This window comes from Convolutriloba macropyga, chromosome 3 (assembly GCF_964194025.1).
Source record: "Convolutriloba macropyga chromosome 3, txConMacr16.3, whole genome shotgun sequence".
NCBI classification, from domain to species: Eukaryota; Metazoa; Xenacoelomorpha; order Acoela; family Convolutidae; genus Convolutriloba; species Convolutriloba macropyga.
In genome coordinates, this window is record NC_134470.1 from 14,507,754 (window position 1) to 14,566,635 (window position 58,882).

The 58,882-nt window shown below is 34.6% G+C and overlaps 3 protein-coding genes across 3 annotated transcripts; 1 reads left to right on the plus strand and 2 right to left on the minus strand.

Moving 5' to 3' along the window:
- Window positions 1-2,040: 2,040 nt before the first annotated feature.
- On the minus strand, window positions 2,041-25,257 carry LOC142335972 (mRNA-capping enzyme-like). Its single transcript, XM_075384395.1, has 7 exons — window positions 24,950-25,257; window positions 10,013-10,304; window positions 8,142-8,328; window positions 7,685-7,814; window positions 7,204-7,291; window positions 3,339-3,515; window positions 2,041-2,795 (listed from the first exon to the last, which is right to left on the minus strand). The coding sequence occupies exons 1-7, from the start codon at window positions 25,203-25,205 to the stop codon at window positions 2,093-2,095; spliced, it is 1,833 nt and encodes a 610-aa protein (XP_075240510.1). The 5' UTR covers window positions 25,206-25,257; the 3' UTR covers window positions 2,041-2,092.
- Window positions 25,258-27,186: 1,929 nt separating this feature from the next.
- On the plus strand, window positions 27,187-30,238 carry LOC142336887 (gamma-aminobutyric acid type B receptor subunit 2-like). Its single transcript, XM_075385854.1, has one exon. The coding sequence runs from the start codon at window positions 27,527-27,529 to the stop codon at window positions 30,077-30,079; it is 2,553 nt and encodes an 850-aa protein (XP_075241969.1). The 5' UTR covers window positions 27,187-27,526; the 3' UTR covers window positions 30,080-30,238.
- Window positions 30,239-35,661: 5,423 nt separating this feature from the next.
- Window positions 35,662-56,267, minus strand: LOC142335973 (uncharacterized). The gene is made up of 5 exons (XM_075384397.1): window positions 54,895-56,267; window positions 49,177-49,303; window positions 42,178-42,343; window positions 40,241-41,955; window positions 35,662-36,141 (listed from the first exon to the last, which is right to left on the minus strand). Exons 1-5 carry the CDS (start codon window positions 56,037-56,039, stop codon window positions 35,767-35,769), a joined length of 3,528 nt encoding a protein of 1,175 aa, XP_075240512.1. The 5' UTR covers window positions 56,040-56,267; the 3' UTR covers window positions 35,662-35,766.
- Window positions 56,268-58,882: the final 2,615 nt, after the last annotated feature.

Genomic DNA, 58,882 nt, shown 5'->3' on the forward strand with positions numbered 1-58,882 from the left:
ACCAGCCTGTTATCTAATCTCGGAGGAGGTCCCTGGGCCCCTGGTGCCGAAAAACTTTTAAAAATCGAAAACGTTCAAAAAACATGGAAAATTGAAAACTTTTCGATAAATTGCTTAAATTCGTGATATTAAAATTTCGAAAAAGAATCCAATACATCTAGAAACTATGCAGCATCCTAATGTCAAACCCTAGAGGAGGTTCCTTGGCTCTTGAGGCTGGAGAAAGCTAAAAAATGACAAAAAATTTCAAAAAAAAAACTTGACAATTGAAAAATTTTTCAGAAAATTACTAAAATTTGTGATATTCAAATGTTGAACAACAATTCCAGGGCCAATAAAAAATTGGTTCCTTCCTAAAGTTTGACCAAAATTTTCAAAAGCCTGGAAAAATTGCAAGTTTTATCAAAAAATTGCCAAAATTTGATATATTAAATAGTTGAAAACCATTCCATGGTCGATAAAAAAATTTCCAGTAAATTATTATCAAACCCATAAAGAGATTTTCTGGCCCCAGGCTAAAACAACTGAATAATGACAATAAATTTCAAACATATGAAAAAGCAAATTTGGTTTTAAAAAACGCTAAAATTCGTGATGTTAAAATGTTGAAAACCATTCCATTACTACTAGAAACTATACAGTAACCTATCATCAAACCCTAACCTAGGGCTTTAAAAAGTCAAGAAATGACAAAATTTTTATTCAGTAACCTATCATCAAACCCTAACCTAGGGCTTTAAAAAATCAAGAAATGACAAATTTTCATGACAAAAGCTTAAAAATGTGAAAATAAGTATAAATTTGCGTGTTTTTCTTTGGATTACCAAAACATATAGCTCTTGAATAAGATAACATATAGCTCTGAAGTTGAATAAAAGTACTAATGTCTTGCAAAAGACCTTTAACAATTTTTACCAGCCTCAATTTTAGACTGGTCCAACCAAAAATTTGAAAAATTGCAAAAAAAAAAACACGAAAAATTGCAACAATTTGGGCTCAAAAACTCCTAAAAACGACCCTATAACCTTAAACTAGGGCCTTCCCGGTAGCTTCATCACACTAAACACTTGAAGGACTACTAAACGCGGCTAAGGTCCTCGGATGAAACTTAATGTCCACCGGGAGCTACCTGTTCATCCCGTTTTTAAGGACGAAAAGTCAAATAGGCCAGACGAAAAATCGCTCAAGCAAAAAATCGCATAAAAAAGACCAATAGGACTAATATCATTGCGACAAACTTTGTTTGAGAGCAGTTAAACGTGACCAAACCTGACGTAAAATTCAAAGAATTTTCATTGACTAAACAAAAACTAGACCTAGAACGGACTGAGTGAATTGGGACAACCATTTCCAAAAAAAATCAGATCAAGAAAATTTTTAAAAAACCCTGAAAATCAATGACAAAATGCCGCATGTGAAAAAAACCCTTAGCGAGAAAGAAAAATTTGCTTCAAACAAAAGAAACAAGTCCTAAAGTTAAATATGAAAGGGTTGGGAAAGGCATTTAGAGAAAAGTCGGATCCAGAAAATCAAAAAAACAGTAAAAAAACAGTAAAGTGAAATTTCCAGTTCCGCATGTGAACAAAAAACCACTAGCACGAAAGCGAACATTTGTTCAAGCACCGTTTTCTCACTCTACTTTAAAATTAGAGTGAAAAACTATACGCCGCAAAACCACTCGCTTTTTCGCTCCACTTCCTGTTTCGGCGTGACAAAAATCAGTACTCCAGACTTCAAAATCATGAAAATGTGTGAAGGGGTCTTAAAAAAAGACAGCGCCAAATACAATTCAAATTTTTTGAATTGTGAAAATGAGAGCGCCTAAATAATACCCGTTGAGAGGCTAACGGCGGCTATTAAAAAGTCCCGAAGTACTAATATAATTTCTACAAACTTCATTCGAAAGCAATTAAAATGGGAAATTTTTTCACCAATCGGAAAGATCGTAATCCATAAGAGGCGTATGTGCCAACATACAATTGACAAATTGTTGCATTCTAACGGAACTAGGTTTGGAGTTCTTGAAAAGAAAAACAAGTGAGCTTTTCATGAGTTTATATCAATTATAGATTAAACTAAATATCAAAATAACTTAAACATGCCGAGATTTATCTGAAGGTTTCTTGGCTTTAAAGTCAATAAAGTTCAGTAATCTTTGCTCGGTCACGGGTTGCATAATTGACTTGAAAACAGATTTTGCAGTCTTGAAATGATTCGGAGTACTTTTGTCAGTTCTATGTCTGAGAAATTTCCATAATTCTTTTGTTCTATAGCCATGCGTTTCTGCAAACGATAATGGTGCACATTCAATAATTGCTCCTTCTGGTAACTTTTTGATAGTTTTTCTCGATTCGTCATCGCATTTCAAATAGCCAACTGGGTGTTTGCAACCAGTAACGTACAGTTCAATTGTCACTTCGGGTAGATAGCCTTCGCGTCTTAACACTGACAACCTCATGCTGAAATCAATTGTATTCAAATGAGGGGGTTTCCATTTTAGAACTGAAAAGTTTGTTCCGCCAACATACGGCGCATTCCACTTTTGAAACACAAGTCCGTCTTGTTCGTGTGAGACTTGACTATTGAAGCTTCCCTCTTTTGTAAGCAGCTTTCTCGCTTTTGTGATGTCATAGAAGGGTTTGCATCTGATGCTGAACGGTTCTGAAGTTTTGTCAACTCGTGCCTCCTTATTGCGAGGCCCCACTATTTCCTTTTCAATGCACAGTAAGCGGATGTCGTAATTCATTTGGCCAACTTTCTCATTCATGAATTGAACTATATCGTACGCCAGAAATCTGAACACACAGCAGTTAAAACAAAGTGGTAGATGTCAGATAAATCAGGATAATTGGTAGATAATGATGTGACATGTCAGATTTTAACCAACGCTAATACATTCATGTCTTCTCACTCACACGAAGTTAAAAGATTGCAGACATTGAATGCATTACTGTACAAATCCGTACCATAAAGTACCATCCATCAACCACTACAAAAAGCCAACATTTCATTTGCACAAAAATTACCATCCCTCTTATGGCACTGATCAGTGCCATTTACTTAGATCAAGTTAAAGTTAGCAATTTCTACGAAATTTTATAAAACGCTACGTCCACATCGGAACAATGAAAAATTTTCGGAAAAATACTGCAAATTTTGAACACAAATTACACTTGAAACACTCAAGTGCAGGTTTTAAAATGCCAGATTTCTGAGTGCCAGATTTTCCGTTATACAGCTCCAGAGTTTAAAGCATTCAAAGTATCTATAGCGCGGATAATCTGACTGCCATAATTGGAAACAGCCGACTTCGAATTATGTGATATTTTGTCTCTTACCTATAGATCTTGTTTCCATCGTGACTATCGACCACCAGTTCCCCGTCCAGCACAGTGTCACTCAAGTCCATCTCTGGTGCTTTCCTGTTAGGGAATACAAACTGGGGAGCAGAGAAGACTGTGTTGTCCCTGTCCAGGAAATACGTCTCCTGAGGGCCATTGATCAACATCATGTACCTATTACAAAGTATACGGTCTCGGCCACATAAAAGGACTGTCAACTACAAGTATTAAGCATGAGAATGAACTCAAATCTGATTACAACCTACTAAAAAAATTTGGAGCACAAGTAACTCGTAATTTATGGATTCCATCGCTATATTCCCTAACATTTTCTATCCAACATCGTGCGAACGAACACCAAGAACGACAAAATTATCTCACATAGAAAGGAAAATTATCAGTTAATTGATCACTAATCTGTGATTGATGGGGCTCTTCGATGCTTTGTTTTGAAACGTTTTGTACAGCTCAATATCTCCTTAAAACTCAATGGATACTTCCAGAGACCCCATCGAAATCATAAACTGCGCTTCAATGTCTTTGCATAAGCTAAATTTCAAAGAATTAAAAAACAAAAACTCCCGTTTTTTTCAGATTCATGATCATGCCGGAGACCGAAAAACGAAAACATCAACACTATCAATTAAGTTTACATGATTTAAATCCGATTATAAAAAACTCCAGAAAAACATAGTTTTAACATCAAACGAATTGTCCTTCAAGGTCAGCAGCCGGGCTCCATTCTATTTGTTTCAGGCGGTGGGGGGTGTAACATCACAAACTAAGGAGCTTCACGAGATGTAAACATAATCAACTAACGTCGGGTAAATTGCTCTCAAACGTCCGGCGGGCTTGGTCAGTAGCTAGCTACAGTTTAGTGAGGTTAGCTTTAGCTTAATTGAAGGGGCATGAGGTGGGCGCAGCGTGGTGCACCGGGGGGATTGATGGGGGAACAACGTTGGGTCTGCAGTCAAACACTAGAATTTCATTTCACACCCCGAAATTGTCTCCTCAAAACAGCTAAGGTGAATGACATTCTCAGCGCTGGTAAAGCGTACGGCTCTACGAGCCCTTAATACCTACCGGGCGTTACCTGTTTATCCAGTCTCTGACGAAAAGTCAAATGGGTCAGACGAAAAATCGGTCCAGCGAAAAATCGCTTAAAAAGAAAGACCACAGGATTAATATAGTTGCTACAAACTTCGTTTGGAGAGAAATTAATTAGAACTTCTAATAGACCACTTCTGCAAAGTAAACTGAAAATGAAACAAATTTCACGCACTTCTAATTCGAAATTTAGTAGCTGAGTTCAGCTGCTTTAAACTGTCAATGGTATAACAAAACAAGGACGAAAAAATCAAATAAAATTCAGACACATTAAGTAAAAAAAATGCATAAAAGCCCGAGGTTCGAGAGCAATCAAACACCAGCATAGTGCAAAACAATTTAATGTGAAATTAAGACCAATTCTCCACACCATGATCGTAGAAAAACAAAAAGAAAGTACTCGTCGCTGAGATTAGACGTAAAATTATTAGCGTCGAATTGGAGAACATAGCAGGACAAATCCTGACCTACAATTCAAAGAAATTTCATCTAGTAAACAAAAAAATAGACCTAGATTGGACAATGAATGGATATAGAAAACCATTTAGAACAAATTCGATCAAAAAATTGAAAAAAAAACAGTAAAAAATCAACACCAAAATGCCGCATGTGAACAAAAAAACTGCTAGCGAGAAAGCAAAATTTTGTCGATCTACTTTGAAATTAGAGCAAAAAAATTTCCACCGCAAAAATACTCGCTTTTCCGCTCCAATTCCTGTTTCGGCGTGACCAAATCATCACTCCAATTTAACATCAAAAATCGTGAAAATGTGTGAACAGATCTTAAAAGTCAGCGCCCCAATACAATTCAAATTCTTTGAATTGTAAAAAACACACTTCGAACAAGATATAAAGACTGATATCATCAGCTATCGTTGTCGCTCACGTGTATAATCCAAACAGAGCGATGTATAGAAATTAGAGAAAAACGTGCACAACTTACCAAAAAAAGCAAAAAAAAACAATCAAACATCTGAAACTTGATCTCTTAATATAATGGCCCAACATCGGCAAAACAGAAAGTGACAGAAAAAGATTCCAATTTTCTTTCTCAAAACGCAAAAAACGCAAGATGACAATTTTTGAAGAGCAGCTCATCCGTGATGTTTTCACAAAAAATCTCAGTTTTAAATTGTATTCAAAAGTCTTGAAATCAGGTTTGCAAATTACACAAATGGGGGCGTAACCACAGGTTATGGCACAAAAGTACAAGAAAGTTTTAGCCAATTTAAAAAATTAAACTATATTTTGCCATGTCACAAGTTTAATTAATGCTACTCTGAAAAGAGGACCAACTAAAATGGCCACATCCTTGAACTTATTCGACTGAAATATTATCACCTGACCACCTCAGCTCCTCCAAGTTAACTAATCAAAATAAACTTCAAAATTTCGTTACACCAAATGCATGCATCCAAAAATTTCTTTACGAACCGATTGAGTAAGTTGCATTAATGATTTCAAAACACAAAATCACTTATTGAAGTCATTAGAAAACCTCTAATTCATGAAAAATTACTGCAACAATTCGTCAATTACAGAATGCCCAAAACGCTATTCACGCAAATAACTAAATTACTGGCATCAGTAAGAGCAAAATTTGGCAAAATGCAGAATAGTCAAAACCTGATGAATGGAGGACCAAAAAGCTGGTTTGAAAATAGCATGACCAAAAAGACGTACGAAATTCAGACGACGATGTAGAACTGAAAATAACATTCCGCAAAGGAGGCCAAAAAACACACTGCTCGAAAAATAAAGACCAAATTATACTGTCAATTGCCTCTTCTAAGCAGCAAAAACCCAACTAAAGTTTACACAAAACTACAAACCAAACCAAGATGCCATTTAGAGGTCAAACCTATCGCAGAATTTAATACAAACACGAGTAAGACAGACTGCAGCCAAAAAAAGGGAGACAAAACCAATAAAAAATAGATCAAAATCAAAACGAAAAAATGGTTCAAGATAATTGAACCGCTGAAAAATTGGTTTTACAATGTCGAAGAAAAAACAATAAAACCGTCTAAGAAGAATTCATGCAAACCATTTGAAAGTAAAATTTTGAAATAGGTTCTCCGCTCCCCCAATTTTTTCAGCAACACAGTTTTCACACTTTTTATATTACTGTTTCGTTTGTTCAACGGATTTCTTAAAGAAAACTATCATACACATTCTTCGCAATGCAGCCCAAAAGGGCCAAATAATATTTCACTTGGCTATCTCTTCGTAGCTACAAAAATAAACGTCCTTTATTAAAAACAAAATTTTTTGGCTGCAAATTTTCGCGATAAGTTCACAATAGTTAAATGTAAATTCGAATAAGATAAAATGCTTCTCAATCCGCTATTGGTCAGCTAGAGCTAATTTTGATTACGCGAAATACTACCAGCTAGTTTGAACTACAAAACATAACCGACTAGCGATGATTGCTCTCGAACGACTGCCGTGGCCAATTCTGATTCAGTCTTGAAGGCGAGCAACAAGTTTAGAGTCATTAGCGGTATTTATATGGCACTATTAAGATTTAAAGAGAAACCAATTTTGACGCACTTTCCATTCGACTTTTGGCTGTGAACCGCCGCCAATTGAGTTCAGCTGCTTCACATTGTGAGCGAGAGAACACTTTAGATCACTCAAAGCTCGAAAAGTCAAGGACTTAAAAGTCAATCCAAAATTTAAAACGGCTGAAATCCAGAAACCAAAATCCCAACCCAAAAAAAAACAATAGAATAAAACAGTGCAGTCCACTGACCTGAGCCCATCAGCCTTCCAGGAGACTCTGAAGTGGTCCTCCGCTATTGACAGCATATTGTCCAAGTCTAAGGACACAGGCTGCAGACCTATAATAGTAACCCTTTATGGTCGCTAGATTGAATTTGATCGTAAATAAAATTTTGAATCTCTACATGAGAAAATTTGATTGGTTAAAAGTTGCACCATTAATTTAAAATTAATTAATAATACTTAATTAGTAAATATCGTTATTTCCACCCAGTGATTGAAAATAGTTGGTTATTCATATTAGAAGTCAAGTTAGAAAAAAAAGAGTATTATACGGCTTTACAGTTGAAAACAATTGATGCCTCCAATTCCAACGACTTGACTGAGAAACTCCATCAAGGCCATGGCCAGACGAAATAGTGCCATATTTTGCGATCGATTGAAAGAGGGATTTATTCAGCATTATAGATTAAAAAAATTGATGACAGATAGTTTAAAGATTGGCCATTAACCTGGGAATCCGCCTGCCTCCCAATTGCACGTTTGTTGGACCTTCTGTCTCACACTCTGCACTATGTCCATGTCTATCACTTGTTCCACTCCCTCCAGTCCCTCACAGAACACAGCGTCCTCTTTGTTCACCTCAAAACAACAAAATTTGTTCGATATAGCATTGACTATCAACTTCTCAACACAATCTAACTTAACATACAGGCGAAAACTGGCAGTTAATGGCTGAACAATTGTTGTGACAATAACTTACTTCTACTCAGCCCCGACTATGTAATAATCCATAATTTCTTGTGCCTCAGCAGCAACTTGATGATTGCGCTCACGTAAAATCACCAGAGATCAGCTGTCCAAAATTTGGTTGCTTCCCCCCTTTATTGATTTGATACCCCGTAGATAATTTTTAAAAAACCCGATCCGTCCTCGCCAATCATAGTAGATTATAATAGAAGCAGTTACCTCCCGCCTGGGTCTCTTTTTGGGCTTTTCCTTGGTAGTATCATCGTTAGTTTTATCAGAGGTGCTCGCGGCTGCATCATCCGCAGCCTCTGAGCCTGCAGTGGTAGGGTCACTTGCAGCCTCGTCACCATTGTCCCAATCAGGCTGCTCAGATGCATCCGGACACATCAACAGGGGAAAACCCCACCTGAAGAGCAATTATTAACGAAACATACTCATATCGGTTGAGCCGTTCACAGTCCATGGCTGATTGCTGTTTATAAGATTAATCAAATTATGTTGACTGACTTTTCACAGTGCTAACAATTTTACAAATGGTGCCATACGCCATTTAACATACATAACTCGATAGAGTAAAAACACTTGACACTTATCCTTTATATCGAAGTTTTATCGTCAAGAACAAAACATAGCCGGCAGATTGCCGGAAAATAGCCGCGATAGACGCTTGTGGCCTTCCATGGAATTGAAACAACTAAAGAAATAAGATAGACAGATTGACCACCAGTCCAGACTGACTTGTTGGGTTAGATTCGGATTGTCATTTTTATGAAACATCTACGCTCTATAAGGAAAAAGCCCTAATAGAGCTTTTTCAAAATTAATATTCGAAATCAAAAAAATCAACACTCAAGAATTAGGACATATACGTTTGGCACTACTTAGATGCAGACTATTGATCGTTAACTAGTAAATGTTCATAAAATTTAAAGTTCATTAAGTGAGTTCGGAAGTCACGTTTTTGAGTGAGGTAAGTCGCGAAATTGACCTAAAAGCAGAACAAATGACGTCACTCACGCACATAAATTTTAACTGCAATGCAGTATAACTCACTCAAATTGAAAAAAATTCAATGGTCGAAGGAATCATCGATGGAGACGACGACTTTAAAAAACACAGCAGGACAAGTCCTGACGTACAATTCAAAGAATTTTCAATGACTAAACAAAAAAAAAGACCTAGAGCGTATTATGAGTGAAGTGCGAAAACCATTTTACAAAAAAAATCAGATCAAAAAATTAAAAAAAAAACAAAATCAATGTCAAAAAGCCGCATGTGAACAAAAAATCAATAGCGAGAAAAAGAAATTTAGTTCAACCAAGAAACTAGGCCTTGAATTAACTATGAAGGGATTGAGAAAACCATTTAGAAAAAAAATCAATCCAAAAACTGAAAAAAAAACAGTAAAATCAAAGTGGAATTGCCGCATATGAACAAAAAACCACTAGCCAGAATTTTTGTCCCAACACCGTTTTCTCGCTCTGCTTTAAAATTGGAGTGAAAATACATCACGCCGCAAAACCACTCGCTTTTCCGCTCCAGTTCCTGTTTCGCCGTGCCCAAAATCACTACTCCAATTTGACTTCAAAAATCATGAAAAAGTGTGAACAGATCTTAAAAGACAGCGACCCAATACAATTCAAATTCTCTGAACTGTATAAAAACTACGATGTCGCCAATAATAGCCGCTATCGCTTCACGGCTATTAATCAAAGGAAGGACATGGCAGAAATCCGATGTCTAAGGCATTTAACGCTTTAATTTATTTCTGCAGCAATGGATGCAATCAAAGAGCGTTTATATCCAAATCAGCAACAACTCTAACTTCTTATTGCAATAATTTTGGCGACAAACTAACAGTTTATAATACTTAGACTGAAACAAGTTTCGGAGCCACCAAAAAATATTCAATATAAAAATGACAACTCATTCAACTTAAATAAAGTAATCCATGAGCGTTTTTAATCATTTAGGAAATAATTACCTAATCTTTAGTTTGAAATCATTTTTGCCAGAATTGAGAACACCCCCCCCATTTTCTTGAGACATGTATACTACTGCAATGAAACATGAATTATCAACACTCTGACCTTTGACACAATGTTTCAAGGTAGGACTGCTTATAAATTCCAGGCGCCCTGTGATGGGCAAACAGGTTGACTGCATCCACTAAGGGCACTTGTAGCCATCGAATCAGATAGCAGCAAATTAGGAAGCCAGTTCGATTGTACCCATGTGTACAATGCACACCAATTCTCAATCCAGGATTGTTGCATGCAAAATGATGACACAATTCCATAAAATTAGAGGTTATGTTCTCATTTGGGGCCTCATTGTGACCTTCACAAGGGAGTTTCTGGTACTGCACATTCTTTTCCTCAACTATATTAAGAACCTTTTCCTTTTCCTTAAGGATAAAGATTTCGTTTCCATGATCACATTCGAACAAAATAATGCGTGCTTTATCACTGAAACTGGCTTTTACTGCAATTAATATTTATCATTATGCGGTGAAAAGTCAATCTTAAAGTCACGGCTATTGAAAAGAAAACAATTGCCAACTAATTTGAGAAGTACAGTAATTTTAGGTTATTGAACAAAAAAAGAAACCTGTTTTATAATACGTGCATCGCGAAAAGTAGTGGATAAAACAGGGATACCAACCACCAGTAAAATTTGACCCTTTCTCCTAACGCTAATCGCGCATGTCGAATCGGGCCAAATTTTACTGCTTGTTGCTATCCCTGTTTTATCCCATACTACATATTACCTTTATATTCACTCAAAATCTATCATTTCTTGTCTCACTTAGTGCGAACCACTAGTGTCGAGTTAAGCTGGTAATTAACTGTTATCAGACGGATGGTTTGGGTTCCATCCCCACTGACTAAAGTGGACGTCCCCAGATACTAGTATAAAACAAGTGAGACCGTGTAAAAAGCACGTAAAACCAACTTGTGAAAATTGGTGGAACCACCTCGTGGATAACTTGAACAAAAAAGAAAACTAACAACAATTGAAAGAAATATTTAAAAAATAAAGATTTTCATATATCCCCCTAATCAATATTTAATCAATCTAAAACTAAAACTTTCTGTCTCACTTGGCGTAGTGGTTAAATCATCGAGTCTAGTTAAGTTGCTTTAGCAAACGGAAGGTTTGGGGTTCCTTCCTCACTAACTCCAGTGAACGTCCCCCGACTCTGATGAATTACTATGAAACTAAGTAAGATAAAAAAACCAAATTCACAGTTCTTAAAAAGGATGATCAGTGATACTGCTTCGCAGATCCCTGCTGTGAGACTGTATATGGGACACACTGTGATGGGTATACAGTCAAAAACACTGAGATCGGTGGAAACACAGTGATTAGTGTTTTTCAGTGTAACTTGAATTAAAAAAACCAGCTTAACTCTTTTATAAATTTAAAATTTTGCTAATATTTATATAATATTAAGATCCTTGTTTTTATTTACTACTTGGTTAAGTCATAATTAAGCTAAAACCCAAAGTAATAGCAAAATTTAATATTTATTTAAAAAATGAAGCAAATTTCAAAATAAGAGCGAACTCCCTCATTTAAGAGCAAATCACTCTTTAAGAGCGATATCGCGCCTTTCGGAGTGATGCCCCAGTACAAAATCACTATTTATCGCGCTTAAAGAGTGATTTCCCTCTTTTTAAATAACTTTTAAAATTAACTAAATTTTTTAATAAACTTATTTTTTTTTTACTTTTCTATATTTTTTAATTTTAAATTATCTATACTCTTCAATAAATTTATATTCTCTTTTATTTTTTCTCCATTTATTCCATTATTAATAAGAAATGATACAAAATTATAGTATTTACACGAACAACTTTCCCCAGTTTGGGTAATAACAGATCTGTCAAACAGTTCCACTGATCTGGAAACCAGCTCCGCTGATCTTTCAGTTAAATTTCTTCTAAATCCTCTTGTTAATTCTACATCTTGATGTTGTTTCTTTATATGAGCTCTGATCCCATCATATCTCACAACAGAAGGACAATATAGACAATTAATTTTAGCTGAAGTACAATTTCTACATGTATACTTACTCTCATCAAAATCAGTTAGTGATTTTACAGAATTACATTTATTACAATTTCCAGATAAGACTTTGGTGTTAAAGTTAGAGATAAAGTTATAGTTAGAGTTAGAGCTAATGCTAGAGTTAGAGTTAGAGTTAAAGTTAATACTAGAGCTAGAGTTATATCCAGATTCATCTTTAAAAGAACAATCAATTTTCATACAATCACCACTTAAGGTTTTATCACCACATGCACATTTACTAATTTTATCTTCAAGATATATTGAATGATAGAAAGCTAAATTAAAAGGGAGTCCACATTTATGACTACACTCTAAACATTTTATAACCATTTATAATTGGCCAAATTTCAATTACACCCAACATATTTAGCCAAGATTTCAATTACATCTTTAATATTATCTTTAGGCGCGACACACTCTGTTAAATATTTCTTCCCCGTCGTATTGAGTGTATTAGTTTTATATCTTCTATCTAAAATCACTTCAAGGTCTAATTCCGTTTTCTCTAACAAAATTTATAATTTTATCTCTATATTCTTCATTATTTCCATATAGTCTGTTTAAATACCTTCGTCCCTCTTTATTTAAAATTCCAGTCTCTTTATTTATATATTCTCCTTGTAGCTTTTCGATAAACTGTTTTCTTTGCTCTTCTCTGTATCCAAAATGGTGAAACATCTGCGAAGCAGTTCCACTGATGAACGAAGTCCCATTAACTAATGTACTTGTTCTACTCAATATATTACTTGCACTCGTTGCCACATGTTCAGCAGTTTTTACTGTTGTATCAGGACTCATATACTTATATATCATAAAACATGTACCTATAATTTCAAAAATAGCTGATAGAAACCTAAAACCATCAGCTTTAACCATTTCTTTTGTTAAAACATCATTCTGTATTTTAATACCTTTTAATGTAAGAAGTTTATTAAAGTAGAATTGATAACTATCATGATTAATAGTATTTCTATCTGTAGTATTTATCATGAGTGGTTTCATATATGCTATAAGTTTATTTTTGTCTTCACTTTCTAATTTATCTTTTAAACTAAGAGCTTTTACATCAAGGAAACCAACTCGAGTCATATATCATAGTTCTATTATAATCAATAATAATAAAATTATTCTCATTCCTATTATATTTAATTATACCATAACGAAGTTCATCTGACATTCCATCTGTACAATTATAATAGTTACTATTTAACTCACTAATTATTGTATTGAAGTTATGTTCACATTTAGGTTGTTAAATAAATAGTATCACAACTCATTCTTGCTGTATTAATTATTTGGGATGGTTTATGACACATTACAATCATTTGAATATTATAATGTCTTCCTTCTGTGAAATAATGAGCTATATCCTTATTTAACTTATCACCCATATCATCAAGTACCATTACACTATCTTTGACTTACTTTTTGATGTGATCATATATATATATATATATATATATATATATATATATATATATATATAGATATATATATATATATATATATATATATATCGCATGTATTAAATCCAATATAAAACTCATCAGTCTCAGGATCTATCCAATCTCTATCATCTTTACATACAATGATTATATTTTTAGCTTGCTGTTGATTTTGGTTTTGGTTTTGATCGGTGTAACCGCTTCGCGGATCTAAGTATAATTTCAAATATTGTCTAATAAAATATGTTTTACCTGTTCCAGTTCCACCATAAACAATAGTATGTAATGGTGACTTTTCATATTCAAATCTAACTAGACCCCTATTCATAAATCCACCGAAGCTTTCCTCTAGTTTTGTATATTTACTCGGTATTGAATCATATATTAAAAGACAAAATCCAATTATGATAATAAAAATTATAACTGCGCTACCTGTCTCCATTTTTATACCTATTAAAAATGCTTATTCTAACTTTTGAGGAATTCAATAATAAACTTAATATCGATAATAATGCTATGAGTGATATCAGAATAAAAGATATAGGAAAAGATATAAGTCTAACACCAATTGAAATAGTGATGAGAGATCAAACTCCAGATAACAAAAATGAACCTAACTTCAACATTATTGTAAATCTACATCCAACTGATGGTACACATTGGGTTTTAGTTATAAGAAGACAAGGTGGTCCTGTGTATTACTTTGATAGTTTTGATGTAGAAACCCCACCATTATTTTTACAAGAATATCTTGATTTAGGCTCTAATGAGAGAATACAACAATATGATGAATCTTATTAGGGGCTTATTGTTTATATAAGATCTATCTTATTGATAGAGGATTTAGAATTAACAATGCTTTGAATAATCTAGTTAATCAATGTAAAAATCCAGGAATATATAATGAGTGTTTTTGTTTAGGTTGTAATGTTAATGATAATGATAATGTTAATGATAATGATAATGATAACGATAATGATAATGTTAATGATAATGATCTATGAAGTAGCTTTGCTAATAATGTAAATGATAATGATAATGTTGATGATAATGATAATGTTAATGATAATGTTAATGATAATGATAATTTCATATATCTATTCGATGAAAAACATCAAAGGGGTAAACCTAACAACAAAGAATATCCGCGAACAGACTCCGTCTGTGGTAAAACAAGCGGTTTCACCGATCTTAGTAACAATAGCTCTGTTAATATAAATGAAGATCTACTATCATGGCTAAATGATGATAATATAATTACTGAAGCTACACTCCCTGAGAACTTTAGATGTATAATATCTGGTTCTAGTGAATGAGGTAAGACATTCTTATTAAAAAAACTAATTCTGGCTAGAATATACTTTGATAAGCTATACATCATTGGTCCTACTGGTGATCAATATGAAGGTGTAGAGAGAATAAACGATAAAGCAGAATTTGTAAAAGATTTACCATCTCCCGATCAACTACCAAAAGACTAAAAGAAACTAATGATATTCGATGATGTTAGAGCCAAAGACCCAGTTATTAATTAATACTTTTGTAGGGGTAGACATAATAATTGCAATATGATATATCTTAATCAAAATCTATTCACAATAGATAGACAAAGTGTTAGAGAGAATTGTAATCTATTTATTTTATTTGAACAAAGACGTAAAGTCCTCATACTTATATATCAAGATTTCTTTAATAATGCTGAACTTAGTTAAAATGATTTTGCTAATATATGTAATAAGGTATGGAAAGAGTCTTATAATTACATTGTCATTGACATAACTAAAAATAAAAATATTAATAATAAACTAAGAATTAATTGGGATCGGAGAGTGTTGTAGTTTAGTTTAAGTTTATATCTAGACTAGATCAACGAAGTTGCTGGTTACACCAGATATAAAGTAAAGCTTAATACATCACCATTAAAGTCTATAGGTCTTCCATGCTCATCTTTAATATGAAATTCAATATATTCTATTCTATTCTTTGTTACATTTTTGATACAAGATATTAGTTGGTATAATATTTATCAAGTAACCTGGTGGTTCTGTTAGAGTCAAAGTATATAGTATGTCTGTGTTATTCCCATTATCTTTAACACCAGATATCACATTACAATGATGTTAATAGTACTAAAACCCATAATATCAACAATTTTCTGAGATGTATATTTACCTTTTTTATAAACTATTTTTCTAAAGCCCAGTAATGGGGCTATTGAGTTTTCTACATCAAAGCTGAGTGCTCCTTGTTTTATTTCCATTAAACCCTTCATCGTATTCTTATCAGGTTCTATTACAACATTACCATTAGTTTCTTCTTTTATTAATTCTGCTATGTCAGTTAACTCATATGCTCCTGGTGAAATAGTTGAATAAAGCAACAGGATTCCTTTATAATTATAACAAAGGACAGATGTAATGTTTGGGCTAGAATGGGGCTTCGCCCATGTTGGGGTACCAGGGCCTACGACCCTTTCACCATTAGAGTTGAGGTTAGGGCTAGAGTTAAAGTTAGGGTCAGAACTAAGAGCCTGAGGTAAAGCTTTTTCACCATCTAAAACAGTACTAGCATAAAAGAATTGATTATTCCTTCTACTCACATTAAACACATTTATAAACTGATAATCTAATTAAACCTAATTTTGTTGTATTAAGTATAGGTCCATTAAAGTTGAACTTTTCTGTTGGCTTTATCATTCTAAAGTTATGTGTATGCTTTTCTTTAGTTTTAGTTAAAGCATCATGTATCTTTTGCAGTTCCCATAAGATTAAGTTATCCGTCATTTTTTGACATGGATAAAAATGGATTTCAATTTGGATACAACTTATGGTTATAATAATGATATACACAAAAGTAAGATTATAAAATATAAACCTAATAATCTGGCAAAAATGAATACGGTTAATACTAATATTAATATCATTCTCAATAGAGAAGAGAATCATTTAAATTTGAGTGATTCGTATCTAGAGATAGAGGTTGTTGTATTAGATGATGCTGGTGTATTTGCTAATAATTCTAATATCCGATTAGTTAATTATGGTATGATGGTATGTTAATTATGGTATGTTTAGTTCAGTTAAACTTGAAACTAGTGGTGGTAGGACTATTGAATATATAGATCATTGTCATTCTAATCTATTGATGTATAAGTTATTAACTAGTACTGATGATGAATATGAGAGTGGTTTTTGTTGAGATCAAGGCAATAGAGATAGTCATTATAAAGGTGAACATATTGCTGCAGAACGAGGTCATATGTATATGATGATTAAGATGAGTGATCTATTTGGTTCTGTAAATGATTTAGAAAAGATTATATATGGTTTAGGATTTAAACTAATATTAAAAAGAAATAATGATGATAGAGCTCTTTTTAGAGTTAATGCTGGTGCTGATGCAGTTGGTAATAATGGTAATATAGATATTAGAGACATATCATGGTGTGAGTCCAGTATTAATCCTAGTAATGACAATAGAATTATTGTACAAAAGGGTTAAAGTTAAAAGAATAACGTTGACTTTAGCTATTATGAAAGAAAGACATTTTATAAGAATGTACCCAATGCTACTAACTTCTTGTTTGATCTAGATATGGAAAGTGGTATTGAAAGACCACAATATATAATAATTGGTTTTGAAAATAATAATGTTAATGAACAAACTTATGATGCAAGTACATTCGATATAATGAATGTTACTGAATGTTATTGTAAGATTCGTAGTGAGTTTTATCACGAGGATAGAATGAATATTAATTATGGTACCAATAATTTTAATGAGGCGTTTAAAGAGATTGTCAATTTTAATAAAGATTATAATGGGCTACCACATAATATAAAACCATATATAAATCATAGAACATTCAAAAGTAATAATAGAATATAAGTATTCGATACAAGATGTCAAAGTGATCATATAGGCCCACAACCAATACAACTTAATTTTAAATTTAGTGCTGCAGTTGCCGATGTTATATGTTATGCATTAGTATTAACTAGAAAGGTTATAAGTGTTAATAGTGATGGTAATAAGATGGTTGATATAATCTTGTAGAGATTAATGGCAGGAGGCCTATTATATCTTAGGCCTAGTCATAGTCATGGTGATCGTTATCTGCGAAGCAGTTCCTGATAGTCATTGTTATAGTTATGGAGAAACATGGGCAAAGCCCCATAACTCTAAACAATTTCTTACATGTCTTAACAAAACCCCTAGCATAAATAATATCTGATTTCCTTTTATTCTCTTGAGATAGGACTCCGTCCATCCGGGAACCAGTTTCGCCGATGCTACGCCATAGGCCCTTAGCTTCAAGCTTTGTCTTAGGCTTAGTCTTCGAGCTTCGCTCGCGGGTGGAACCCGTAGTCTTAGGGTTAGGTTTAACAACAAAGGGATTATACTTTTTAACTTCCATTATTTTTTATATATAGAAATGAGTCGTTTACAGAAATTCAAAACTAATTCATATTGCGTTGGTGGTAGACATTATAGTGGTACAAAGAACATAAGAGGTTTTATTACTTCAAAAGGTACTAAGATGTTGAAGGGTAATAAGTGTAAGAGAAATAAGTCAATGACTGTTAGTGATGCAACAATAGAAGCTGAGGGATTGAAAGATTTCTTTGAAAGTGTTGGTAAAGCTACGGTTAACTTTGGAAAGAAACTTGCTAATAATCCAGTAAGAGCATCAGAAATAGCAAAAAAAAATAGGAAGCGCAGCTGCATCTAGAAACCCTAGAGCTAGTTTATCAGCCACACCTGATTTATTTAAATTTGCAACTACTGGTGAAGGTATAAATGTAGTACAAAAAGGAAGAGGTTTATACTTAGGTACAAAGAACAGATAATTAAGTTATGGCTAAGGCTAAGGTTAAGACTAAGACTATAGCTTTAATCTTACCGATCTGCGAAGCAGGTTCCCTGATCGGTGTAATCGCTTCGCGGATAAATAATTTTAATATTATTATTACTAAAAACATTGTTATTACTAAGTACTAATAGCTTTAATCTAAAAAAACACTTAATTTATTTTTCTTTTTCTTCTTATATTCTTCATATACCTTGACTAATTCATTATATTCATCATTATCTATCTTATTATCATTCATTGATTTAGTATATAGTTTATTAAACTTGTCGATAAACTGTTTACTTAAAATACACATTTGTGAATACTTTATAAATTTATTTCTTATTTTAGTATTAATTGATTTTGATAATGAACCACAAAAAGTTGCTGTAGCAAAAGCTGTTGGTATAGAATAAGGTAATCCTATACCTGTTAATGCAACTGATGTTGTTGCCGTTGTTGCAATTGATGATAATAGTATTTCTGTTATCTCAGCTACGTTAATATAATTTTTATATCAACTTAACTTATTTAGTTATTAGTTTCAGTTTAATAACTTCCAATATCTTTTATAATCTTAATATTGTTGTTAAATTTAATATTAGCTTGAATCTTTTCGTTTAACTGTTTCTCAGCCGCTTCGCGGATCAGCCGCTCTGCTACTGAAGACAGATCTGGATATAGTAATCTCTCACTGGGTGCTGTTGGATTGGTCATGGACTCCGTCATAGCTTTACTTATTTTCATTAGTAAAAAAACTCTCTATTTCTTTCGTTATATCTTCTTGTTTAAAACTATAATGCATCTCATTAAAACTATAATGCATCTCAAGTCCTGCTTGCTCTTTATTATCAACTAACGTACTTCGTAAAAATATAGCAATTATATATTGTACTATAACTTTTCGTTGTATTTATTGAGATTTATTCATATACGAGATTTATTGTATTCTTCCATTTCTCTTAGACCGTTAGTAAACATATCATCTAAATGTACGTTAGTAAAATTTTGATTAAACTTATTATTATCAAATTCTTGTTTTAATTGATTATATTTAGAGATAGTATCAGCAGCAACTTTATTACAAAAATTAACAATATTTGTGACTTCATTTGCTGATTCAATAAACTCTATAATTAGTTCATCATTAACTCGTGTTTCATTTAGTTGTAATGTTTTAGTTGTGACTTTATCAAATTCACCTTTTCTTAGCTCAGTTATGTTTTTACTTAAAATATCTCTTTTATTATTAGAAGATAATAAGTTATTGTCACAATACTCTTTATTAACAACATCTTTTTCATCTGTAGGAGAAAGTACATTCGTAATTTTATAGGTATCCTTCATATCAATATTATCATTATGTTCCAGGAATAACCTGCGAGCCTTACTTAGTGTTAAGTTGTTTGTTGATGTTGATCCGAGAAGCTGGTTCCCCGATGGACCTCCGGTCATGCTTCACCATTGATGTTTCGCTTGGTTAAATCTATTTCTTGTCATCTTTGTATTTAATTACAGTAAGAAATATGTCTAATGATTCTAAAACTTTATTATTAGATTCAAAATCAAACTCTGATTTTAATAATTCCTGTTCGTAATATTTACCTTCTATTATCTCACCATTAATATCTTCTATTTTATATGTTGGTGGTTGTGTTTTTAAAACTTCATTAACTTTAAACAATTCTCTATTCCAAATTTAAGTTTTGGTGTTGCTTTGGTAGATTTAACATAGTATCTAACTTTATCAGGATTATTAGAAGCATCAACTGGTGTCATATTAATTGTTGAATGAATGTTATTGTTATATGTTATGACTGCATCATTTAATATATTTACCCAATTACCATCACCATTGATGAACATTGGTTTATTAATTATATGTAATAATGTTCTATTGAATCTCTCTATAAACACGCCCTTTAAATCACTATAAGTAGAATATAGTTTTGTTTCATATTCTTTAAGTAAAGATTTAAATGTTTCATTGCAAAAATCACTACCTCTATCTACCCATAACTTTTCTGGTTTTCTACTTTCAGAGCCACCCTGTGGATGTTCACCTAATACTATTTTAAAACCATTAGTTATAGATAAACCAGATTTATCCTTTAATGGAATAGCCCATGCATACTTTGTGAATATATCTATAACTGTTAATATAAAGTTATAATTATTATTGTATTTAGTTAGAGATGATTTGTCTATCAAACTTGCCTTCTCGAACTGGTAATGTGATAGGCTCTCTGACAGAGAACCCGCTTTGTTGAACGGGAGAGAACTCTAGAGCTTTCAATGCATTTGTGTTGTCTTCTATCTGAGCAGCAGTTTCACAAATTGCTTCCATTGTTTGTGTTTGGTGGGCTTGTAGTGTTTCACTATTATTATTTAAACTTTTAGTTAAAGGATCAAATAACTCTTCTATCTCCCCATAATATTCTTGTTGTATTGATTTATCTTCTAATCTATTTCTTCTGTTTTGTTTTTCTAGACTGTTTAATTCTATAAGTTTATCTAGCTTAGCCATTTTTTATTTGTTAAGATAAAAAATAAGTTAAATCAGAAACTGCTTGGTAAACCGCGAGCAGAGCTCGTTGGTAAACCACAGACGAAGTCTGTTCACAGATCATTATATAATCTAATAGCAGCTTCAATTAACTTTCTATCATCATTAATGGTTAGTTCTAGGATATTATTAACCAGTAGGTCTTTGTCTCCATCTAATGATGCATTCTTAATCAGGGAACCTGCTTCGCAGGTTTTATTTACTAGATATCTTTTGAATAGATATAGATTCTCATCATGAGGATAGCTTTTAAAATTATTCACATAAAATCTTTTATCATCAAATGTGTTTAGACTATTCTTACTTGTTTTTGTTGTTGTCATGTTATCACCAACTTATTGTATTCTACATTCATCTACACTTCTCTCTGTGTTATACATTAGTGCATTATAATACTCCTCATGTTTAGCATTGTTACAATTCTTTATTCCTTTCTCTTTAGTATTCTTAGGATAGTCTCAATAAAACTTAATACAAAACTATCAGTATCCATATAATGGAGTTGTAGGTCTTTGAGAGATCGTTGAAGAAAATTATAGAATACATCATACATGTGTAATTTTCTGAATTGTAAGATAGTAACATCTACATATACTGGAGAATCATATTCTATTTTTTTCTTTATATATTCAATTTGGCTATAATCCTTATATCTAGTTATATTCTTAAATGTTGGTTTACTTATAATTTTCATTATCTTTTCTTCATCATGTAAGAACTTACTTTGAAGGAAGTGTAGGGGATTCATGCACATTCTTCCATACAGAGAGTTGTTCACTAATTTCCTTACATCCTTCTCTGCTTCAGTTTTAGCTGTTGCTCTTTTATTTGTTTTGTTTTGTATATAATCTCTACATATATAATCTTGTTTAAATTTAATTACTCTGTATTTTTGTTACTTTTGATCCCATCTTAACATAGAACTTTAACATCCTATAATGAACCATGTATTCTGTTTTGTTGTCTTGGTCTAAGAATAATTTCTCTGTTTTTGTTTTACTTTTCTCTCTTTCTCGGTATCCCACTTCATTATCATTTATCTTTCTCATATTGGGCATTAATGCTAGTTGCCCTGTTCTATCTTTACAACTATTAGTATAATCAATATTACAATTTATATAGTAACCGTGATCACTATCATCTGGAGTCCATACCATCATGTAGTGGGTTGAGTCCAAATTCTTTCATACTTAATTTGACATATTCATTCATGCAGTAGTCTAATATTTCCACATCATTCTGTAAATACTCTATAGTTAGATTTTTACCAGTTTTATGACTGTTGTCTTTATTAAAGTTATCGACTTCTTCTTGTGTTGGTAATTTATTAGATAGAGAGGATTTGAAGTTTTCTATATTTAGATTACCTATAACTTCTTGGTAGCTGTCTAAATCAAAGTATTCATATGGATATAATGTTTTAGTTTTACACCCATATATCTTTGTCATTTGATGTAGAGGCATAGCTAAGAAGATCTAACTATCTAAGAATTTGAGAAATTCAATGCTATACATCTTGAATTACCAGCCGCTAGTGGTATGTTATCTACTTTTCTTTTATCATTATTCTGTTTAAAGAGTTCACTGTATAGTAGGTTGAAGTCATAGCCAGAGCCATTGTGGAATATTACAGGAATGAAGTTTTGTTGTTTATACCTCAGATTACATATTTTACCTGCTGGTCCTCTATATTTACCAGTTTCATGACAATGATCTTTCACTTTATTAATACATGTTTTACTGCAGATATGACAAGTGTTATTAGTTTCATGATATAATTTATCTTCTTCGTTGAATATCATTTGTTTGTTGCGCTTGAAGTTATTCTCAGTTTCTATTTCTAATAGATCACTAGCAAATCTTTTGATACAATCAAGACGGAAGTAGTATTTGAAATTAACCTGCCAGATGTAACCCACTTATTGGTATGTGTTCAGCTATTACATATTTACAGTCATTAGTTGCGACTTCAACAATGCAACATTCTATATCAGCAGTTACAACATTTTTATATTCTGACGCTTACGTTCATTTATGAAAGTAATTTTCTTCTTCTTAGGACAAACAACCTCGGGTTTGAAAGAGTTGTTACATTCATGTTTTTCGTATTTAATTTGTGAATCAAACCAATATGTGTATCTATCACAGTAATAGAATTTGTGATTCATTCTGTTTGGTAGATCTAACAAGGTTTCTATGTTTTTAATTAGAGCACAGTGTTCTGTAGTACCATCTCCCCAAACCAATATTCTGACATATTTTCCAGCTTTATCAAAATCATCCACTGGTTTAAACAATTCTACTTTGCCCCCACCACAAGGTGTGTATACCCAAATATTAATCTTGTACAATTTCTGTATTCTAATTATATAAGCAAAATCATCTTCATCTCGTTGTCGTGCTTCGATTAGATTATTTACATATTTACTCTGGCGTGTTGCGTGGTCCCTAGCAGGATGTAGCCAAGCACTAATAGTTAGTTGCAAGCAGTTGTATTTATAACTACGTATATTTAATATCGATTTAGAGTTTTTGAGATCAGGGGGTAAACCTATATAACTACCAATAGATGCCTTAGTTGGTGCAATGTTTAACTGAATACTTCTCAATCCAAGAAATTCGAAATCGTAGCCATAACCTTCATATATTTCCTTTTCGAAATCTAGCCATTGTTTGAAGTCACCGTAATCATATATCGCCTTATTAATAATATAGTCGGTGTTGAAGAATATTTTTGTAATTTTAACTTCTTCTTTGGTTCTCTTCTTGTACTCACACTCGGCCGTGACCTTATATTTAAAACTCTTAACTTTTCTAAACTGATAAGTTTCTAATTTCCTCTAATGAGTAATTAGTTGCTTCGTCTATATCTTCATTGTAATTCCCACCTTTATCCGTAATATAAAATTGTCTCATGTTCTGACTTGAGTTTATATCAAAGTCTTCTGTGTTTTCTAGTTACATGCGATTGTGACTATATGAATGAGTAGTTAGAACTACTTTACTTCTAAATTCTTCATGACATTCTTTACAATCAAACTTAATTCTGGTGTAGATATTGTAGTCGGGTTTAGTGTTAGTTTTAATAATATCTTTAGTTTCAGTTTTAGTAGAGGTTTGACATAGATAAAGTCTCCATCCGAATCATACATTTTCTCTATAGTTTTAGTTGAGGCTTCAGTTTTAGTTGAGGCTTCAGTTATAGCCTCATCCAAATCAGAATCAAACATTCTCTCCAATAGTTCTTTATGTTTGGGATCGTATGATTGATGTCTGTACAAACCCTTCTTTATTTCAAAGGATAAATTACAGACGTCGCAGAAGTTCACACTTGTGACATTACTGTTTGTTGAGTGACACATGGTGTATTTTATTAGGGAAAATTTTGGAAAAAATAATTTTTCAAAAGTGAAAAAATGAAGTGTGATAAGTGTAAAAATAAGCGTTGGAAAGAATGTTGTAATGATTGCAAAGAATTAGAATATTGTTGTTATATATGTAAAAATATAGTTATAGTAAAAAAAATTATATTAAACATTTGGGAGACCATTATGATAATCCAGATCAATATCTGGCGTGTAATATGTGTAAAATTTACAAACATATTTCTTTAGGTTTAGAAATCGAAGATGCAGATTGTGCATCTATCTTAATAGATATAGATATACACATACCAAAGATATATTCAAGGAATATGCTGAAAGGTTTAATATAAAAGTGTAGTATAGACAAGAAATAATATTTTGTGATGTACATAAGTGAATTTGCAAACGAGCTTATTGTTATTTTCTAGAATTAAGCCATTTCATAATTTAATGCTAGAATTAGAGTGAATATGTAGTAGTGGATAAAACAGGGATAGCAACAAGCAGTAAAATTTGGCCCGATTCGACATGCGCGATTAGCGTTAGGAGAAAGGGTCAAATTTTACTGGTGGTTGGTATTCCTGTTTTATCCACTACTGCGAAATCTTCAGAAATACTATTTTGATTTTGTTTATCTATATGAAATTTTCCTTAGATTGGTATTTGATATGAGCAAAATATCAAAATTGATGGCTGCATTCAAGAGTGAAAAAGGAAACAGCTCCCTAATTTCTTGTCGTAGAATCTGCTAGTCTTAGTCAGATCTATCCACAGTCCAATTCTGTTCTGCTGTGTCAGTACCATGTGAGGGTGAAAGAACTCGTGCTCAAGTTTTTCATCAAATTTCTCATCCAGGGGAGTTTTGAAAGGGAGGAAAAGGTCGCATATGATTGTGCCTCTTCTAGGACAGTCTTTCCACCTGGGGGGAAGGGCTTTCGGGTCATAAACATAGTCATCGTATGTCCTTTTGCGTCCAGCCATTTCAGTATAATGAGCCTCAGGCTTAACAGAAGATAACTGAGAGATTACATTGCTATCTGGAAACAAAAATAGAAATAATTCTGAAACCGGGATGAGCGGCACTTTGCAAAACAAAGATCATTCGAAAATGTATAATCACATCAACCGAAATTGGCTGATTCTGCTTTGGCTAATTATAAAATTTGGTTTTTAGAGGTGCAACTTGCCCATTGCTGGAATTCTACATACCGCTGAAACACCAGATCACGTTATCAACAAAATCAATTGCTTGGTTTCATTTCAAAGACCACTCTATAGCTTTCCATTTCCTAACTAACAAAACTCTGTATCAAAAATTGGACGCAACGTTGCTGGTCAGAACTTACTCAGCCTGATTTCATCATAACCTAAAATTGATTGCAACGAGACTTAATTGATTGCAACGTTAAAAATATATTTCTGACTGGATCCAACAGAAAGAGGGTGTACCTCGTTGCATAGTACTGGGGGGACTGAAACGATTCCTCTCTTTTCAAAGCTCCAATCTCTAAACAGCTGACGGATTGTCTAACACACTGACACTTGCACAAAAACAAATTTCGGAGAAAAGAGGTTGCAATGTAACACGAAATTCGTGATCTATAATTAAAGCTTCACCTTAAAAAAATCAAAATAATTGTTGTCGATGATGTTGTCAAGGAAGCACTTGTTGTGGATTATCTCCCTGCACGACAGTAAACTGTTTCATAAAAAATATTCTTTCTAAAATGATGAAAAAAATGAGGACTACTAACGGGGGTGGGGGTTCTTCAATGAAATAGAAACCATTTCGTTATAAAACTTCGCTTGTTTGATATTTTTTATTCTGCGTCTCAATTATTGTTTAATGCGTTAAATGTCAAAATAGCGGTCCTTAATCGAACAGATACAACATCAAAATATCTCAGACAGATGATGAGGCGTCGTACCTTGTAGAGAATACTGTAAAAATGGATTAAAAGGTTTTTGAGTATTCATTTCTTCGATTGTTATTTTCTTTCTTCGAGTTTTGCATTATCTAAATTGCTCTCATTAGAGCAACATTGAGCATAGAGCAACATAGAGCATAAATTGCTCTCTTCTCTCTGCCCTTCAGGTTTCTTCGGCAATTTCATCGACACACTTTGTTTTCGAGCGCTTCACTTCCTGTTTCAAAGACAAAATTACCGATAAAAAATGCTCAACCAATAGTCCTCTTTGAGTCATAACAAAACAGCACCCAGATACAATTCAATTCTTTGATTGGTAAAAAACCAAGAGAAGGACGATAATAGCTCCAGCTGCCGCTATCGCAGCTCGTCATAAATTGAGGTCAATATTCGAAAACCGAGAAGTCAAATTTCAAGTCAACAAATACGCTCCAGCTAAACAATACTTTCAAAAATCTATACTCCCTTCAAGATCGTGAAAAATCCGACAGGACCAAAATAATTGCAACCAACTTTAATCATCTATTGGCCATTTCTGTGGAAAACCAAACCTCGTCATATAGATGGTTCAGAACAAAAAAGTTGCATTCACTCCCAAGTTTGCGCGAATCCACTAAAAGACCGAAATTTGTTACCTCTCGAAAATAATGTCCCAAAATGTTCCCAATTTAGCTAATATTAACTAGATCTATAATTCAATTGGGCGTGATTCGATAAAATCTGAACATCGATTTCATGGTCAATGCTTCTTAACGTCAAAAAAATTCCTTTTTGTCGTCGCAAGCTTATTCTCGAAATGAAGTTATTACGTTAAATTATGTTACATTTCGTAATAAGTCAATACGACAACTTAACATCAGTTATGTGTGCATATTGAAATCAAACAAACTAGCCAGTTAAAACAAGAATTCCTATACACCGAAGCATCTTGGACTTTTTGGTACATAGTCTTCGTTGCTGCAATAATGGCGGTTCAACTTAAAACTGTGGCAATTAGTTCAGCACCAATCTTAAATATGTTCATGCTGTCACTTTAAACATGAGCGGCGCCGATGCGATAATGCGCTCAGCAAATTTGGAGACTTCACTCAATGTTGATTCGCAATCTCAAGTGCGACATAATTATAATAGCGACTTAGTTTGCAAAGATGAAACTAATCTTCAATGATCTCTTTCAGCTGGAATTTGCTATCCGCGAAGATCAAACACGTCATCTATAGATTCTCAGCTTTCCTTGCAGCTCAACCCACAAACTAACAACAACAAATGAAATTAAATATTGGCTAAGTAGGATTACAATCATATCTCACTTTCTGACAATAATAACTCAATGATTTCTCAGGCTCATAACAATCTGTGAAACCACTAAAAGTGATGTCGATAGGCCAGATACAATTTAGAGTTTTTCTGTTCACTCTCCTTTTTCTGAGCATCGAAAACTCTAAAAAGGATCTAGTTGAACTAGATTGTCAAAATTACATCTCAACATCCGAGATCCCGCGATCTTCCGATTCCAATGAAAAAGCAACCTTTGACATCCTTGTCATAACTCCTCCGGCTCCCAGCTATTTTGCCATTGACCATCAGATTCCACCTCTATGCTATGCCTGGGCCAGTATACAATCAGCAAAACCAGACATGGCTTCCAAATTTGACCTGAATTTTTTCAATTACGAAATTGATAGCTCCGATCCTGTTAATTTCAATTACTTCGGCAAGCTTTTCAAAAATGGAAATTACAATTTCATCGGAATACTGGGACCTGATTTAGACTTCCTTAGCAACGTTTTGATTCAGGAGAACACGGACAGTGGGTTAAGTTTCCTTTCTTACTCCCAAAAGTCGGACACTCTTCAGGACAATGTTATTAACAATGGCAATATTTTCAGAGTAACAGTTCCATTCTCATATTTAAACACAGTTTACGACACAATATTTGACATTTACAACTGGCAGCGTGGTGCAATAATGTATGAAAGTAGTAGTCCTTATTTGAGAGACGCGTTCAATGCTTTATACAATCGATTTTCAGCAGAAGGAACCGATATCTACCAATCAGAAATTCAGCCATACTCGACCACTGAGGAGTTACAACAAACTACCAATGCCATTGGACCCGAGGGTTTAGACCACAGAATTCTCATCCTTTTTCTCGAAGATGAGGCTGCTGCGAAAGCTGCGTGTGCTTTGTACAGCACGGGTATGTCTGGAGCTAATTACGTTGTGTTTGGGTTGACGTTTTGGAACCTCGAGCTGTGGGAGTCTTATGGTACCAATTGCTCCATGGAAGAATTCATGCTTGTCCTGGATTACAGTTTCTACATTTCGCAAAGTGGTTATAGCTGGAATTTGACATCTATAATAGAGCCAATAAATATTACGCGCCAACGATATTTAGATGATATGACTCGGTTGATGAGACACGAAAATATAACCTCAAAATGGCCACATATTTACGCTTCTGGTCTTGTTTCTGACGCACTGTGGAGTCTTTTAAGCGCTACACAAGCAGCATACAATCAATTAGATTTGCAAGATTACTACAGAAACCGGTCTACGTTTCTCGCGCAAATTTCAAGCGAGCTAAAACTGCTATCGTTTGAAGGCGCGTCGGGAACCGTATCCTTCGGATCCAAAGACAACAGGACTTCAAGTGGAACATACGCTATAGTATATGAAAACATTGACTCGTATTTGCAAGAAACTGCAAAACTTAAGCTCCCAGGTGACATGATTGAAAACGACATCAAATTCCTAGACGACGTGATTCCCAACACTGACCGTGAATTAACAACCACCAACTTGCGACTTCTGGACTTGTGCGTCATTGTTCCAGCACTCGCTGGAATTTTATTCTGTCTCGTTAGTTCAACAATTTACTTAATTTTCCACGACAAACCAGCCATCAAACTTCTATCACCAAAAATCAACGCCATGTGCGGCTTTGGTTCTGTAATTGCGTTCACGACCATATCTGGTCACATGATTTACAACATGAACAGAAAAATAACAATCGAAGGTGATAAGACTTCCGAAAGTTCTTGGGGCTGCGTGGTCTACGACGTCCTATTGCAGACAGGATTCTTTGTTTCGTTTGGCTGTTTAGTTGCCAAACTCTACAGAGTCCATCGAATCTTTGCCAATATCCGGGTGCACAAAAAAGTTCCAAGTGACTTACGTCTTTTGACCATAGTGTTCCTAGCGACACTTGTGCAAATAGGTTTCAACTTAATTGCCAATTATTTCAGTCCCCCTATCAGGGCAATAATTGAAGTAGCACTATCCGATCATGATCCGAACGGTATTAACGGCAACGACTTGTTTCTGGTTTGTCAAAAACCATCTGGCTCCATTAAATTTCTAGGTTATTGTCTAGACGGAATATTAATTCTGTTAGCCATGTATTTTTCATGGACTACACGCAGAGTCAAGGTTTCTCTCATAAACGAAAGCCACAAAGTTGGCTCAATGGTAATCACGGTTCTCGTTTTGGAGGCTCTTAAAATCCTGAGCAATTTGAGTTTTCAGACAGACAGCGCGTCAATGGGAAATTATTTCACGCAAACGGAGGTCACTATATTCGTGCACTGGGTCATCATAGGCCAGGTGTTTTTTCCTGGTCTGGTCAGATTGATCCGGAAACCAAATTGGAAACCAATCACAACAATCTTGCCTTTAAATTTAAACAACAAAGCTGAGATTCGACGATGTATGGAGGATGTGGGCAACATTCACGGTCTGCAGCATCTACTGAATCTGCACGTGAGAACATGTGAAATGTGGGCAGAAATGAAAGCTAAAGACGAAGTCTCTCAGTACCTAAACGGCAGTTTTCGCAGAAGAAGCAACTCGACTTCCAACTTGCTAGACGAAAGGTCACTGACCAGAACTACAGAGAGGATCAACAGGGGTGGAACAGTCGACTGAGAAGGGATAATCTTCCGAATGATTTCTAACGATGAAAACAAAATCGAGGTCTAACAAGCTATAAAAAAAACTAAGTAATTTTTGTCTTTCAATACACCATGTCCGCATAGTTAGTCATTACCTGAAATTTTTATATACAAGAACAGAATTTAAAATAACAATTAATATCAATCTTTTTAAAGTTTTAAGAGAAAACGAGAATACAACTCGATCAGAATTATACCAATGCATTAATCAAAGGTAAAACCGCTTTCATTATTATTCCGTACATTTATTCCACTTTTTCAGAACTTGGTAATTTTGGCAATATATTAGAACCCAATCACAAACGGGCAAATGGTGCCAAATTCACAAATAAACTACCCATTACAAAGCCTTTTAACAATATCAGCTTTAAAGAAACATCATGCGCGGGAAAACTGACTGATTAGCTACAAAGGCACCAGTTTGTCATTTAATAACAACTGCACAATGGTACCAAAAAACTACGCACACAAATAACGATTTCAAATCAGTTCTCTTGTAACACCTCATTAATTAAGGCCCAATAAAGTTCTTAGCTTTTATAAATGTCTATTCAAATTTGGAGTATAAGCTGGCCACTCATGGACCTCCCACGTAGTTTCTTAGAAATCGCTGAATCGTTGATTTATGCACAGAATCATTATCTTGCTGAAAAACAAAGTCTCGAATTTCTTAAAATGTGTACGCTGGAAACCTAACAAGCAATTTCCATTCATCTAATCGTACTCAACGCTAAAATAAACTGGTCGCTTGTCCGCACTTTTCAAGTTTTCTGGTTCCATTTCTCGTTCGGTGTCTCATCAAAATATCTCATCACAATCTCATCACTGGAGCCACTCGGATGCGTTTTATTGAGGCTTTCGTTTCCTCCAAATCCAAATAATCGTTTCAACGTTCTTAAAATAATTTTGGTCTTCCTCTCAATCTTCTTTACGTAACGTTTGTTTTAATGCTGCGCATTTATGTTAGAGTTTTTTATTATTGTCCATGAAAATGCGACATTGGGTAGCGTAAAAAATATCCAACAGTTAAAGAACAAAGCGGTTTAACCGTTTTCTGCTTAGACAAAACAAAACTTTAATCACACTTAAAAACTTCATGCTTTTTTCGCCCGTAGAGCAAATCATGCTTACAGAGCACAAACCCTACCTGAAGAGCAGAAATTACGCACCAAATAACTTTTACATATTTTTATATCCAGTCTTGTCCAAAGAGTCTTGCAATACAATCCTGCTTTGCCATCAGTGGTAGTAGTTCTATTTGCGGTGATTTTCCCTGGCAAAGTCTGAAGTAGCGTCTCAACTTCGGAACCATCGCAAACTCTTTTAGTAGCTTCGCAAAAGAGTAACAGATATCTCTCTAATTGCTGGGTTTTGCTCTTGGACAGAAAAAAGTTTCTCATATCCATAAGTTCTATTGAATAAGATAATCAACAGTTCCATTGCGACGGCCTATTTTCGTTTTTTTATGAGCCTAAGAACATGACTCAAAATTTGTAGCCGAAATCCTGCAGTCAAGAAGTAAACAGAACTCAATAAAAAAATTCCTAGGGAAAGAAAGCATGCACTAAATCAAAATTCAATCCAAACAAAAATTGCACCAGATAAGAGCGAGCATCATGGAAAAAATACCAATATCAGCTACGTTGTGGTTGATATTTTGAACTTCCAGTAGATCTGAGAATGGAAGAATAGCCGCACGTGCAAAGAAACTGCCGTCAGATTCACCTATTGTGTTTTATCTTTAAATCTGAATAATGAAAGCATTTTCATATTTTCATTTTCAGGTATCATTACATTAAATAATACATAAAATAAGTAGTCGAAATCTTGCATTCATGGGACAAACAGCACACAATAAAACATTGCCTTATCGCAAAAATTCGCTAAACGAAAATTCTATTTAAACATAGCCCGCATATTGCCGGAGTAGCTGCAAAAGAATAGACTTGCATGCCGTATAATACAGATAAACAGATACAGATCTAAATTTTAAAAAAATCAACGCCGCTCAAAAAACTATGTAAAAAACATTCAGCGATAAATTAATAAAGCTTGTTGAAATTCATTCTACGGAAGCCTTTTACTTGGGACCTTTACTGCACTTATGAGTTCCTTCCTTTGACCTTGAACTAATTCAAATTAAACTTAAGTTTTAAACTGCAAAGTCATTTTATTGAGTGTGGTAAGTCACGTATGATCAGAATCTAATCACGCACATGCCTTAAATACTTTTTCTAGAGAGATTGAGAAATGACGTCACGCGCGCAAACGGTGTTAGTGAGAGGAAGAAGTCAATCAAAAAATTAGACTTTTTCAGCTTTGATGTGTGAACAAATTTAAAACGAAAAAGAGCGACAGACGACGGAACAAAAAAAACATAGCAGGACAGGTCCTGACGTACAATGCAACAAATTTTAATTGCTTTAACAAAAAACTAGACCTAGAACGCACTATGCCTGAATTGGGAAAACCATTTCTATCAAAATCTGATAAAAAAAAACAAGATCAATGTCAAAATGCCGCATGTGAACAAAAAACACAAGCGAGAAATGGAAATTCGGTTCAAACAAAAAAACCAGGCCTAGAACGAATTATGAACGAATTGAGAAAACCATTAAAAAATCCAATCCAAAAAATCGAAAAGAGCGAGAAAATTTCATTCCAAAAAAGCACTCGCTTTTTAGCTCCACTTCCTGTTTCGGCGTGACCAAAATCACTACTCCAATTTGACTTCAAGAATCATGAAAACGTGTGAACAGATCTTAAAAACATATCAAACGGATCGCCGGCAAATAGTCGCGATAAACGCTTGTGGCCTTCCATGAATTGAAATAAGGAGAAATAAGATAGACAGATCGACCACCAGTCCTTTAATAGACCATAAGACTTATTGGGTTAGATTCGGACAGTGATTTGTATGACACATACGGTCAATGCAGAAAAAGCCCTAAGAGCTTTTGCAAAATTGATATTCGAAATCAAAACATTATCATTATGGTTAATGGGCAGTTTGAAATAGAAGGTTAACCAACCTCGTAAATTATCCTCGTTGTTGCTTTACATATCTCTAACAACTAAATAAATTTTTTTCTTTCTCTTTCTTTCTAAGACTCATACTTAAGAATTAGAGCATATAAGTTTGGCACTACTTAGATGCGCACTATTGGTCTTTAACTAGTAAATGTTCACAAAATTTAAGTTCCATAAGTGAGTTCAGAAGTCATCTTTAGTGAGGTAAGTCACGTAACTGACCTAAAAGCAGAAATGACGTCACGCACAAAAATTTTAACTGCAAAGCAGCAGAAGTCACTGAAGTCATTGAAAAAGTCAGGTCGTAAGAATCATCGATGGAAACGAATAAAAAAAATTGCAGGACAAATCCTGCAATCCAAAGAATTGAATGAAAAACTTAGAAGTAATCTACCTGACCAGCAGATCAATTGCACAATGCAAGCCCAAACGCAAACAAAATCATCTCAAATTTCAGAAAATATAAAAATCAAATTAAACAAAAATATTTTCATTGCTAAAACTCTTTGAAGCTTTTACCCTCAGGCAAAATTTCATCCCTTTAAAAATATCTATTTAAAAAAATGTTCAAAACCAATGTTTGTTTCTGAAATCGGTCCAGTATTATATCTGCAAAACCTGGAAAGAATTCATTTTGGACTTTGAAGATCGATTTACTCAAAAATGACCAAAAAATTGAATTGAAAAGCTCCTGAAAATCGGTATATTATTATCTTCAGAATCATTTCTGTGTCTCTGCAGACTGTCCAGTAACCCAATTCCAAGCCTTAAAAAATTCATTGGCTCAAAGATCGATAAGCAATACTTTTTAGAACTTTCAAATTTGAAAAACTTCAAATTTGATTCCATTAAAATGTTGAAAACCAGTCAATTGACCTCTAGCATCTATTTAAAAAAACACTATCAAATCTTGGATGCGGTAAATTGGCTACTGAGGCAAGAAAAACAGAATAAAAATGTTAAAAAACTTAAAAACTGCAAATATTATTAAAAAATTTCATAAAATTTGAAAAGTTAAATTTTTGAAAACAAATCCATTGGAACCAACAACCATGCAGTAACGTTTGACCAGGCAGTGGAATAGGCTTCCCGGCACTTGAGAATGGACAAATATCAAAAATTCACAAACTTTAGGAAGCTTTAAAACAATGGCAGATTTTAAAAAAAATACCAAAACTCGAGATTTTAAAATGTTGAAAACCAATCCATTGTTACTAGAAACTATGCAGTGCCCTATTTTCACACCATAAAGGAGATTCCCTGGCCGCTGAAGCTGAAAAAAATCAGGACATGAAAAATTTTCAAAACTTGAAAAAATTGCAAAAAATAGTATCATTTTGCGGGTTTAAAAACTTGAAACTAAAACTAATAAAAAACGAAAAAAAAAATCACAAAAAACATGAAAAAGCACCATTTTGACGACAAAACTCATAAAAATGACCTTTCAACCTTAAATTAAAGCCATCCCAGCAGCTGCATACCTCTCAGCATTTGAAGGACTACTAAAGCCCACTTTGGGCCTCTAACTAAACTTAATGCCCGCTGGGCTTTACCTGTTTATCCCGTTTTGAAAGATCAAAGTCATTGAAGAATTGTGTGAACACGCCTTAAAAAAACCAGCGCCCCAATACAATTCAAATTATTTGAATTGTAAAAAACCAAGAGCACCGCAATATAGCTCAGCTCAGCTTACAGCTTCGCAGCTATAAACATTGGCATTGGATAAGAGCACGGCATCTTTTTCTCTTCAACTTGGTACGATGCAGAATTCAGTACAGCCTTCGCACATTAAATCTATCAACAAATATTTTTACCATCATAGAATAAACATCAAAACATAAGGCACAATAGTCAGGACCATTTTGATTGCATTGTCTACTGTTACAGCTTCGTTGTGATATAATACGGATCATAAGTCTGATAGACTCTTGTAAGTTTTCAAATTTATCAGCGGTACAGTTGATAAGAATTCCGCCCATTATGTTTGACAACACAGTAGCCCAAACCATCAGGTTCTGTCACATCAGGAGTTCCTCATCAGCGTTAGTGTCCCGTACACTTACAGAACACTAAAGCTAAGAGAACTGTTACGTGACTTAAAACTCTCGGGCTTTATCAGATCTGACCGTTTCTGAGGACAAAACGTCAAATTTGTGAGTCGAATAATCTATCAAATGGGCCAAATAACTGCTACAAACTTTTGTTCTGAAACAATGATAGTAGCAATAAATTGGTCCTGTTGGTCTTTTATTTTTCGACTCACCAATTTGGCTTTTCGTCCTCAGAAAGGTGATAAACTGGTAAAGCCCTAGAGCATTAAGTCACATTACAGCTCTCTTAGAGATTTAATAACAAACAAATTACCATGGCCGAAACGACTAACTTCTTTCAGAAAAACTCAGTCCGTAACCTAATGGCAACAGAATATAGCTCATAATAAGTACTTTTCTCAAAAGCTGCGACAATAGTGTAATTCTGCCTTCCTTTTCCTGACACTCAAAAACCAAGTCGACAGGAGAAAAAGAATCGCCTAATAAGAAACTCCTTCCAACATTGAAATAAATACAAAGATTGAAGCAATAAATAGTATTACAAAATTTGTTTAACAATGGAAGAACTTGTCATTCAACCTTAACAAAGTAACAGCTTTTCAACGCTGTTTTCAAACGTTGTTAACTCTTTTTGTTTTGCAAATACAGACACCAACTCTTGCAGAGCCGAATTGACGGCTTGATTGCACTCTCTTTGTTCTCGGCCCACACAGTACGCACGCACTCTAACCTCATTTGCGGTCTTCACTATAAAACTGGCTCTGGACCTAATCTGAGCCCAGATTGGATTGACAGATTTAAAGTCCATCATGATAGGCTGGCAGAATATGGATATGCAGTCCAAAAAGTACCTCGATAGATCACTGGTTTCGAAGGAATCTGAGATCCATGACTCTGACAAACGTCCTGCGTTACTTTGAATCACACACAAAATTTTGGAAGTTACTTCGGACACCTGAAACAGAGGCAAAAAACATAAGTTACTTCACAGCCAGTGTTTTTGGCAGGCGTCCTATACAAATAATAAAAAATTGTTTTTCTTTGTACTCAAAAAATAGCCAAAAATATAAATAACATACACATAACCAACTAACGTCGGGCGAATTGCTCTCAAACGACCGGTTGCCTTTGTCAGTAGCTAGCCACGGTTTAGTGAGGCTATCTTTAGCTTAATTGAAGGGGTGAAGGAGCGTGCGGTGAGCGCAGCGGGGGGGGGGTCAACAGTGCGTGGGGGGGGGGGGCAACGGTTGGAGGGGGTCTTCGGTTGGACGGCACCCTTACAGCTTGAAAGATGTGTAAGGGTAGGGATTGGGGGTGGTAGGGGGCGGGGGCTGATGTGGGGGGGGGGGGAGGTGAAGTTGGGGGGGGGTCAACTTCTATGAACCGCCCTTCACATCATAAGTATAAGTCTCCAAAACAGTTTGTGAATCGCATACTTTGAGACTAGTGAGCTGAAAGGCTCTAAGAGAACTTAATGCCTGCTGGGCGCTACCTGTTTATTCTGTTTTTGAAAACGAAAAGTCAAATGGGTCAGATGGATAATCGGTCAAGCAAAAAACCGAATAAAAAAGACCAACAGGACTAATATAATTGCCAAAAACTTCGTTTGAGAGCAAATAATTATGACATTCATTTACAAAATACATAAAGAAAACAACAAGGAAATCACTATTATGCCAAAGAACCGTTATCAAGTATCTCAGAGGAACAGATTGAGCTATCACTTAATCTTGATGAATTTTTTTTTAAAAATCGATTAGCCATAGTACCTGAAAAGTAGGAAAAGTCAACAAATTTCATTATTTACTAAACACAATTATCTAGGAAACTAACAAAATTATTGGTCTGACTATGAGAAATTTGTTACTTCAAGTCGATAGCATGGACAAAATTTGAACTGGGCGAAACATCTGGCTAGCGGAAAAGATCAAGCTAAAAAATTCGCGAGCAGAAAAAAAACAATTTTGATCGAGTAAACACCTACGCGTAACCATATAACATAACTCTAAACACCGGCATACCATTCAATTGCTAAAAACCAGCTAACATCGTTTTCATTTCCAATAAGCGACCAAAATGTCACTATTTTAAAATAAAATTATAACAGTAAAAATATCGGTAAAAGATAAAAACCACCCAAAACAATCAAGTATATTTCACTAGAAAGCAGATGAGAATGCTCAGTAACGAGACTAAGTTACAGGTCGACAAAACGAAACATAGCTGACAGATTGCCAGAAAACAGCCGCAATAGCTTCGTAGTTCTGCAGTCTCAAAAAGATAAAAGAAACATACCAAAAAAAGTCTTTTTTAACCATTTTGTTATATTTTGATTAAGAATCTGTTCAACTTATTGCTACTTCTAATAGATGCCCTCAAATAACCTTCATGCAGAGTGACAAGCACTCATTTGACCTTATCTCTTTGAATTATAGTGAAGAAAAGTCAATTTCAAAGTGAAGTCATTTTTGAGAGCCAGGTAAGGTAAGTCACGTGTGACCAAAAGTTTAATCACGCGAATGAACAAAAAAATTGCTCCACTAATTCACTTCAAATTGCATGAACGAATGAAAAAAACAGATTTGAAGTGATTGTCACGTCATATGGTCGTAACAAAAATCTTGACGACAAAATAAAAAACCAAGAGAAGGCCAATAATAGCCTCAGCTACCGCTTCTCGCCTATTAAAGATAAATTCGAATGAAATCCAAAATTTTATTCGTCTTCAAAAATAACAAAATTGTCATTAAAATCTCAATTTAACTATCAACTGAAATTGTATAGGTAAATTTACGCCTCTTTATAAAACCAATGAAATCTGTCATCGATGAGAAGACTAGAAAACATATATTAATTTATTTTGATAACATTCGTGAATATATCAACAGAAAAAAAACAGATGTCGAATTACTGAACGCGAAAAAAAACATTGGAAAAAACAGAAACCTTGTGCTGTTGATTTTACAGGATAAGGTAATTCTTTCATGCTCAAAAAACATCGCATGTTTAAAAAAATCCGCATACAAAATATTAGCGAATGACCCCACGTTCACATAATTATCTGCTGAGTGGTAGATATCAACGAAAGAAGGCTCTTTATCCTCAAGGACCACCGAATGGCCCTCAAATACGACACAAAAATTATCAAAAGAAAATGACTTGACTATTGACAATTGAAGAGAAAAATGTAAACGACCCACGTCGAGTCAATTGCTCTCAAACAACCGGTGAGCCGTTATCGTCGTCATGAGCTAACTGCGGTTTAGTGAAGATAGCTGTAGCTTAATTGAAGGGACATGAGGTGAGCGTAGCGAAAGGGGACTATCCTTTCATGATGTCAGACCAAGAGAAGGCCAATAATAGCTCAAGCTATTGCTTTGCGGCAAATAAACATTAACCAACTAACGTCGGATGAATTGCTCTCGATCGACAGACGGGGCAGCTTAATTTGGAGGGGGCGTAGCTTTAAAATGTTTTATGGTTGCAAAAAACTTCTCTACTGGGTTTCAAACCCGGACCTCCAGGTTGGCAGCCTGACATCTTAACAACTCAACTACAAAGGCTTTCTCTCACAATCCCTTAAATCCCCTTAAACAACAAACTTTAATTGAGTACGAGAGCAACAGATCACTCAAGAATAAAGAACTAAAGAGTGAAAAGGTCATTTTATGAAGTCAAAGAATAATCTAGAACAAAAGCGTGAATTCAAAATGCATAAAAGACACACACGTTTACAATAAGTGTTTCAAACTTTGTTCGAGAGCAATTAAAACGATAACTGATGTTACTCGAAAGAGCTTTTAATTGAAAAGTTTGTTTCTCAAAGATTGCGGCAAAAAATGCCCACTTAATGTGACATTCTACTATACTGGACACAAACAATAAAGAAGATAAACAAGACAATAAAACTATAGAGAATTAGAATCTGCAGTACACAACAGAGATTCAGACTTTCCAACCACTTGTTCTTTTTTCAGCGACTGACGCGTTCGTGGCTCGTTTCCGTCGAACTAAAATACTGAGCTAATTGAGCAATGAGTAAGTTACACAATTCGAAATCAAAATATTGGATTTATTATATCGGACTACAGTAATTTCATTTGCATGCTGAATAGTTGTGCTCGATAACTACCCAGTTTCATTCGTAAAGAAAGTTATTCTAAAATTCCTCTCGTACTCTGGGCCAATTAAAAAGCATAACTTAATATTGGCGCGCAATTGAACTCATGCTACTGATTCCTGCGATGTTATATTTGTGGCTACGTTGCATGTTACCGACATCTGGATAGCTCTTCAGACAATTGTGATTTCAAAATCGTCAACCAAAAATAACTTTGGTGACTATGTTCCTTTGTTTATTATTTGACAATCTTCTGGCGGGAAATAAGGTGGAATCATTACAGTGCTCCAAGGTCAAGCGAGCCAACCAACGCAAGGAGCAAAGCTCTCTCTATGACCATGAACACAGCTCTTTAAATGTTTTTTTTCCATTCAAATATCAGAAACATAACTGACTGTCGGGCGAAATGGTCTCCAACGACTGGCGAGCGGTGGGCTTCAGTAGTAACCAGCTGGGGTTTAGAGGAATGCATCAGGTGAGTGTGAGCGGAGTGAGGGGGGGGGGAGTCAAGTGATGGAGGAAGGGTTGTGGGAAAGCTGGACGAGAGGGGGATCCAAATCATCGGGCTGAAGGAGGGTGTACGGGGGGTGTGGTATTTAGGGCAGTGATTGAGGGGGGGGGGGGGGGGCAGGGGGTCATAATTTCAAGACTAAGAACCGCCCTTCATTCCTTGAATTTGTTTCGGCGAATTGCATACTTAGAGACTAGTAAGGCTCTAAGAGAGCTGCTCGGCCACTTAATGCCCTCCGAGCACTACCTGTTTATCCCGTTTTTGAGGACGAAAAGTCAATTGGGTCAGACAAAAAAAATTGATCAAGCAAAAACCGCATTAAAAAGACCACAGGACTATTATCATTGCTAGAAACTTCGTTTGAGAGTATTTAATCAGCTAATCAAATTCTGCAAGTCTGAGATAACAGTAATCGCAAAATACCTTTTCAGCAGCACTCATTTTTCTTAGTAAGGAAGACATATCATCAGCATTGTCTTTGATGCTTTTCAGCAGTCTCCGAATAGTGGCTGTATTTCTCTGTTCTGAACATTGCTTTTTCGGAGATCCGAAAAGAGATAGCTCCACGTGTTGTCCAGACTCAAAAAGAATTTGGGACAAAAACGGCTTTGAGACTCTTAAACTGCAGTTCCAAACTCGCTCGATTGATAAATGACGAGCTAGATCTTTAAAGTTCGAGAACTCAGTTCCGCAACCGGAGCAGACATTGCGGTTTAACACTGGCTTGAGTAGACCAAGTCTGTCAGTTGGTTTGTCTTTGAAGAAATCTGATATTTGTTTCTCGATTGCTCTCTTCTGAACTACACGAGCACTGAATCGGAAATTGAGAGATCCAGACTCAGTTGTTGTTGATGACGACGAGGAAGACTCCCCAAAATGACCCTGGTTAGTATCTTTCGTTTCCTTAGTTTCATTTGAATAACTTGGATCAACATTTACATTTTTCTTCTTATTACAATTTCCAAGATGACCGAAAACAGAACGCTTTCGTCTGAACTGTTTTCCACATCTTTTGCATCTGAACAGATTGGATTTATCCCAAAACCATCCACATACCATTCTATGTTTCACAAATTCGCTCGGCGATTGAAGCAATAAATTACAGCTGCTACACCGGACAGGCTGTTTTTCTGTCTTTTTCTTGGCATGCAGTGCAAAATAATGACCTTGCAAGGATTTAACGGTATGAAAATGTCTTCCACATATATCACATTTATTGGGCGTCGTTCTGGTCATAGCGTTTGGTGCTGCCTGTGCTTTCTCACTATTGGGTACACTGACTGACACGTTATTCCCCTGATCTATATAAATTCTCGAGGCTCTCAGAACTTTGCTCACTTCTCCGTGGTGTTTTTTCTGAAGATGCGCTAGGTAGTCTAAGTCTGATTGAAAGCTCTCAGGACAGTGTGAACACATATGGTGAGAGGTATCTGTTGCAGGAACATCGTTTCTTAAATCAGCAGGACTATTGTCAGCCGGAGAATTCGCAGCATCAGCTCTTTTGGTTTTCGTCACTTTTCTAGGCCGAGAAGTTTCTGAAGCCTCTGTTACCTTACATCTCAATTGTGAGACCTTTTCAACGGACGCAGAAATATCATTTACAGAATTATCACCATCACCATTCAATGCAGATATGTTTGATGCCTCCGCACAGGTTTCACCGAGTGTTATATTGCTAATCGGTTCTTCTATGTTGCTACACTCGGCCGGTGATTCCGTCTCTTCCGCACCCACTTCGTCTGTATCCATCTCGACTTCGTCTCCTTTTGCTGAAAACCTGTGCTCTGTATCGGCATCTGAAGATTTCGCTTCAAGTGTCTCTTGGCTCGAGCACTTTTCAGTTGTAGTTTTAATCGTCTGCGCAACATTTTCGGTATTCACAGCTCTACTGACATCCTCGACTTGAGTCTCGAGTGCAGCGTCTGGACAATCTTTTTCGACACTTTCTTGACTCGAGGTGCTACTCTGAAGCAACCCGAAGAACTCCACAATCGATGCGCTTTGCTCGACTGCTATCTCCTGCGCTTGCGATCCTGGTTCTTCGGAAGTTTCGGCAATCAAAACAGGAGTTGGAACATCAAATCCTTCCACTGAGACCGATGAAGTTGAAAGGGAGTTGTCTGTTATAGACAACGTTTCTAAAAAATTATGACAATATTTCAATTAAATCATATTTAAACATTTGAATATTGATCTACCAGCACTTAGCTGTTAAGGCTTAAGTTTAACATTCATTTAACCAATCGCGGAAATACAATATCAATTCCCAATAAATAACTACAAATTGTTTGCACTTATAAAGCCGCCAACTATGTTATCCATATTATATTAAACCCTTGAAAACATATCAATAAGTTCACCTGGTATGCTTTCAGTAGAAGGGGCTGTCAATTGCCCAACTGATTCTTTCTCAGCAGCCACATCTTTACTTTGGTTAAGACTCGCACCTTGGGAAACAAAATCCGACTGCACGCAGAGACCAGATGATACAGGTTCTGTTTCTTTACGTGTCTGGGCTTTCTTGTTCTAAAAAATGAAGATTTATTTAATTAATATTACTCACTTCTTTCAAATGAACATCGCATTTAGATTATCTCTAAATTAGACTAATTGTTGTGATAAAACTATTAAATAGTTTCCAGTTGCACCCAGGAGGGTATTTAAACGTATTGTCAACTTTGTCCTCAACAAATATTGCTTGTTGATAGAGTCCGGATATTAATTGGTTAGCCCCGCTTATAGATTTTAGATTCCAGTGGAAGAATTCAAAGTTATTTTTGCCGATCAATTTGTAAAAATAGACGAATGTGAACTGCCCGCTTCCTTTGTCGAAAGCGTCCAATGGTACATAATTTTGGAGCCAGTTGTATATAAAAAGCTATCAAAAAAGTCTCCGAACTTATCGAAAAAGAAAATTCAAATTTCAACTTTTGGTAGACCAGCACTCAGCTTGAATCCAAAGTGTCTCACCGAATACACCATTACAGCATTCGATAACCCGTGTGAATTTTCAACGAAAAAGATTAAAACATATGGCATGCTGTAATAAGCAATTCAATAACTGGGCATCGAAGTAATAAATCTTCACTGCAAACTAATGAACAACTGTTGGAATTAATGAACAACGGGCATTTTTATCAGATTATTTTCAAGCGAGCGTGCATAATCGACGAATGCGAACTCAATATTTTTCAAAAGCTTTGTGACGCAAAGAGATAATTAAAAGTTTCAGTGAAGAAACATATATAATCGCAAACAGAAATTAACTTGACTCCTGACTCCAAAACAAACTCAAGACGGGCATCCAAAAATCAACAACTGAATTTTCTGACTATTGTTATTGATTACGAAAAGCACTAAAGGAAATTAGCTCAGAAGAAAAGATCCAAGTGACAAAAAAGAAATCAATAATTATTAAAAAGATAAAAAGGCAGCGGAAGATGACTATAAGTACACGACAGTAGGATAAAGGTACGTGATCTCTTCAACAACTTCTTCGCGAGTTTCTCTCATTGATGACATTTGTGATCTTAATATCTTGGTGTGAGCGGGAAAGCGGAAATCACAGGGTGTTGCTTTTATGGTTTGAACAAACTGTTAACAAAATCGAAAAAACTTCAAATTTTTCTTTTCAAAAAAATTAAACAACAACAAAGTAGTTAGTAAATTCAGCCCAATTCATACACCGGAAAAAAAAGAAACCAATAAAGATGAATGCCTACGCTGAAATGCCAAGGCCAAAATCCTAATCAAACGTGGCCGCAATTAGTAAAATACATATCACCAAAGCAATCGAGGGGCGCAGATAGCGGTAGCAAAACTGAACACAACTATCATCCAAAGTATACGATAGGACCTACGATCAACAGAAGAGATGCAGCTCCTACAGATTCTGAAAATCGAAAACTTTCCATTTCTCTTTCTCTCTCTTTCTCTGGGGTCAAACATCTCGAAAACCACAACAGAATAGAAAAATTTAAACGATATTTCAATAGCACACCAGCTCTGTTCTTCAAATAGAACGAACACGAAATAGACTTTTCGTTGTCAAATTTTCTTGACGAATGGCAAAATACGAAGCGCTTAACAAAGTAAAAAACTAGTTTAATGTTCGTCCTTTTCCAGATCTAACGGAAACGTAGTCTAAAAATAAAGGATGATTCAGAGTGATCTACGTGTTAATTCAGCTTGGACAAGAGAAGTATAATTCTCAATGAATGGTAGCAAGATGGCTCTACCGATTAAATCAATAATCTTTACCAGTGGAACATATAATTTAACTATGGCCTGAAAGACGTGCTGGAAAGCTTCAGAAAACTCTCGCCCCACTGAAAATCTTTTCGTGGGACTAGGCAAGACTCCCGCGGATTGACAACGGTGTTTCCAAAAGAATAAATCTTATGCAAACTCGAAATGATCAAAAAAGAACATGCAAAAATATACGTGCCAAAAGGTGCTTCACTTAAAAGTGAGATCTTAAAAGAAGCACTGAAAGAAACTGTAGGTTGAGTTCGCTGACTTGAAAGACTGACTGATGCTTTGTGTTCAAGCGATACTTGATTGAACAGCGGCAATGTCAGAGTTTAGTTGTTACCAGACATCAGGATGCATTAACAGAGAAATGTGAAGAGTATGATGTTAAGATACAATTGAAAGGTGACTGCGATTTGATTAAAAAAACCCAAAAATCCTTTCAACGAAGCTTCTGTTATCGCAAGTAAAACTAATAATTTACGGTTCTTTGTAAAAGTTATATAAAACAAACCCATAATGCAAAAGACAAGCCTTCAAGTCATGGAGGAGAAACTCAAAATCTTTCATTATCTGCGATGACTAACATCAATATTTTTGAGCACAATCAATACGTTAATAATTATCAATCTAATAATTCAAACAGTTTTGTTTCAGAATTAAGCAAACCAAAGAGTAACACAAAACACATCAGCATGCATAGATCATTTTATTTATACCGAATTGTGAATTGGACGTCCTCCAATATCAGAGCTCTTCGGATCATTACCCGATTCAACTCATTTGGAGTGCTGAAAAAACCAATGATCCTTATTAGAAAAACGAAGTTTGCAAAGATCCTGAAAAACTAAGCGCTATTTGGATGAACGATAAAAAGAGTTGGCATTAAAAAGAGAAACACCAACAAAGAATGCAAATCCTTTGGAAGACCTCAATACATTTAGTAGTACTGTTTTCAAATTTTGCAGTCAGATTTGCTCCAGTAGGACAACTGGGTAGCGAAGGATTCAACACAACAAAATGGTTCCGCAACAAACTCGAAAATCTGAAAAACATTGCTCAGCTTTTTGCGAAAAAAGTGATAATAATAGTTCTTGAAGAGAAAACATCAGAATTTAAAAAAGAAAAAAGTTGCTTCGCAGCCAAAAAAGTTTTCAATTTCAACAAAATTACATCTTGCCTCGCTAAAAACAAGTCTATAAAATGCGAAACAGATATCAGCGGTAAAGCTCTTAGCAGTTCCAAAGTCCCTGTACTGCAAACTTTTGCCAACAATCTTATGCAACCGAATGCTCAGGACAAGCATCTCGACGCTGAAAACGAAACTGAAGTTACAGGACAGAATCGATGTTTCTTTTCCAAGCTACAAAGGACGATGTTAAAGTAATAGTCTCCAGTATAGATAATAAGTCATGCTCTCGAGAGGATTTCTTCAAAAACCTATGGATAAAATCAGCGTTACTAAATAATAGATAAATTACCAATTTAACAGACCTTTCGTTCATCAGAGGCGAATTACAACAAACGTTAAAAAAAACGAAGAACTTTCCCTTGCTCAGATCAAGTTTTAAGCTGGCAAAAATAACAGGCCTAATTCACTGCTTATTCTGCTTAATGTTTGGAGAGCACGGTATATGAAAAAATTACGTTTGATCAGGTGTACTCTTACGCCGAAGAGTTTCCTTTGTTTCAACAAAAACTAATTTGATTTCGAAACAAGCCCCTCACAATTGATGCACTTGTTGAATCTACAGAAAATTTCAGAACTGATGCTACGATGAAAAAATCTTCAATTCTTTTCTTCGACCTGAGGAAAGCATTTGATACAATTGATCGCAATATGATTAGTAGGAAGTTAGATTGTTAATGTATCAAAGGAAACGGATTAAACTGACTTGAATCAGACCTTGAGCATATAGTAGAGCGTGTTCAATTGAACAGAGAAGAAAACAACTGCTGGGAAAATAACTGCAAGGGAATAACTGTCTGTAAAAAAATTCCCGAGTCTATTCTAGGTCCCCCTTTGATCAAGACCTACATAAACAATTTACTCATAAATTGCTAAAAGCTTCAGTTATTGTGTTTAGAGGCGATATAAATCTAACAGCTACAAGAATGCAGTCAATTGAAGTTGAAAAAGATTTTCATAACAGCAATTGGCTTAATTACACTAATTAATGCTGAATTTAGATAAAACAGTACCGAGGGGTGTGAAAATGGCAGCTAAAGCGTCAGCGAATTTCGTTGACTCTGGGGAAAAGACGGAACTAATTCTTGAGTATCTCGAAACACTTGTTGATTCTAGTATCTTTTGTAAGCTATATTGAAGAGGTTGGAGGAATGTTAAGTTACCAATGCAATAATATTGAAAAACTGAGCCATTTTGTGCCCAGGAAGCTGTTAGTACGGTACTAAGAAACCAATATTAGTCCTATTGTTCAGAATAGAGACTTAGACTAAGTTCCGTTGATAATTTTTGCTCTTTCCTTTTTAACTTCTACAAACAAATATAAAATTCAATTACTTCAACGAAAAAACCGATTCCTCTGAGGACATTTTCCGAACGCACTCCATATTGAATTATTGTGATCTGCACGTTTAATTAAGTAAATGTGCTCTGAAAGCAATCAGTGGCCCTATTTGTGAAAATCTGCGAGGTACCTTACACGAGAGAAAGAAACAAGAGGTTTGGCAACTAAATTAATCAAACAACCTGGATCTGAAAGAAAAAAAAAGGTGTTCAATCAAATTTTGTGCTATTAACTGTTCCGGCGCATATTGACCAAAAGACGTATACCGAAATTTATAACTTTTTCCATACGCCGAAAGGTTCCTTTGTAGTTTCAATCAGGAACTTCAAAGAATTTTATTTAACGTTTAAATTTTTTGTTTAGTTTTTTTTCAAAAAGGAACGTTTAACATTCACGTCAAATGTTCAGTCTCTCATCAAATGTTAAGTTATCAATGAAGAAAATTGGCTTTTCAAATAGCTAGTATCTCCTTGCACAAGGCAACAATGCAGATGAAACAACAGCCTTAAGTTAACAACGAAAGAAAATTTGCCAGAGAAAAATTAACATTAAAATTTAAGAATATTAAATATATTTTCCATGTAGTACAAGTACATATACAAACAAAAACTGTTCTTTCATGCAATGAAAAAATGTTATTCAACCACAAATATCGGCAAAGCCTTGAGCTGACAAATATCTTTTCAAGAAAAAAAAATTAGAAAAAACTAAATATTGTAAAATTAAATAGAGACAACTTTTTAGCAAAGGATACTTGAATCCTTTACAGTAAAAAGAGCCTACAGGCATTAGGCTTTAATTCAATTGCAAAGAAATTCAATAAAGCAATATAATGGGCCAAAAATTCCAATGACTTAGAAACAGCAAAATAGCTCAAAAACCTTAATCAACAAAAAGACAAATGAAACAGAATATAATTTAAAGGAAAAAGTCGTTTTAAATCAAATTAAGACCCCAAAAATATTCGTAGGAAGTAATTATCAGCCAAAAAGTTGAAAGGGCATTTCAATAAAAATATCACTGCCGCACTGTCAAACGAAATCAATTGCAAACAAAATAAAAATCTAAAAAAGGCAAATCATTACTTCTTAACAACTGATAAAAGCAGCGCTGATTAGAACTAAGGGACTCAAGAAAATGATAGACAGATACATGCTTGAATGCAAAATAGCCGCCGTTGATTTCCATAAACAACATTGGGATTGAAAGAAGAAAAAACTAAAAAAACTAATACAAGATTTTTATCCTGCTTCTATTTCGGATTTCGTTTTTTGGTACTGACTCTGCTCATTTTGAATTCCTCTGCTGAGCAATTGCTGTCTAAAAACACTGAGCAGAATGAGAGAAGACAGAAACTAGCCTAGAGAAAACAAAAAGATTTTACGCAAAATGTTGAACAAGATGTGAACGAAGGTAAAGCGAAAAAAAATTAGTCGACGAAGTAAAAAAAGTAAGGAGCGCTATAATAGCCGGCTGAGAAGCTGAGGCGGCTATTGAACGCATAAAAAACAGGCTATATCCTGATTTCTGAAAGTTAAAAACCAAATTTAAAAAAATGAAGTATAAAAACAATTAAATTTCCCTATTTGGCATAAAATTATATAGCTATCCCCCTGTATAGATTTAGATGTAGAAAAATGGTTCAAAAACTGGAAACAAGAAATGTTTTGTATTAAAATTGCCCAAAAACTTCAAAATTGTGCTTATGAAAAAAATGCAGAATTTTAAATACTGAACGACATAAAATCATTCAATTATTAGTAAAAGTAAATCAGGATCCCTTACAGTGCACACAAAGACTTTTTCTAGACAAAAAATTAGACAAATCAGACAAAAACAGTCAAAATGAATCAGAAGATTGGGAAATATGTGCACATTCATAATTTAAAACGCATTATTAGACGCTCAAAAACACTTTGGTATCAATTTCAGAGGTTCACATAATAATACAGTTTCTATTTAAAATTATTTCTACAACAGAACTAAAATATAAGCGAAACAACTGGCTCAATTGAACAAAAAACGACCAAAAATATCTATATGCGGCATTCTGTCAAAAAAACGCGTTTCAAAGTCGAAAAGTCATTCACTGATTGAAGCGCATGATCAAAAAACTTCTCTCTCAGAAAAAAATAGTTCACATGGCAACTTTACTCTTTCGCTTTTAGGTCAAAATGCCGTCTGAACGAATAGTACTCCCGGTTTAAAAAAATCTTGAGAAAACCAATACTCTTCGTGTCGTAAAAACCAATACTCTTCTTCGAGTCGTAAAAAACCGAGAAGGCCAATAATAGCCCCGGCTATCGATGTGCGTCTATTAAAAATACAAAAAACTGGCGAAGGCAGTTTTGATAACAATTACGAGCTTTCAAAATCCACTTCTCTTCACCTTCTGGTTGTTCAACTGTGGAACTGCAAAAACCGCCGATGCTTTATAGGAACCCTTCCCCCAATAAGGTACTCCAGAGAAACGTGCTCCTTTATTTACTAAGAATTTGCTCCTTCTATCAGGGGAAAACAGCGAAAATCAGTAGTGCAAATAGTACAAATCATTAACATGGTAACGAATATACTAACATGTCCGTGATCTTGCACAGTCTTTCGTTTTTGCTTGATTGCCACGTTCCTTTTCACTTTCTCTTTGATCAATTCATTCAACGTGTTCCTGATTTCTTGAACAGCTGCTGCAGGAAGTGAAGAAGTTCTGTTAAAAAATCAACTACAAACTAATAATGAAGAACATTCAAAGCTTTGACACCACGGATCTATTATAGAGCAGGTTGAAGCGTGAATTTTTGCACATATTTCTTAATGAGACTAAACCACAGAAAATGAGTTAACTAGAAACATGAAGTTTTTAATCGTAAATTGGAAATAACTTAAACACGATCTCATAAAACGGTTCGAAAAAGTCTCCTTTTCAAAGCGGGGGTAACTAAGGCGCTTCAAATTAATTTATTAAGGCTGATAATACAATCTACAAGCTTCTAGATAATACAGGCTGATAATACAATCTTACACGCTTTAAATTGAAAAATGTTATCAAATTTGGCGCAATTTGCATTGACATTCAGTAGTAAACTGCCTGCAATTAAGTTAAAACTACTTAGATTCAGAACACGCAAATTTAACACGCAACGACTACAAAACCAAGAAGCCAAACGTGAACAATTAACGTCATAAATGGCCAGAGGGGAGAACTGCCGGACGAAAAATCGGCCGTATGCAAAATCGCACTAAAAAGAAAACAGGGTTAACATAATTGTTGGGAAGGCGTAAACATTAGTCTACTGGTCTTTTGTTTCAGGGAATTTGATGAGATTATTTCAAGACACTGAACTAAAGTGAAAATAAACTGCTTCCACGTTTAAGCATAATTAAACATGCTAAGCAGCTGATTAAGCAGAATTAGCCAAGAAGATACTGAGAAGCTAATCAAAAATGCCGGAGAAAAAGTTTTTAATTGATATTCATACAATTTCAAAGAGCACTCCGCTAATCTAAATTGGGCAATGTCTTAGGCCTCCAGTAAGAGCTTACATTCTTAATTTAAACTTGACAAGAGTACAAAAGTCATTATATGAGGGAGGCAAGAAAATTTATGAAAAAACTGATCACACAACTGACCTAAACAATCATACGAAAATACGAACAGATGATGTCACGCGCACCAATTCAGCACCTGACTGGTAGAGAACACTAAAAATCTGTTAGAGTTCTTGGGGACTGATCAAATGGTCGCAAACAGGATGCGGACTGCAAACTAAATGCAAGAAAACAGGAAATGACTCGAGCCCATTTTTTAAACGTCACAATGATACTGTGTAACCAGTACTTGGGGATCTAAGTGTTCGCGAGTAGGGACAGATTACGGTTCAAACATTCTCAAAAAGTTGTTCATTATCAATAATGGTCAAAATTCAAAAACAGAAATAAATAGACACAGTCCGAAAACAAAGACAATAGCGCTCCAGCTAAAAACAAAGATGTAGAAAACTACTTCCCCTCAGAAGTCGTACAAAACCATAATGACATACTCCGAGGCTATCAGTAACTTCAATATACAGTAGGCAAAATGGAATGCTGACGGAAAACATGAGAACACCTGTGAAATATATTTATGTAAAAAATATATTGAAAACATTTTCACAAAAATGAGGAAAAAGTTTGGAAAAAAGTCCAACAGCCGTCAGGTAACATGAACGGTGCTTTCGAAAAGCAATATATTAGCACACAATTCTTTCTCCACCTCGAAGACTAATAAAGATTTTTACTGCTCTAAAAACCGGCTTATTTTTTTACCTTCGTTTTTCACAAATATGAGCCTTACCAATTGCCAGTTTTCAAATGGACCGGCTGATTACTTTCAATCTCAAATTAGTGAAAGACGAACGAGTAATTATCTGATATGAAAATCAATTAATGGCGACAAAACCATGTTTAAAAACAGCACGCAAACGAATAGCAAAATGTCAAAACAAATAAAAGAAACAAGGAAAAAGTGGATAATTAAAGTCTCAATTAAACAACAGCTGCAAAAATTGGTCGAAAAGCAGTTTGTAGTGATTCTTGAACCTGAGTTAAATTTTAGAAAAAATCAATGCCATAAGATACTCGGAAAAAAATCGGAAAACGAAAGCAGAACACTGTGCGAAACAGTTTAACAAATTCAATCTCGATCAGCGTTTGTAAGTTCAAAGATCTATTCGAATGATGCCTCCAGCTAAAATTGCGGCCCTTATTCATTAGTCTCTTCTGCATTTGTTTCTCTACTGCTCAATAGTGGTAACAATAAATATGCGACAAGACGAATTTGACAAAATTTTTTAGACATTTCAATGATTATCAAGGGTAGAGACAAAAAAGAAAAAATAAGAACTCCTTTTTTAGGAAAAACGATTTTATTTTCTTAATTCATTAATCCTCTTTTTTGACAGATAAACCTTCTAGATAATGACATTTCATCTATAAAGTTATATGTTGAATATTTCAATAGTACAAAGCTTGTCATTAAAATTGCGGATATTGTATGAACATATAGAGAGTATGAAGCGTCAAAGAGGTAGGAACAAGTCTTTCAAAAGTGAAAAACATTCAAACGTGAAAAGACAGATAAATGGAAAAAAACAATTAATCAAGTATCGTTTTTTTATTCGGGAAACGAAGAAGTTCGATCTAAAAAGACTAACACAAAAAGAAAACTAAGCCTGCATAAAGTGTAACAAGGAAGCTCGCTAATGTGCAATGTCACATTACGTTCCGAGCCCCCTCATCCACAACCTTCTCTCAATTGTCTACCAATATACGCACAGATAGACATACACTAAAGAAGTAGTTCAAATTCTACTTAAACTTTGAAAGATTCTTAAAAAGACAAACCTCTTTACCAGTGAAATCAAGTTTCTTTATTTCACTAGAATGAATACTCGAACAGAACAAATGAAATGACAGAAGAAATCAACTCTAATGCAATCACACAAGTATAAAACACAATTTTATCAAGTGAACATTTAATTTTATCAAAAATGAGATTCAGAAATCAACATCGATCCAATTTCAAAAATAAGTTCAAACTGTAAAATCTGACGGTAAGCCACTTCAATATCATTTACCTTCCGATTAAAAAAAAATGAACTCTACACTCACTTATAATATTAAAGAACTCAAAATCTGATTAAATTCAAATAGACGTTACCCACAAAATAGAATCACGAGGTGAGTCATCATTGAGGTGGGTAATTGCTCGATTTTGGAAATTATCAAACAACTCTAGCAGCCAAGCCGTCATTTCACATAACAATATTTCACATAAAATATTTTTTTTGGCAAAAAGGAGTTTCCGCTAAACACCAGTAATTCAACAGCTTATGTTTGCCACTACTGCAATCAACGAGACTTATATTAATCAGACAGTTAAAAATAGAACAAAAAACACCTGATGGCAAAACTCAAAAATTAAAAAAAAACCATTACCAAATCAAAAAGTTTCCACGGAATTCAAAACAAACTCTGAAAAACCCGTTATTTATGCTTATTACACCTCATTGAAACATCAACGGACCTAACAGTATTGGCACTTTAACATTAAAATAAGATAAAAAAAGGACAAAATTGAACGAAAATACGTAGTCTCAAAGTCAACAAAATTATCAGTTGCCCTGATACAACAGTATTTATACACCACTTAATAAAAAAGGTATCGCTTAATTTTGTACTTGAAACTCTGGTATATTCTTTAAACATAAAAACATGTATTTATTAAAAAAAAAGGGTTAAAACCAGTTAGCTCAAAAATTAAAAAAAAAACCTTTACCAAATCAAAAAGTTTCCACGGAATTCAAAACAAACTCTGAAAAACCCGTTATTTATGCTTATTACACCTCATTGAAACATCAACGGGACCTAACAGTATTGGCACTTTAACATTAAAATAAGATAAAAAAAGGACAAAATTGAACGAAAATACGTAGTCTCAAAGTCAACAAAATTATCAGTTTCCCTGATACAACAGTATTTATACACCAATTAATAAAAAAGGTATCGCTTAATTTTGTACTTGAAACTCTGTTATATTCTTCAAACATAAAAACATGTATTTATAAAAAAAAGGGTTAAAACCAGTTAGATCAAAATTCTTCAACTCAAAATAAATTCCATCAAGTTATTAACTAATTTTTGTCAAACAACTAAAATGAGATCCAGATATCATTATCTATCCAGTCTTCAAATTGAAGTTCAAACTGTAAAATCTGTCGACTAATAACTTCATCATTATTCGGCTTCCTTGGCCTCTAACTCCTTTTGACCAGATTCCATGAAGGAATGAACAAAAAGCATATTTGAAGTTGTTGTGACGTCATATGGTCGTAACAAAAATCGTGACGACGAAATAAAAAAAAACCAAGAAGCGCAATAATAGCCCCAGCTGTCAACTACGTATTTTCGTTCAATTTTGTCGACTAATAACTTCATCATTATTCGGCTTCCTTGGCCTCTAACTCCTTTTGACCAGATTCCATGAAGGAATGAACAAAAAGCATATTTGAAGTGGTTGTGACGTCATATGGTCGTAACAAAAATCGTGACGACGAAATAAAAAAAACCAAGAAGCGCAATAATAGCCCCAGCTATCGCTGTGCGGCAATTAATTAAACTAATTGGCGCCAATTTATATCTTGGATCAAGAACAATAACAAAGATTAGATTAGGACGTGGCTCAATATCGACTGATGAAGAATTTAATAGATGAGATTGAAGGGTTACGCAATAAAAATAGCAAAACCTGAAAATTCAATTATATTTTCTGAAAATTAGCGTCCACTCAAAAATTAATAACTATGATCTCGATGAATTGAAATGGTTCCTTTATTTCATTACAGAAATTAATCAGATCAATCATTACTCAGACGCTGACAAAACACCAGAAAATGAAAACAAAAGCCACGACTCAATTCAAAGTTTAAAAAACAAAAATCTGCTAGGTAATCAATACCATAGACTAAAAAGATATTCTCTAGATTTATTTAGCCTCATTAAAAATCGATGGGACCCTCTTTGTATTGTGATCGAGTAGCAATACATAACAAAATTAGACCCTCGCGAGGACTTCAGTGAAAACTGTCAGTAATGGGACTCCACAACAATACAACTATGAACAAAAAAAACAATTGGTAAAATTCAAATCAAAACAGTTATCATCACGAAATCATTGGTTGCCTACAAACCAAATCAAATCATCATAAATTTACTATTAACACAAATGCATCGCAATTAGCACACGTAGCCAGAGACTTGCGAGAAAAAAAAACAAAAGTGAACTTAACCGCAAAAAAAATTAAAAACAAATGGCTCTAAAAAAACAGAAAACTCTAAATCCAAAGACAAATTTGTTTTATTCTAAAAAACCACGATGAGACAAAAACAAAATAACATCGATATCGCTTCAGGGTTACCAAAAACCGGAAATATTATAAAAAAACTTTTTAATTTCACACTCTACGCTTGGCGGGCTTTCTAGCGTAGAGTGATATATCGATCGGTCAAAATTGACTGAACAAAAAAGCCCAGTTCAGCATATAGTTCCTCTCCCACACAAGTGGGTCGGAACAATTAAGAGCATTAAGGTTTCGCTTTTACAGCTAATAAAACCCAACACTAGATGACTGAAAAAAGTAACAGCTGGCGCTCTTTTTGCACATAACAATTGTTTGTCTCATTTAAAAAGACGAAAATAAACAAATAAATACCAAAAAGTTTGGTAAAAGCAACTGATGAAAAACTAGAACAGTAACTTACGACAATTGTGCCGCGAGAGTTCCAGATTTCTTTCCTTTCCCTTTCACAGGACCTGTTTTCTTATGAGAAGCAGTAGCGTTTGAGGAACTCTTAGCCCTAATCTCAACGTCCTGGGTTTGTTCCTCACTCTTGACACTAGGAGCTGCCAAACTCGTAACTGACAACACTTTAATCCTCTGTGATTCTTCACTCGGTTGAAAGATACTAAAATTGGGCTGCTGTTGGTACATGTCCGTTAACTCGTCTGATGTTCCACTCTCATTGTTCGACAGAACTGTGTTTGAGCTCAATTTGGACACAGGCACTTGTAGCTGACTATTCAGGCAATTAGGCTCTCGAAAAGTTGAAGGAAGACTTTCAGCAACCTGCTGATCGAAACCCCGATCAACTTGCTTGCTTTGTAAACTAGATTTTAATCTACTAGATGGTAAAATAGGCTGTCGTGTCTGACCATTGGAAGCCAAAAGATTTCCAGCATTACCATCACCGAGCGAATTTATTCCAGCAGCTCTCACTTCATCCCCAGAATTTCTTGGAGTTGCTCCCGTATACTGGAGAGCACTTTGAGTAGGATTAGTAGCTTTCGGTGCCCAACCTCTTCCCGTATCAATAATATGAAACATCTTCAGATGTTGGTATGCTTCATCTTTACTGCCAAACTGTCGACCACAAAAGTTACAAGTAATAGGTACTCCATCATTTGCATTAGGCCTGCATACTTTAGCGACGACCGGCGCAGAACTCAGTTGCACCGGGTTGTTGATAGGTGGATTGTCGTAAGATCGCTTGGCTCCCATAACCCTGTTTGCCTGATTTACGTTCACGACGCTACTAGATTCAGACTGCACAATCCCGGCCATAAATTGAACGCCTGGTCTAAAAGTTTGAACGCCTTGACCCGCAGTTGTCATCTGTGGCTGAGAACCCTGGCTGAAGGCAACTTGTGTAGTGTTGGTAGATGACCGAGTAGCAGACAATTCGTAGTAGTTGTTCACAAGCTGTAAGCCTATGTTTTGAACAACAAAGGCTTGCTGTTGTTGTTCACGCTGACTGTTATTTCCTGAACCAGAAGATTGTGACCAGGAACTCCAATTGGGCACAGGCTGTGACCCTTTACTGAAACCATTTCCTTGACTCGTAGACATAGTTCAAATACGCGAAATAGAATCGGTGAGAAAAACTAAAGAACTCCTAATTCCTCCCACAGTGGGTTCTACTGATGGGCTCCTAGTGGCATATAACTACATTCTCTGAAAAAGAATCTGATAGTCAAGTCGTAAAATTAGGTCAATATTTCATTTTGACCTCACAAAGCTTCACAAAGTAAACTTAAAGATCCAGAACGCAGGCAGAATATGATTAAGTTTGATTAAACACCATTGGCGTTTAGAAACAATGGATAAGAATAATCAGTAACTACAACATGAGGCAGTTCAATTTGGTCAGTTCAAGTGATTTTAATGCTGAGCGGTAAAACGAACGTCAAAAAACACGTGACCGATCAACAGATGAGCAATATTAGACCAAGTTTGTTGCCCTGACTTCGCTTTTCAAATCTGTCAAGTGAATACAAATAGTTTCCTAAAGAAACTCACTAGAAGATAACAGTTTGCAGAGCGCTCACATTTATTTTATAAATGCAACAAGAGGTTCGTCAAAGTGCATTCCTGAGTAATGACCAAAACGATATCTTTTGAGATCATGATAGACTCTATAAAAATTCATCTTGCAAGATGGAAGGTTATCTTGCAAGGCATAGGATATCTCATAGAATCCTGCAAGACCAAAGGTTATCTTGCAAGATTCCCGTGATTTCGATTCAATCGAGCTCAACTCCAATTAATTCATTTAAATAAATTTGCCATCAAAAACTATAGAAAGCGTGGGAGAATTAGTTGCTCAGTTTTTATAACATACAATACGCCCAAAACCGACAAAAAATTTTCGAGAATTATATCAACTTAACAATCTATTGCAGCACGGTAAAAAAAATTCTCGATTAAAAGCCATTTTTGCTCCTATATTTGCACTTCGAGTCAAAGAATTATGCTGCAAAAACATGTTGGAGGCGGATTTCTGACTACTTTCCGACAAATTGCATTTCAAAATTGTGACCAATTTGAACTTGATTTAGTTGTCAGCTTTTTAAATCAGCATTATTACAAAAGTAATTTATTAAGACTTCGTTGTTCTTATACCACAATTTTTGCACTCTTTTATAAGGTTTTTCTATTTTATGGATTCAATTAATTCACATTTTCTCAGTTTTTTAATGAACATCTGTTTTATTCAAAAAGCCAATAGAAAGCATTACGCATATCGTAATGAACAGGGCTAAAAATGCTAATTCACACATTTGCAAATAAACTTAATCTTGCAAGAACTTGAGTTAGTTTTCAAAATCTTGCAAGACGTGGCATGGTCTCGCCTTATTCAGCTATTCTTTCAAGATAAATCCTCTAAATCAACTGGGCTTTGAAAAAAATTCCTGACCACTCCGATTGTAAATTGGAAGAACCTTCTTACTGAATAGCGCAAAGGAAAAATTTTGAAACAAAAAACATTACTCCATTTGTCGTTTCCATTTCAATACTTGCCAGCTTCAAAAAAATCACAGATGAGAATGAAAAATCTTTAAAAATTAATTGCTTTGGATTTCCTCGAATTAAAATAGCGCACCAGCCAAACTTTTTGCTCAGTTTAAATCTATGTCAAAAATGCACAGCCAGATGACTGGACGTCATTCTACTTTATATTATTTTGAAAAAAAATCGGATTAACCGCAAATTTGCCAGAAAACAAATCATTTCAAAATTGGCTTTATTTAGATCCATCAAAAAAAGTTTGTCACACTTACTGGTGTGAATTGATGTAGATTTCCGTTTGTGTAGATTTCTGGTTCCAAATTTTCATTGATTGACTTAAATACATTCATTTTCATTATTTGACTCAAATTCAATTTTTCTCCAAGAAACAGCTTTAAAAGCTACCGCCCTTTTTCATTGAAGAAAATCGGTAAAATTGCTCTATATCTACTGTCAGGCCAAGTTATCAGGTCTCAAATCTATATTTCAACAGTTCAACAGTTTTCAGATCTTTTGCATTTAAATTTGATTGTTTCGTTTTTATGTTTGAAGCTCTGTCCCAAATTTATCGTCAGTTTGATCACTTATCATTTACTCTGCTTCTAAAAGTACCGAAAAACTAAAATAATTCACATCAATTTTGACAAGGAATAGGTTTTTTAATCCATCAAAATATTTCCAGCTTTCCTCGAGAAAACAAGTAACAATACGATTTCTGCGAAGCAATTTAGTAAAACTTTTCGCAACATTCTGTCCCAAGTATAAAATTCAGTTGTTTCCTGAAGTTTAAAAATAAAAGTTTACAGAAGTTCAGATATTATTTAAAATTTTGCGCACCTTCTAAGTTTTGTCTGCAAATACTTTACACAAAAGAGGAAATTACAGCTAGCAAACTAATCACCCATTTTTGTGCTAATTACGAGAATTGTCAAAACTTCTGCCATGAAGTAGCTTTCACTATCAAAAAAGTAAATCTTCTTGTCAATTTCTGATATTTTGTTGTTTCTAAGCTATATCCGCAACCTCCTTAATTACATTATCTACAGAACCAATTGCCCTTTCTTTGTGCAAATACAACAGCAAGAGCCCTTGTTCTGTTTCAAATAATAAAAACAAAGTTTCAAATAGTATGTTTCAAATTATGTTTAATAAAAAGCGGAAAAAACGTACATGATAGGGTAAAATTGTAAACATAAACCTACTAACGTTTGATTAATTGCTCTGCAACGACAGTCGGGGGCAATTTAGTTTAGAGCGGGCCTAGCTTAGATAAGTTTTATGGGTGCAAAAAAAACTACCACTCTTGGTAGCCTGACATCTTAACCACTCAACTACAATCGCTTAATTTCTTTTTGCTCATAATGGTTTTTTAACTAACGCGATTTCAGAACAAGAGCAACATA

What these genes read in the sequence shown, in the direction of transcription:
- LOC142335972 (XM_075384395.1), bottom strand. Translation starts at nt 25,205, where the DNA reads ATGGCTGGACGCAAAAGGACATACGATGACTATGTTTATGACCCGAAA. An exon ending in ATTCTACGACAAGAAATTAG is followed by an intron (nt 10,305 to 24,949) that starts GGAGCTGTTTCC and finishes TTCTTAATATAG; the next exon opens with TTGAGGAAAAGAATGTGCAG. An exon ending in GGAGGCAGGCGGATTCCCAG is followed by an intron (nt 7,292 to 7,684) that starts GTTAATGGCCAA and finishes TTACTATTATAG; the next exon opens with GTCTGCAGCCTGTGTCCTTA.
- LOC142336887 (XM_075385854.1), top strand. Translation starts at nt 27,527, where the DNA reads ATGTCGATAGGCCAGATACAATTTAGAGTTTTTCTGTTCACTCTCCTT.
- LOC142335973 (XM_075384397.1), bottom strand. Translation starts at nt 56,039, where the DNA reads ATGTCTACGAGTCAAGGAAATGGTTTCAGTAAAGGGTCACAGCCTGTG. An exon ending in ACTCTCGCGGCACAATTGTC is followed by an intron (nt 49,304 to 54,894) that starts GTAAGTTACTGT and finishes ATTTTTTAACAG; the next exon opens with AACTTCTTCACTTCCTGCAG. An exon ending in CTGTGCAAGATCACGGACAT is followed by an intron (nt 42,344 to 49,176) that starts GTTAGTATATTC and finishes TTCATTTTTTAG; the next exon opens with AACAAGAAAGCCCAGACACG.